We start from the raw sequence: 68639 nt of genomic DNA, 5'->3' as shown, positions 1-68639 counted from the left end.
TGCATGTTTGAAACACATTGCAATGTGTTTTCTGCATCATGCATGTTTGAAACACATTGCAATGGGTTTTCTGCATCATGCATCTTTGAAACACATTGCAATGTGTTTTTACGCTGCTTCTCATATTTCTCAGCCTAAGAACTCGCCATCTTTAATCCTTCACATGTCCTAAACCCCTGTTTGCAACTACTTGAAATGTTGAGGATCCTACTAGCTAATAATCAACCACATTTCTTGGAGGTTGTTGCAGTGCACTTCAAATGCTTGTAATTTGGTGGCCTGGGATGTCTTAGATATTTTGGGACTATTGTCTAAGAGTGTCCTCATAGGCTGCAAGATATGACATGTAGAATTCCCACACACAGATATCACACTGTGCCCATGATGTCGTTACACATGCCCACAGAGTGGTTATATTTTACCAAGCAGTTTTTTATATAGAAGCCACAGCACAGCTATAGAATGGGGGAAGGGACAGTCTGTGTCCCCAGCTCTTATCGGCAGCTGGAATTCTCTGCACGTATGACAGCTGAGAATGGAGCGCTCTCTATTGTTCTTTCAATGGATTACAGCTGCAGGTGGGACCTGGGTCGAGGTCTACACACCTAAAATTGGCTGTTCACAACTATGTATATGCACATATTTTGATGTGTGTATGTATGCTTTGTAAGAATCTTCAGGATTCTACCCCATTAAGCTCAATCAATCAGTGGTAGATCATTTGAAGAGTACTAATTTGCCTCCTCTCTATCACGCAAGGCTGGAAATGATCTTTCTTTGTCCGGAGGACAGTGGAAGCCTTCTAGAATGTCCTCTGGCTAGCTCACACCACAGTCCTGCTTTTGGTGAAGGCACATTATTCTACTGTCTCACATAGATATTCCCGTGTTTTGTATTTCTTCACTTTTTTTATTGATCTATTTTTTTTCACGTGTCAACAAAATAAATCCACATGTGCTGCATTATCTGACCCAGTTCGACAGTGCTTACATTTTGCCCCTAGATTGTATGTATGTCTGACACTTACTAATGCTTCACTAAAACCGGATAAACAGAGTTTACATCTAGGAGCACAAATATTGGTTTTACAATGGTTTAAACAGGATTAAGCTTAGTGGAGTGGCAACTGGAAGCTTCTTAATGGTATACCCATATATATCTACACACAATATTAACAAACAGTTTACATTTGCAACCAAACTATGTCAATTTGCAACAGAAAATTTATAAATCAGTCAATGAATTAGGTATCCCTTTTTTTTTTCTTTTTAACAGGTGTTTGGTTGTTGTCAAAATAACTCACATTTTGTTTCTCTTTTTCTTTAGACGATGATTCGCAAGGGATACGACCAGCAGAGGTTGATATTTGTGAAGCGACAAATCGCTGAGTGGATCGCAGACAGGCTCTGGACCCCTGCAGGGAGGCGTCCAACAGTCGCCCAGATCCAGCACACATGGAGCGACCTGAAGCGTCGCTGACCAGATTTGGTGCGCAAAGTGGGGGACCGCATCCTGTCTGGTAAGTTTGGCATTTTGTCTTCTCCTCTTGTTAAGGAATGGTGTTTTAGAATGTTTGTTGTTTGTGTAAAGTAGTATTGTTTAGCCTAGAACTGTTTGTTTTTCACTTCCTATATTTTACTACCCTTTTTAATTTTGGATATTTGATTTTGTTATTACAGCCAACTCTACATCACGCCGGCGGCTGATAATAGTACAGCGGCCACACAGGCGCCTGGCCATCTCCCAGGATGTTGAGGAGGAGGAACAGGTGCCATCCCCCGGGGAGGAGGAGACATTCACAGAGGAGGAGAAGCCCTCCGAGGAGGAGCCATACCCAGAGTAGGTGCCATACATGGGGGAGGAGGAGCCATCTCCTGAGGAGGAGCCTGCTGCACCACATCCGCAGCCAGAGTCCTCCGATGAAGGAGAGGAGGCGGCCGAGGCCGAAGAGATTGCCTGTAACCTAACCTTAGAATCAACTTTTTTAACATATGTTGAAATTCAACACATTCTCACACTACTTTCACCATTTTTGGTTACAAATACAAAGAAAGATCTAGCAGGATTTCATGTAGCTTCCAGTCATTAATCATGCATCAAATGAACGTTCTTTCTAGGTTGTTGGCTAGCATGACTAAAAATAGACATGAGTTGTTTAGTTGGCCATAGTTGTACTGACAAATGTTTGCTTAAAATTTTTGGACGTAGACAGAAAGTATCATTTAGAAGTTGAGCATTCCTCTATTCACCTTACCTAACCTTACAAATCTAGTCCAGCCCACCCACTTTTACTTATGCTGTTCATTTTTTTATCTACAGCTGCTGCAGCGCCCTTGCCACCAGCATCTCCTCCACAGGACAGAAGTTCCTCATCTGACTGTAAGTATTTCCCCATTTTAGATATTGTAAACATTCCTTTAGAACCATGATTATAAACTAAGAGATAATTTGTTAGGCCTAGTTCTAGTTCTATCAAGTATCATTAGGAGTGTATGACTTGCTTCATGTCTAGGCAGCTTTTAACAGAAGACAAAGGTTAAATGTCACTTAGACAAGTTTGTCCCTCGTGAAAACCCACAACCTTCATTGACACCAAACCTTCATTGGACCCAGGATTCACCTTTCTTTCTTGTTTTGCTCTGTGTAAACAGCAAAACAGTCATAACTTGATGAGATAACATATTTTACATTCTTTAGCACTGTGCAATTTAAGAACTAGTTGCATGGTATATTGTTCCATTTTGTCAGTACTTACCTCTCTTATTTTTTTGGTCTCCTTCTGCAAACACAGCCAGTTCCACATCGAGGGAGGCAGCCAGGCCACCGGAGGAGCTTCCGAGCCCCCCAACACCGCCACCACCGCCACCCCAACCCCGGCGACATGGCAGACATCCTCCTGGTAGGTTTATATTTTTATTAGTTTGGTTTTTAAAAGGACAGTACTTTTAAAAAATGTTTGGACCGAACTCCTCAGTTAATGTTTGTTTTTCCTCACCCGCCAGGAAGTATACAGGATAGCCTGTATTGGCTGCACAGGAGGGTGTCTGCACTGGACCAGCACTTTCGGCTGGACCCTCCTCTGTATGTGCCCAGGCGGTACAGTTTTTAAAACAAAAAAATTTTTGTATATATGTTTTTGTAAATAAGTTTCTCATTATTATGTTTTTATATTTGTTGGGATATTTAAAGTTATTGGGGGAGATTAAAAAAATCAAACTTTTGTAAAAAAAACTAAAAGCCAGATTTTGTGAATTTAATTTGATTTTTATTTCAGTGCACATTTCAAACATTTTTCCAGCCTGGCTAATTCAATTCCATCCCTAAAAAACACAAAAAAAGAAACCTTAGTTTTTACACAATGGTTATTTGAACCATAAAATATTGAACATGCTCTTATCCTACACAAACCTGTTTTGCAGCTTGGCCGAGTTTGCTCCATTCCTCCATTGGTCACTTGGTCCAAACATCCTGTGACCTTAAAAGTAACAGAGTTGGGTATGTTAGATATATGTAATTGTGACATCATTCAAGAATACATTTGGCATAGAATACACAGCTGAACACCTTAGTATGTCATTTTAATTAACAGAAAAGTAGTTGACCTATTAGCAAGCACATTTATCTGTTACAGACAAGTGTCAGAGCAGTGCGGTGTGCCATATTTGGTCCCTAGGCATAATTAGATTTGTGTTCATTTAGTGAACAAAGATGCAATCGTGTATTTTGAAAGAATCTTTAGCTTTTTTAAGGTCATTACAGCAATACTTGGAGAGTATTGAGCAGAGACTTCATACTTGATTAGAATCACTTTGACAAATGTACTGGAACATTCTTCAGGGAGTAGATAGCAAAACTGCATTTGGAGCATACTTGGGCTGCATCAAAACAAACGGGCAGGGGCACTGGGTGGACTGCCAGGCGCACTGGGTGGACTGCCAGGTGCACTGGGTGGATGGCCAGGCACACTGGGTGGACGGCCAGGCGCACTGGGTGGACGGCCAGGGGCACGGGGTGGAGCCGGGGGGAAGAATGGAGCTGGCTGCTCTGCAGGAGATGGGGGGCCAGCAGGGCTCATTGGGATTTGCCAACCCAGCCTTTGAATAATCGCCTGATGTAGGCGAGATTGTTGGCCTAGGGATTCACTTAACATGTTACAGAGATGGTCAACTCTGAACATGTAGGCACCCAAATTGGCCGATTGTTCTTGGACCGATTCTATCAGACGATGCACGGCCGCCAGATGTTGTTGGTTAAATTCTCGGTCCTGGCGATTTTGATTTAGGTTTTCATGTAGGAGCATAGGGACCGGTTCAAAGTTATCAGAACTTGGGCAAGGCATCCTTGACTCCACTACTCTATCAAAATGGTCAACCAGCCTCTGAGTGAGGTTTAGAAGCTGGCTGCCCACACTGGGTTGACCCAATCCACCTGCATCCACTGGTTGCTATAAAGGGAAAAGAAAACGTGACTACAATATCATATAACTTTGTGGGTCACCATAACATTATGCAACATGACAGCATCCTGACATTGAAACATCAACTAATGTTAGACAAAAATATTAGACACATCTTTTCTGAATCCTATAGGTTAAACATGGGTTGCTTACGGAAACCTCATGTGTCTTCTCTACTGATTGTGGTAAATATCCACCTGAGGGACCCTAAAAAAAAAAATAGAAAAACACACAAATGGAAGACAATGGGAAAGGTTCATTCCCCCAACACATCCCAAAATAAACACTAATTGACCAGTTCTTGCCTATCACATCAAAATTAATGAATGTGGTGACAAGTCTTCACATATCAAAAGTCCCCCTTTTTTTGGGACATATTAGGCTCACACATTCCCAAAGGGAGGCTGCACCAGAATCTGGCAAAAAATTAACAAATGTTATCTATATATAGAAATATTATAGAAAGATTGAAGGTTGGTACTTAGCTTTTGGAAGGCTGAACACACACACACAAATCAGATTACCTGGATTCTCCTCCAGGCTTCTCTGCAGTGGATCAACGACCTCCTCCTGTAGATGGTGATCTGGTGATGAAAGCACAAAAACAAATGCAAGAGTGAGCTTGACTCTAACCCAAGTTCACTTGGATTGATCGGTTCACCACAACACGTGCACAATGTGAAACCAGATATACCATGAAGGTTCATGAAGGTTCATCTTACCAGGAGGAAGGCCAGTGTCATCTCGATGCGAAGTGACATCCTCATCATCCACATCACCCCGAGCACGGAGGGCAGGAGGGGACTGCTGCGTCTCAGGGCATGCTATTGTAAAAAAATGGAAATACACACATTGTTAATGCAAGTCAAAAGATAGTAAAAATACACCAAAGAGGTCATTTTCAAAAAATAATCTCCTATTTCACCCCCAAGCATAAATACGTAAAAACACAATGCTATTTTGTTCTCAATGCTAATGACTAAACTGTTGCTTTCCCAAAAAAATGCAAAAATAAATTACATTTGTAATTAAGTAATGTAAAAGGTTTGAACTTACATGGTTGGCAAGCATCAGAGTCATCCCGGTAGTCCACCCCTACCACCGTTTCTGGTCTGATGAATGGCAACGCCAATCTTTCGTACTCCCTGAGGCGCTGCACAAGATGTTCAGGATAGGTCCCACACCTTCCAGCCTCTGTGCCCAGGAGCCTTTTGACGTGTCTGAAGATGTCACTCACACGTTTTTGACAAGTGCTTGGTGACAATTTTTTACAATTCATACTATTGTGAGATGACATATTATGAAGTGTTAACTAGTATATATACAGCTTGATCTAAATTAGTTTGCAGTGTTGCAAAGCAAACCAAAAAGTATAAAAACAGTGCAACAAATGTAACATTAAATTAATTATTTTGTGAATAAGTACAATGTAACCTAAAAAAGTAGCACCTACCCAAAAGAAGATGAAGCATTAAGGATTCTAATTGACCTGTAATGCACTGTAGATACGCACAAAACAGGGAGCAGGTGTGCAATAATTAATTGCTATGATCTCACCATTGACAGCTTAACAGATCCTCCTTAATCGCGCAGCTGAAATCTAATCACCTTAATTGGCAGATTCGCGACCCCTATTGCTCATTATTATCAAGGCAGGAATCCCGCTGGCAGTGAAGGTGCGTGTACGAGCGCACTCGACTCCGGACCGCGGGAAGCGAACGTACGCGCGTCCACCGTACGCGCATTTTTATTGATGAATCAGGGCCAATGTCTATAATCTACATGCAGACCTGGATGTACTGTTTGATTGGGCAGCCAAGTGGCAAATGGCATTTAATATAGATAAATGTAAAGTTATGCACTTGGGGGCTAACAACATGCATGCTTCATACTTCCTAGGGGGAATACATTTAGGGAGTCAGAAATAGAAAAGGATCTGGGGGGTTTGGTAGATCATAGATTTAATAACAGCATGCAATGCCAAGCTGCAATATCTAAAGCTAGTAAAGTACTTTTGTTTATTAAAAGAGGAATGGACTGCAGAGATAGAGACATAATCCTTCCCCTGTACAAAGCATTCATCAGACCACATCTGGAATATGTAGTCCAATTTTGGGCAACAGTTAACAAAAAGAACATTGTTGAATATGAGAGAGTGCAGAGAAGGGCAACTAAACTAATAAAAGGAATGGAGGAGCTAAGCTATGAGGAGAGATTAACTGTACTGAATCTATCCTCCCTTGAGAAGAGACATTTAGAGGGGATATGATTACCTTGTATAAATATATAAATGGTCCATATAGAGAACTTTCCTCCCAATTATTCACTTTGAGATCTTTACAAAAAACAAGGGGGCACTCTTTGCGTCTGGAGGAAAAGAAATTTATGCTCCGGATAAGGAAGGGATTTTTCACTGTAATGTCTGTGAAAATGTGGAATCGGCTCCCTTATAAGGAAGTAGTTTCAGCAACTACTATAGATTGCTTTAAGAAAAAGCTGAATGTTTTTCTAGAAGCACAGAATATAGCTGGGTATTAAGGATTTAAAGTAAAGATAACAGAGACTGTTGATCCAGGGAACATCCGATTGCCTCATGGAATCAGGAAGGATTTTTTTTCCCTTGTTGAAGCAAATTGTACCAGGGTTTTTTTTTTGCCTTCCTCTGGACTAACTATGTCTTACAGGGTTTTATATCTGGGATATGTTTATTTCCCTAGTAGTTGAATTTAATGGACTTATGTCTTCAACTTAATCTACTATGTAACTATGAATCTATGTTCCATGTCAGCATGGGATCCCACCCTTATTATTGAGGACGATTAGTTTTGGAACACCAGGTGCCAGCGTTGCCTCTAATTTATAGAGTTACAATCCTGTGAGTAGGAGGAGCAAGGGCATTAACCCATTTCTAGGCTGACATGGAGCATGCCAGGAAAGAAAATTACGGTAGGTAAGTATTCAATTTTTCAGTATTTATCCTTAAAAAAAATATACTTGATGGGCTTATGTCTTTTTTCAACCTAACCCACTATGTAACTATGTAACTATGTGTTAGAACCTTCATTTATTGAATATATATGTGCATGGATAAGGTTATATAAAATTAATATTTATGCAGATAATATTCATATTATACAACATTAATATGAATTGAGTAAACCCTCTAGGTGAAGGGCTCAGACAAAAATGAAGGTTACTGGAATTAGAGGAATTTGGGAGAATTAAAGTTATATAAAAAATGAAATTGTAATGCCTATATATCATAGAACTTATCATTTAGGGTGTCATTTAGTGGTATTATATATATTTTTTTTTCACTGTATGTAATGCCATTGTGTTTAATTCTATACAGGTGCTTACACAGCTATTTTTCTACAAATAAACTCTTTTAAATCTTTTCATTGTGGTTACAACCGGCACAATACAATACTTCATAATTGTCAATATTTTTAAGAGAGCAAAAAGATAAAAAAGACAGAATATATGCAAACAGTTTGTGATTACATGACTTATATGTATGGCAAAAAGAAAGGAACAGCAACCTTAGAAGCTCTAGTTTTGGAGATGGGGGAGGGAATGGAGACCTAAGAATGAAACCTTTTTCCATGTGGTAGTACTGTTAAGAGGTTGATGGGGTTGTGAGTGCTAGGAAGTAGTTAGGAAGAAATAAACAGAGGAAAGACCAGGGTTTTCTTTGCAGCAAGAAGAAATTGTATCCTTTTTTATGCAAGAAATAACAAATTTATAGTACAAACGTTGTATATTGGTTTTTGGGTCTTTCCCATTAAATTTCATGGGATAACAGACTGTTAGCTAGACATTATAATCCCTAATACAAACATAATAAAACGTTTATTGTTTCTACAAACATCCAAGAAAAATTTAGGGACCTAAAGAAAGACCTTGAAAAAAAGTGTAATACAAATATTTTCAACAAAAAATTGCACAGAGACAAATGGGATTTTATAAACAAAAAGCATACAACTGGGAATCTATACCACCTATAAAGAGACTCCCCACTCAAGCGAATGCATCACAACTTATCGTACCTTTATTACGCTTGCATGTATCAACATATACTGCTTTATTCCATGCTAGAACTGGTTAAATGTTACAATGATCATTATTTGGAAAGTATTTTTTTTTTTGATTATCATCCAACTGTTTTAAATGTTAAATTTTCAAAACTTTTTCAATAATACAAAGAAAGAAATACAAATACCAGGGATCCTGGAAATAGACACCATTGACACAGGAGACACAGGTAACACAGTAGACACTGGAAGCAACAGGAGTCAGAGGAACAACCACAGACAGAGAGGAACACTGGAATAGCACAAGGGAATAGGCTGGGAAACAACAGACTGGGCAACAAAGGGTGTCCAACATGAGTTGGACAGGAGAAACACTGAATTAACCAACAGGTGTACAGGAATTTGCTCAGCAGAGCTAGGGTCTCGGCACTAGTGGAGAAACTTTGCACGAATGCTGTGTCTGAGCTAGCTAAATAGCCAAGGATGATTAAGAGGCTATTTCCTGATTGGCCAGCGGGATGGGCGAAACTGATAAAACTTGGAAGAGCAGGCACACCCAGAGTCAGAACTTTCAGAATGCGCAGGAGAGAGGCACTTGTGCTTTAGTGAGGAAGAGGTAAGTGTGACACCTCTAAGCAAGAAGACATCGCCCTTGAACCTAACATTGAACCTGATCAAGGTCCATCAAATCCTCTCTATAGAATACCCAATTCAACATTTTTTCCTCAGCTATCTTTAAATCCCAGGATCCAGATCTTTGTGGACCAAGTAACAACAGAAATACACCATCAATACCACCCAGTTCCAACCCTATGTTTTGTCATTGATAACATGCCCATGTTTTGGACAGGTCCTCCTCAACTGATTAAAAGACTTTCTTGACATGATCCAAAGAAACACCTATAATGTAAAATTCACCATGGAAAGCAGTATATCTTCCTTTCAATTTCTGGATGTATATATCTCCATTGACAGCAATAAAAAAATCTCCACTACTCGCTACAGAAAATCCACCGCAGGCAACACAATATTACACACAAAACGAACCCATCCCAATAACACACACACACACAGTATGGTTTTAGGAATATTCTCTAATCTTTATTCTGACAAAACGGTCTTTTATGCATACAGAATACAAGGGCGTTGTCGTTGTTCACGTACAGCTGTTTAAGTTTTGGCCATATATAGTGTTATTTGATACATTGCAAGGCATACAAGGCATACATTGTATTCCAAAGAATTTAGAATTTTCGCCATCTGGTTACAATTAAACTAAGTAGATAGAAGAAGAAATACAACTCCTTATATATAAATATTGCTTATACAAGTATACGGCTCACATTAGCTCTAGCTATACAGTCCTGCAACAATACTTATTTAACCCTTCAATCCCCTCTTAAGTCATGAACATGACTTTTTTTCTTTCTAACATAGAGAGGTAAGAAGCATATTTTTGTCCAGGATCTGTGGGCTTTGGACACATAGCGCAGAATGTTTGTATAAGGGAAGGGATACATTGGATACAACAACATAAAATAATCAAGGAAGCAATTATAATTACAATACTGATAAATAATGTTCTTAACCAACTCAAATCTGGCAGCCAGCTCATAACCCAGTCCTGCCAGGAGGATGAGCCAACATCCTCCTTGATGTTATTAGCAATTTCATGTAACGCTTGAATATGGGACTGGATTGATCTGGAATGGTCAGATAAATTAAAACAACACAATCCTTTAAAATCCTGACACCCTACGTTATGTTTAAGTAACAAATAATCTACAGCAAATCTAGTTTCTAGCACTGCTCCTCTTACTCCTTGTAGATCTAAAAGCATGTTTAATAAGGCGGTAGAAGTATGATTCAGAGATTTGGCCAGGTCACATGCAATAGAATTTATAGTACGAGTATTATATATAGCCAGTCCAGGCCATCCCAATATAGAGGCCCCCAAACTTGTATATTCTGCACGGCTGAGAAGGGGTAGAGTCACAATTTTCTGATAAAGTCTTGGTAACCGATCTTTGGGTTCTCCTGACAGGGGGTTGTCTCGGAAGGGCCAAAGTCAGCCTGGATAATGCACAGGGACCTCCAATAACATTGGCAGGAATATAATTGTAAGTGCTGTTACCACATGACAAAAAAATTCCCTTAGGGAGCATTATATTATAAATAAATTTCACAATTGTCTTTTTACAACTCATGGAATTATCCAGGGAGCTAACAATCCTACCATTTTTTTTACAGGTGTCAATAATATAATCATATACACTATTCTTAGGTAATCCTCTTTTTATGTCTCTATCATCACAATATCAAGGTCATATCCTGGAAAAAGGTAAAACAGTTCTCTGCTGCAGTCACATTAACAGTAGTTATTCTATTATCCCTGCTATATCCTAATTCTTACAATCCCCACAGAAGTCATACAAGGGAATAAAAGATTGTGTATTTTTAGCCATCAAACCAGACTTCAAGGAGGGATTCATCGGGTGTAGGCACAGCAACAACACATGTTTTTATAAGGTCCCATGGGCTCTGTAAGTCTTTAAGGCACAATGAGCTAACATTTAGGGCATTTGCCATCCTGACTATACTATTCTGTTCAGAATGAAAGGGGCCGGGAGCAAAGGGATCTTGCTCCTGAGCTCTTTTAGATACTGACTGATTATTCGATGTACCACAAAAGAAACTCATCTCCTCTGGATGATAGATACAAGTAGTAATAAACCAGACTGGCAGGAAAACACAAAGATTAAAAATTATTAACAGACAAACAAATCTCCCAGAAAATTGTGGGGTCATCATCTTCAGCCTGTGGCAAGGCACTTTTCAGGGAGACTTCTTCTGAATTCCCCTCTTTGTTCAGGGATTTCACACCTGCTTCACCCTCTTTGTCTTCGTTCGACGCCGGAGAAGAAGCCTCAGGGACCCTTTTCACTCTACTAGCGTGAATCCAGATTGGAGCCTCTTCTGTGAGGTTTGCTGTTCTGTTGACTGCTACCACTCGGGTGGGTGGTCCAAACGGGAACTCAGTCTGTTTTTGTCCTTGTGCCAGGCCCTGGACTATCACCACGTCTCCTGGTTGGAAAGGATGCGTAGGTTACTGTGAAGAGAAAGGGGAGGCACGAGCAACATCTCTTTCAACTTGATCTAAAGTTTCTACAAGTTTCCTCACATATTCTGCCTGTACTACTTCTAGATCCCCTTTTTCTATCACGGGGGCCTTTGGACCCCAAGGGGTGGGGAAAGGTCTTCCCATTAGGACCTCAAATGGTGAGTAACCAGTATTCTTGTTAGGCTGCATCCTAATTTCTGCTAGGGCTACAGGCAAAAACTTTTTCCGATTAGTGAACAACAGGTGTACAGGAACTAGCTCAGAAGCTGGGGGTTCGGCACTAGTGGAGACACGTTGCACGAACACTGAGTGCAGTGTGCGAGCTAGCTAAATAGCCAGGGATAATTAAAGGGCTATTTTCTGATTGGCCAGCTGATTGAGCAAAACTGATAAACCTTGAGATCAGAGGCATGCCCAAAGTCAGAACTGCCCGTATGCACAGGAGAGAGAAGCCTGCGCTTTAGCTAGGAAGAGGTAGGACACTTATCTTATTGTAATGGCAGTATGGTACATCAAGCCATCATTCACACCATGCCCCTCACTATCTCACACATAATATATATCAATCACACATTACAACCAACACTCCATCACTTTCCATATCCACACCCCATCCCCTTCACATCCCCTCCCACTTCACACACTAGTCCACATTAATTTACTTGTCTGTCCCACCCTCCTCCCCCCATCAGCTAGCGGGGAACATGGCATCCACTAATGTGAGACGCCAACTCACTGGTGCTGGATACCAGGGATATCCCTGGCATGCAGATCAACACACTCTCCCCCATTAATCTGCAACCTAACTGCGGATTGTTAAGCAACGACTCAATTAGCTGTGGGCAAAGACGGGATAATATGGGCACGGGGGGTTTACACACACTCACTGGGCATTCGCCGCCCTACTCACAGAATGCCAAATTGTTACCTTTTTAAGGTGGGAACCCTCTCAGCAGTATCTCTTTGCTGCTCCCTACAGGACATAGCCATACACTGTATACTGCTCTCCATTCAATGTGACTGGTAAGCCTCTCTCCAATATTTCTCCTAATTAATATTACATAAAAGTATTTGTAGCTGCAAACTGATTCAATGGTACAATTTGACCCTCATCTTTATCAGAAATTTACCAACAAATGTTTCTGGATATTCTGTGTCCCAAACAATAACAATTCATCCCATACTTTATTTATACAAGAAAATTTACATACACCTTAATATTATTGTAAAAAAAAAAATCTGGATATTTTATGGCTTAAGCAGAATAACTCAAACTATATTTATCGGTATAATCCATTTATTTATCCCTAATTACCCTATGTACCCTTATATCCTAATCTATGTTTAAATTTTTACCTAAATATATATTCCTTATTCGATATACAACCCTACAGAAAGAGTCCTCTACTCTCCTAAAAGTAACCCTGGACTATATAATAATTTTTTTCTTACCCCGTTGTCTTAAAATTACGTATACTCCCCTTTTTCTAGAATACCCTGGATAGGTTTTGGGAGGTTTTGGTGGAAAAAAGTTGCAAACAAATGGGTCCAAGGGACCATTTCACAAAGCCATTTATGGGCATTTATGGGAACACCTACCATACAGTTTGTGACAACCAAAGTGCCCTCTTGAAGACCTAAGCTCCCTCAAGAAATCCATGAAGATGGAGCATTTCAAAAGGGAGGCATTACAGATGATAATGCAAGCAATTTAACCAACAGATTGTCTGATCTCTATAGATCTAAAAGATGCCTAGTTTCAAGTACCAATTCAGGAAAAATTTTGAACGTTTGTTTTAGTCCAATGCACTTCCAGTTTGTGTATCTCCCATTCGGTGTAACAACTTCTCCCAGGGTCTTCTTCAAAATCCTTCTGGAGGTAAAAGCCCTCCTGCATCAGATGGGCATTTGAATATACCACTACTTAGATGATATCCTACTGTTATCACAGGACAAACTTCTTCTCTTACAGCACAGACAAATAGTCCTACAACAACTGATCAAACAATCCTATTATGGTGGCTAGACAAACAGAACCTTGTAAACTGTCACTCCCTTCTCCCCATCAAATTGGTTAACCTCACCTCAGATGCCAGCAAAGCCATTTGCAAATGCAATTGCACAAGGGCCTTGGAGCAACCCAGCGGGCAAAGTTATGAATGTGCTAGAACTGCGAGCAGCATATTAAGTTCTGATACAGGGTAAATCAAGGAGGCACACACAGAAGACACATTGCTGAGAGAAGTAGCCCCCCATCATAAATTGGGCACAATAAAAAAGGACTCACCTTTCCGCTATATACATAACAGGCAAAATGAATGAGCGTGCGGATTACCTGTCGAGAACAGCAATCGACAACATCGAGACCGAATGGTCTCTACACAAGGAGGCATTCAAGATGGCAGTCTAGTGGTCCTTCCTCCCTCAAGTGGACATACTTGCCTCAACAAAGACCCACAAACTGAAGAGTTTTTTTACCCCATTCTCTTGGCATCAAGTCCTGTGGTCGGATGCGCTGACAATGGAATGGCAGTTCCAGTTGGCCTATGTGTTTCCCCTGGTACCGCTGATCCACTAGTTACTAAGGTGTTATCTAGAGGAGTCTATTTTGGTATTAGCAATAATTCCCAACTGGCCGAAACGTCTTTTGTATCCACTCCTGCAACAACTGAGCATATGGACCCCTCTCCCACTACAACCCCACAGAGATCTTCTCTAACAAGGTCCCCTATTTCATCTAGACCCAAGGAAATTATGCCTAAGGCCTTGGTATTGAGAGGAACAGGCTAATAAACCTTGGGTGCCTTTAGTATGTGGTTCAAATGCACATGAAAGTAAGAAAATATGCAGACCAGAACACCTCCTAATTTAAATAAAGGGAAGAAATCGTCTAGCAAACTCATTGCCTCATGGATTGGTAAAACCATCTCTATGGCATACAGGTCTAAGGGTGTACAGATTCCTGCAGGGGTTACAGCTCATTCGACTTGCAGTATTTAAACTTGGGCAGCAGCTGGACAAGTATCCCTGGATACCATTTGTAAAGCAGCAACCTGTTTTTCCATCTTTACCTTTAAGAAGCATTACTTCGTAGAACCAGCAGCGTTGACCACAGATAACTTTGGGCAGAAAATTTTTGCTACCCTAGCACTACATGAATAAATATATTTGAACATCCCACCCTGGTTTGATCTACTTATTTCCCATTTGTAGGCTGACATGGAGTTTGGGTTCATAGAGCACCGGGCTGACTTTTCATTGGGGTACAACTTGTATGCCAGAGATGGTTTGTACCTAAACGAAAGGATGTCTGCTGTGCTAGGGGAAAGATTTAGGGGAATGGTGGAGGGATATTTAAACTAGGACAGAGGGGGATGGGAAAGTTAAATAGGGTGGCAGAAAGGTTAGTCAGGGGTCAGACACTAGTGGAGGGTGGTTTAGGGATAGTTGGGGGGAGGGTTATGGATAATTGTAAGGAGCTTCCCATGTTACGCACAAACATTGGATTGTGCAGTACTAGTTGTACTGAAAAACAAAAGGATTTGGCAAACAATGCTGGTAAATGCAGCAATGGTTTATAAAGCCTGTTCACCAATGCTAGAAGTCAAGCAAAAAAAAAAAAAAAAGGGGGAGCTGAAAGCCTTAACGAGTGAGAAGGATTATGACTTATTAGGCATTGCTGAATCCTGTTGTTTGAAATTTGCAAGATTTTTTATTGGGGACCAGTGTGGAACAAGAGATTGGGATTTTATAGAATATTTCTGAAAGGTATAAAAATTTTGAATTATATATATTTTTGCTGAGTCTCAAGGTTAAGTTGTTTTTGTGTTTTTGCTATATTTTGATGATAATTGAGTTGTGTCGAGACTAGTTATATCCTCCTTATCAGTTGGTCAATATTTGCTCCATCCTTACCTTGAAGCTTCTTACCTTGAAACATCTTGCTCAGCGAAGTTTTTGAGACAGTATATAACTATATACGCTTAAGTCGCGTGTTGTGTTAATCACTGCTCCCAACGCGTTGAAAACCGAGGTCACGATAGAGAGGGAAATATTGGTCTGGGATCAATAGGAAATCGCCTTAACAATTTCCTAACAGGATAATTACATTTTTTCGCCAACCCTGGGGATTTGTGGTATTAAAATGAATGTAATTCAAGGACAGTGTATTCAGCAAAAATCAATAGTACATTCTCATAAATGTGAAACAACAAACAATAATGTCAATAGTACAGATTTATCATGTACTTCCTCACCCTTGGAGGTTTAAGTAAAAATTAGAGGAGTATTTCCCCCTATCTAGAGGTCATTTACCTCCTATGCTAGACAGAGACCAACTATTTTATAATGCATAGAACATATAACATATACATATTTCTGACGCAGCTTTGTTAACCCGACGCGTTTCGCCCAATCTAGGCTTCCTCAGGGGTGATGCTACGTATGTTGATGTTCAAAGCTCTGTTTCTTGAAGGCATCTAAATGTTTAATGAATATCTGTTACAATGGTATATAGAAATTTAGGTAATTGTTTTATTTCCTATTTTAAATGATGCCTAAATTACTTTTAATAGAATGTGTAATCAAAATAAGTAATGTTACATATATTCCTGAGGTTTGATGTTATATAGTATCCCAGGAATCAAAACAGATATCCTTATATGTGTATTCAATTCAGAAAGTCCTGTTCCTTTAGTGGTAACCTAATGTTATGTTATGTTATGTTACAATATATTTTATAAGGATGTGTATATCTGCTCAGAGCAATCATGACTGAATAAATCTGATGTCATAAATAAATAGTAACTGACTTACATTGTCTTTACTTGCACACATTTGCCATTTTATGAAGTAAAATTAAATTATCTATTTTTCTTCAGCCTGCATATAAGACTCCTAATGTACAGGGATTTCTTGCAGGTTCTCCTAATTGAAATCTGAAAGGAATAAGTATCAGAATAATAGGGTGTATCTTTAAGTGTCTAGATTTCTGTACCAAAAGTGGTAAACTGTTTTTCATGAATTTGTTTTTTAAATTGTAGACCTGTAACTTACAGAAATATGTCCGAACAGGGTTATAGTAGATATCATGAATATAAAAAATGTTTAAAACACACAATTGTGTAAAAAAAAAAATTTACTTTTAATAAAATTAAATAAAAAACACAAAAATCAGCCTAAACAAGAATACATACATAAATCAAAAATACTGAAAATGCAATAATTCAGTATACTGTATAGTAATATATTTTTCTAAAACACCTCCCTAGTGTAGTAAATTTTAAAACGGAGTCCAATGTCACATACCTATAGACAAAACCACATAAATATATTTTGTATTATTTTGTATTAGATTGGATACAGGACTTTGTATTGAATCTAATACAAAGAATTTGAATTTCCCGCTACGACCCCCATCAACGGGCGCATGCACGGACATCGCTGAGGGACGCGTACGAGAACACCGAGTATTCTAATTCTTTCCAAACTTCCATGCAAAAAGTGTTAAATGTTTTGCATGGAAATTTATTTTAGATTGTAGGCTATAATTAACCAAATTACTCAAAAATTATTTATAATTCAGCGAATTACCGCATAACTCAGCGAAATATGTCCAAAATTTTATAAATTTAATATTAAATTTTTTTTTTTTAAAACAAAAAAAAATCTTTAAAAAAAAATCTATACAAAGATTTCTTTGTATTGGACTCAATACAGCTTTTTTGTATTGAGTTCAATGCAAAGTGATTTAAATTTCCCGCCCCGCCTACTGCCCGCACCGACGCATGCAGCGACCTCACCGGGAAACCCCGGAGATCGTCACTGCACTCGCCGGGGGAAGACTGAAGACAGAAGACGTGTCCGGAGGAGCTGCGGGGACCGGGAAGGTATTTTTTTTAGAGAACGACGCTGGAGAACGACGGGATGATCACAGCGGGACCAGGTAAGTGATAGCATTTAACCACCTGAAAAAAGTTCGGGTTTAACACTTTTTGCAAGTGTTTTAACCCCGAACCAAAGTCGGGTTTAACGGCCGGGTGGTTAAATCAATGCCCAAGTATGTTTTGCCTTTGTTTGGATCTTTCACTTACCCCTTATTGTTTGTTGTTTCACATTTATGATAATGTACTAATGATTTTTGCTGAATACACTAAAAGTTGTTGCCAAAGAAAACCCTGTCTTTGAACTACATTCATTCTAATACCATTGCTGAATCCTGGCTTTGTTCTTCGCATGACTGGGCTGTCAATATTCCTGGGTATACTCTCTTCGTAATGACAGAGTCATACGGAAGGGTGGTGGTGTCTGTCTGTATGTGAGAAGTGATCTATAAGTGAATGTGAAAGAAAAAATTGCAGATGGAACAAGCAATGAGGTTGAGGCATTATGGATGGAGTTGAATGTGGGGTTAAAAAACACACAATTAATTATTGGAGTCTGCTATAGCCCCCCAAGTGCTAAGGAAGAAAGAGAAAATCAACTTCTAGCACAAATACAAAAAACAGCAAAAAGTGAAAGTGTTTTAATCATGGGAGATTTCAACTACCCTGACATTGACTGAAGTAAAGGCACTACAGGAACAGCAAAAGGGAGGAAATTTGTGAATTTAATATAAGATAATTGTATGGTACAGTTTATAGAAGCCCCAACTAGAAATGATACTCTGCTGGACCTAGTTTTTTCTAACAATGCAGAGCTTATAACAAATGTGCATATAAATGAGAATCTGGGTAGCAGTGACCATAATATGATTTCATTTAATGTAAGTTGTAAACAGGAAACAAAAACAGGAATAATAAAAACAATTCATTTTAAGAGAGCAAATTTACCATCATTAGGGGCGGTTCTCTGGAATCTGGACTGGGAGACAATATTGTCCTCAAAGAACACAGAACAGAAATGGGAATGTTTCAATTCTGTTCTACAAAAGCACACTGAAAAATATATTTCAATGGGTAATAAGTTTAGGAGGCTAAAATTTAAACCTTTGTGGCTCACAGCTGCTGTTAAAAAAAGCCATAAAGAACAAGAAAAGGGCATTCTAAAAATATAAAAATGAAAACTATAAAGAATATACCAAAAGATGTAAAAAGGACATAAAATGTGCAAATTTTTAAAATAAAAAGCAGATTGCAAAGGAAAAGCAAACCCCCAAATTTAAATATACTAATAGCAAAAAGATCAGATCTGAGCATGTAGGCCCATTAAAGGTTGTCGCTGAGTTGGTAACTGGGGATAAAGACAAGGCAGATTTACTAAACACTTTTTTTTTAGCTCTGTGTACACAGAAAAATGTCAGAGCTCAAGTCCATTTCATAATAGCACTGTCACTGTTTTAAATGAGTCACAATGGCTCAAAATTGATATAATTGATTGATAACAACTGGGAAAAATTAAGGTTGACAAAGCACCAGGACCTGATGGATTACATACACGTGTCCTCAAAGAGCTGAGCTTGGTTATTTCAAAGCCATTGTTTCTAATTTTTAGGAACTGTTTAGTCACTGGCAAGGTACTGATTGATTGGCGTAAGGTCAATGTGGTTGCTATCTTCAAAAAGGGAGCAAAGGCATTACCAGGTAACTACAGACCTGTTAGTTTAACGTCCATACTTGGAAAGGTCCTGGAGAGTTTGATAAAAAACCACAGAAGAGTTTCTGCTACAAAATAATATTATAAATGATAGTCAGCAAGGCTTCAAAAAAGACAGAAGTTGTCAAACAAATTTACTCTCTTTTTATGAGGAAGTAAGTAAACAGGTAGACAGTGGAGTAGCAGTTGATATAGTGTACTTGGACTTTGCTAAAACATTTAACACTGTACACTGTAAATAGGTTTAAGAAAGTCATTCTGTAAATGGATAGAGAACTGTCTTAAAGACCACATCCAGAAAGTTGTACTAAGGATAGGCTAATTAAGGTTATTAGTTGTGTACCCCAGGGTTCAGTGTTGGGACCTTTACTGTTTAACATCTTTATAAATGATATAGAGTTTGGGATTAAAAGTACCATTTCTGTGTTTGCAGATGACACCAAACTATGTAATGGAGTTAGGTCCATACAAAATGTCTATAATCTACAAGCAGAACTGAATGTACTGTTTGATTGGGCAGCCAAGTGGCAAATTACATTTAATATAGATAAACAACATGCATGTTTCATACTATCTAGGGGGAATACATTTGGGGGAGTCAGAAATAGAAAAGGATCCCGGGGTTCTGGTAGATCATAGACTAAATAACAGCATGCAATGCCAAGCTGCAATATCTAAAGCTAGCAAAGTACTTTCTTGTATTAAAAGTGGAATAGACTGCAGAGATGGAGACATATTTCTGCCTCTGTACAAAGAATTGGTCAGACCACATCTGGAATATGCAGTCCAGTTTTAGGCAACAGTTCACAAAAAGGACATTGTTGAATATGAGAGAGTGCAGAGAAGGGCAACTCAATTCCTGAAAGGAATGGAGGAGCTCAGCTATGAGGAGAGATTAGCTGAACTGAATCTTTTGTACCTTGAGAAGAGACGTTTAAGGGGGGATATGATCACCCTGTGTAAATAAATAAACGGTCCATAAAGAAAACTCTCTTCCTCATTATTCACTTTGAGATCATTACAAAAAACAAGAGGACACTCTTTGCGTCTGGAGGAAAAGAAGTTTAAGCTCTGGATAAGGAAGGGATTCTTCACTGTAAGGTCTGTGAAAATGTGGAATCGGCTCCCTCAGCAACTACTAAAGATTGCTTTAAGAAAAAGCTGGATGCTTTTCTAGAAGCACAGAATATAACTGGGTATTAAGGATTTAAAGTAAAGATAATCAGAGACTGTTGATCCAGAGAACATCCGATTGCCTCATGGAATCAGGAAGGAATTTTTTTCCCCTTTTGAAGCAAGTTGTACCAGGGTTTTTTTTTGCCTTCCTCTGGACCAACTATGTCTTTTAGGGTTTTATATCTGGGATATGTTTATTTCCCTAGTGGTTGAATTTAATGGACTTATGTCTTCAACCTAATCTACTATGTAACTATGAATCTATGTTCCATGTCAGCATGGGATCCCACCCTTATTATTGAGGACGATTAGTTTTGGAACACCAGGTGCCAGCGTTGCCTCTAATTTATAGAGTTACAATCCTGTGAGTAGGAGGAGCAAGGGCATTAACCCATTTCTAGGCTGACATGGAGCATGCCAGGAAAGAAAATTACGGTAGGTAAGTATTCAATTTTTCAGTATTTATCCTTAAAAAAAATATAAAAAGATCCCTATTTAATGTACAATGCTCCGTAATATGTTGGTGCTATATTATTACTGTTTATTAATAATGATGTACTCATTACTGATACATAATCATGTACTGATTTGAGACACAACAAGGCCTTTCACTTTTTAGCAAGGTGGGAGGCTCCCTATGTACATTGCTATAATATAATACGAAATAATTGTTAATAATTTGTATTTATATTGCACTAATATATTACACAGCGCTTTACAAAGTCTATTGTCATATCACTAACTGTGCCTCAAAGGACAGTTTGAGGGGCAGTTTATTATGTTGTTAGTGATGCAGATAACAGACATTCTTCCACAGGTTTTCAGCTACAGAAGCGCATTCATAAATTTTTTGTTCAGGATTTATTTTAAGAAACTATTTGCCCCTCACTATATTTTGGCTATTAGTGTCACAAAGCATCGTCTAAATGAACCTTATTGCACATGCTCATTTTGCACAGCACTTCGCACATGCTCAGTGCGTATCCTTACTCTGCACATGCCCAGTGCGAGCTCCAATCAGAGACTAGGGCTGCACTGTATGAAGGCTCCCTGATTTCCTTCCGGTGTGGATTGATTGTGACAACTTCCTGTTTCCTGCTCCTGAGTCCCGGTTCCTGGTTACTGCTCTTCGCTACTCATGCAACCACCGCTCTGTAAGCCGTGTACCGGGGGCTTTCTAGGATACAGCGAAGTCACGAACAGAGAACACAACACGGATGCCAGCTCATATAAAAAAAACGTACTTTACTGCGTAATATTACAATAAACAAAATTCCAAACAATAACACAAATGAAACACATTAAATACATTCACCCCAGAGGTCAGCACAGCGTCCTTTTCAAGATTGGTTAATATGACCTGCCACATACATAGACCCTAACTCACTAACTATTGCAGGTATAATCTCAGTCTCTGGTACTTCAGGCGCCAATCCTATAATGCGGTGCGTGCACGATTTTACTGACCCGGGTCTTGTTCTGGATCCATCAATGTCTTTAAACTGAAAAACAGCAACAAGTCTCTTCAGCAAACATGAGGTCCTGCAGGACAGACAGCTCTCGGTTCCTCAGCTTCTCTCAGCCTTTCTGGACAACAATCCTCTTTCCTCTGGACAGGATCTACCTTGGATGGTTGTCAGCTTCACTCAGCTACAGCTTCTGAGTCTCTAGGAACACGCTGACCCTTGGATGCGAATGGATTCTCTTTTACACACACAGTCCTTGCAAGATGTCTGCTCTCCTCCTTCCTGTTTCCTCTCCAGAACAACCACACTTCCTGTCAATATGAAAACTGGCAACCTATTCAGCTGTGTTAAGAAACAGCGACATCTTGTGGTTGAAATGCAAAACGTCAGTAGTCTTATATTTAATTACAACCATTAAACAGTGAATGCTATCTTCTCAATCTCACAGCTCTCCATCTGATCATCCGTGTATGACCTCCGAGGTTTGTCTGGAAACTATTATACATTTACCACCACTGTTTACCTGTAGGGTCATTGGACATTTATCACTACTGTTTGTCTGCAAAGTCAGTGGACCTTTACCACCCCTGTTTATCTGCAAAGTCATTGGACATTTTACCACCACTGTTTATCTGCAAGGTCATTGGACATTTATCCCTACTGTTTGTATGCAAAGCTATTGGATATTTACCCGTTTATCTTCAAAGTCATTGGACATTAATCACTACTGTTTGTCTGCAAAGTCATTGGACATTTGCCACCCCTGTTTATCTGCAAGGTCTTTGGACATTTATCACTGTCTTTTTGCAAATAAAACCAAAAGGAACATTTACCCTTGTTACCAATACATGTGTGTGTGATCTCCCGGTCAATCACCATCAAGGTTCCCTCAAACAGAGTTCTCCCTTATGAAGGCTGACATACAGTCTTTTACAGAAAGTTTTCAATTGGATTTTTAGTTATCTGTATGGTTTGTGTCCATTTAGCCAAAATAACATTTGTAAAGACATGTACTTTTGTTAGATGAAAAAACCTGGCTCACAATCAGCTTTTAAATTAATTACAATAGTATTCATTAAGGTTGAAGTCATGAACTGCGCATGCCACTTGAGTTTCTCCATACCAAACTTGTCAAGACATGTCTTCAATTACCTAGCTTTATGCACAGGTTGTGAAGTCATGATGGAAAAGTAAAGGGCCTTTTTTAACTGATGCCATATATTTGGAAGTTCCCCATTATCTAAAATGTCTTTAAATACTGTAGCATTTTAGTAGCTGGAATGGCCTGGTGTCCACAAACGTTTGGACAAATTTTATTTGGCATAAAATTAGAGGAGATCGAGATATCACTGCCTGGAACAAATAAATTATTCCAGCATGTCACTCCTTTTCTTTTAGAAGCTAATACAGAGGACCTAACAGGAAGTATCTAGGGATGGTATGAAGAAAGGATAGGGGTAGTATAGTGTAAGGGTAAATTACTCTTACTTCTGCATTGCCTTTTTTTAAGATATTCAATATATATTATGAAATTCAGAAATCCACACACATCTACTGCAGACAATATGGGACTGCATACATTCAGCAGGAAGGAACTGTGCATATCTATATTATACAATTCAAGACTGCACACATTTTCCAGGACTATGACTAAGGTGGAAGGTTTTGTTCAGTGAACAGTCTGCCATATGTATGCACAAATGGAGCAACAGCTCCTAGGTGAATATTGCTGTGACAGATGTGAGCAAGTCGCCCATCTGGTATCCCGCATTGGAGAGCCGGAGAGGCGCATTGCAACACTGAAATCACTGGATCACTTTTAGAAGGGTCCCGTGCTCACTGAGCAGGTAGTTAATGGCTTAGATGTGGAGGGTGGAGAGGATAATCAGGATGAACAAAAAAGGAGTTGAGTACTGTAGTTGGAGGGAGTGGTAGGGGCACCCAGAAAAGGAAGGCCAGCCCTGTGTTTGAGCACCCTAACAAATTTGCAAAGTTATGCGAAGATGTGCAGGTGGCAGACCCAGTGGTGGCAACTCAAGATGTTACTGCTACCCCTAACTGCCGGAAGAGCAGCCCTTCCAGTAGGGGTGAGGAAGGCAATGCAAGAAGGCGTAGACAGTTGGTTGTCATAGGGGATTCTATGATCAGGAGGACCGATAGAATAGTCTTCAACCGAATGGTTTTCTGTCTCCCTGGTGCCAGGGTTCAGCATGTGGCTGTTAAGAGGCACTCTTTGGCTCTAACAAACTCTTTCACTTTGGGCCTACGATCCAAGGTGATGCCCCACCACCTATTCCTTCCAGGGGCTGCGCTTGTGGTAGCACCGGGGTTTCAGGATCAGTGCTCTGAGGGTTGCAGCATCCCTGTTTCCCTGTAGCTGGGGTTTTTCCCTCGGCATCCTCTGTACTGAGGCTGCGCATCTGAATAGATATGGGCTATGTGCAGTTGATTAGCAGAGAGGTTCCTTTTATTCCATCCTGTCATTGGCTGCTGGGGCTTTATAGCCTCTCTGCTTCCAGTCATCTGTGCCTGGTATGGCATCTGCTGGGCTTACCTGTGCTGGAGTGATTTTGAGTGTTTCTCTGTTACTGACCTGTGCCTGTTCTTGACATTTCGTTTGAACTCTGCCTGGACTGACCTTTGCATGTGACCTCGACTCTGCTTGTGCCCTACCCTTTGTACCTGGCTTGGTTGACTGATTTCCTGTGTTTTGACTTCAACTTGTTTTTGGATTTCCTGATAATTCTGTACTTTGTATCTGTAGGCTCCTGGTCAGCTGTCGGCCTATTTCCAGCCACCATCCCTTGCGCACTGTGGGCAACCGAGTGCTGGGAGATGCAACCAATCTACCGAGGCTGAGTGGGGACTGCTATAGGTGAAGACTGCGACTTTAGATTGGGGGACTGGAGTCTGGGGAATACTGGTACTGACCAGGCCTTACAGTGGTAGACTGAGTGGACAAATTACTGGGAGTGGTTGGGCATGACCCAGCTGTCTTGGTCTATGTTGGAACCAATGACAGGATATATGGAAGATGGAGGAATCTTAAAAATCAGTTTAAAGAACTAGGTTTCAAGTTGAAGGAAAGGACCTCAAAGGTTATATTCTCTGGTATATTGCCTGTGCCATGCGCAACACAGGAAAGGGGCTTAGCTAAATGCATGGCTTTAGTCCTGGCGTAATAGTAAAGGGTTTGAGTTCTTAGAGCAGTGGGCTGACTTTTCATTGGGGTACAACCTATATGCCAGAGATAGTTTGCACCTAAATGGAAGGGGGTCTGCTGTGCTAGGGGAAAGATTTAGCGGAATAGTGGAGGGATATTTAAACTAGGACAGAGGGGGGTGGGACAGGTAAATAAGGTGACAGGAAGGTCAGACAGGGGTCAGCCACTAGTGGAGGGTGGATTGGGGATAGGATAGTTGGGGGGAGGGTTATGGATAAATATAAGGAGCTTCTCATGTTAAGCACAAACATTGGATTACGCAGTACTATTTGTACTGAAAAACAAAAGGATTTGGCAAACAGTGCTGGAAAATGCAGAAATGGTTTAAAGAGCCTGTTTGCCAATGCTATAAGTCTGGCAAACAAAATAGTTAGAAGCCTTAATGAATGAAGAGCATTATGACTTAGTTGGGGTTACTGAATCCTGGCTTTATTCTTCGCATAACTGGGCTGTCGACATTCCTGGTTATACTCTCTTTCGTAAAGAAAGAGTCCAAAGAAAAGGGTGGTGGTGTCTGTCTGTATGTGAGAAGTGATCTGAAAGTGAATGTGAAAGAAGAAATTGTTGATGGAGCAAGCGATGAGGCTGAGGCATTATGGGTGGAGTTGAATGTTGTAAGGTTGTATAACACACAATTAATGATTGGAGTCTGCTATAGGCCCCCCAGTGCTAGGGAAGCAAATAGAGAATCAACTACTAGCACAGATAAAAAAATGGCAAAAACTGGAAACGTTTTGATCATGGAAGATTTCAACTACCTGGACATTGAATGGATTATTGGCACTACAGGAATAGCAAAAGGGAGAAAATGTATGAATTTAACACAAGATAATTTTATAGTACAGTTTACAAAAGCCCCACCTAGAAATGATAATCTGCTAGACCTAGTTCTTTCTAACAATGCAGAGTTTATAACAAATAGCAGTGGCCATAATATGATTACATTTAATGTAAGTTGTAAACGGGAAGCAAAAACAGCAAAGATAAAAACAAAGAGCAAATTTTGCATTTTTGCATTATTAAGGGCAGCTCTCCAGGACTTGGATGAGAGACAATATTGCCCTCAAAGATCACAGAACGGAAATGGGAATGTTTCAAGTCTGTTCTACACAAGCACACTGCAAAATATATTTCAAAGGGTAATAAGTTTAAGAGGTTAAAATTAAAACCTATGTGGCTTACAACTGATGTTAAAAATGCCATTGGTAACAATAAAAGGGCATTCCAAAAATATAACAATGAAGGATCACCTTCATTGTTTGAAAACTATAAAGAATATCTTGGATTAAGAAAGTCCGTTTGGTGGAATATTTTACTACTCTTCTCAGGAATAGTGTTGCTACATTTGAACAGGTCTGGGAAACCTGGGATGTTTATTATGCTCGATTACAGGTTTAATGTGTTAATTTGATTTTGTGAGCTCCTCATTCATCATCGTCTTGGTTGCCCCTTTTCATCCCCCCCCCCCCCCCCCCCCCCTTACTCAAATGTCCTTACCTTGTTAATGTTTTCGCCTTACTCAAATGTCCTTACCTTGTTAATGTTTTATGCATACTGGATTTTCACTGTTCACCATATTTGCTATATGGGATTGTATTGATTATGCTACAGTTTGCTACTATTATTCATATGTGTTACCTTTGTGGTTCATATTTATGTTCTTACGTTGTACCTATTTATATTTATGTTCTTTTTATGTTTTTCCTATTGAAATATATGAAAATTGTTAATAAAACTTAATTTAAATAATATTATTAATAAAGAAAAATGGCAGAGCTCAGGTCCATATTCATATTAGCAATTTTCAAAATGCCTCAAAATTGATATGATTGAGAATTAGTTGGGAAAAATTAGGGTTGACAAAGCACCAGGACCTGATGAATTACATTCATGTGTCCTAAAAGAGCTGAGCTCAGTAATTTAAAAGCCATTATTTCTAATTTTTAGAGACTCTTTAATCACTGGCATTTTACCAATAGATTGTCGTAAGGCCAATGTGGTTCCTATCTTCAAAAAGGGAGCAAAGTCATACCAAGTAAATCAACGTTATTATTACCCAGTACTGCACAGATCAAGTTAATTTATTTAAAATATATAATGTGTATATATACACAGCATTGTAATTTTTAGGGGCTCAAAATCCCCTGAGGCGAAACTTACTTATCTTAATGCAAAAACCTTCTTGCAGTCAGGAAAAAGACCTTACACATAGGCCTTCAGCATGTTGTACTTAATATGTACCTGGTTGCATGCTGATGGTTTTATATATAAACAGCAATGTTTTTCTTTGTGTAACTTCTAATAGGCTATAGTTTTACTCTCAGGAAGCTGAGAAATTGCACATGTCTATAAAGTTCAAACTAGCCTGCCAGCAACAGAAAAAAAACACAGCGAACAGGCGGTCACAAGCTACATCTATATAGGAAGCAGAACATATCATGTGAGTGCAGTGACCTATCAGCGACGAGTATTGCTTCGAACACACCCCGTTATGGAGATACAGGGAGTCAGGCGTCTCATGTAAATAGCAATGTAAACCAGGGAACTGTGCTTCACTGCGGAGCCCTGGAGATATGTAAGTAGATGCACATACTGCGGCCTGAAAATAATGCACGCGGTGGCCTGTAGGATGTTGTGAAGTTACAGAATATAAACATGGACGATTTTTTTTGTTTATTTATTTTGATACAGTGGTTAAGGTAGAGGCATTTAGTAAGCGTGAACTTATCGCAGAGCAGTGTTGTAGCTGTGCTTTCTCTTTCAGGAATTGATGTAACATTATAACAGATGACTTTAGAATGTATGCCAGTTCAATCGGACGAATGACGTAACTTCATGAAACAGTTTCGGGGTAGCCGGGGATATAAAACAAAACATGATTTTAATACTGCAGTAAATAATTTATATAAATATATATATAATAAATATTTCTATTGATGTGTGTAGTTATAACAAAGGCATAGCTTATCCTAAGCATTGTTTTGTTAGGAAAGGTTTGCTTGTGCAACTATAATCTGTTTAAAAATCAGCACACGGTTTATCTGACATAAGACTGGTGAAAAATAAGAGTGATCATTTCCACTTAGCGTGTTTATGTCATTGGCTTTGATACCAAAAAATCAGTAGGATCCTTTCAAGTCAGGATTGGTTAGTGTCTGTCGGGGTTGCACTCTTGTTTGTACAGACAAGCAAAAGTGTGTCCGTTCCAGAACTGGAAAGGGCAGGAATATAGTGTAAAAACTATTGATAAAGTCTTTTACAGGAGAGGAATGCCAGAGGGTAAAAAAACATGAAAGTTTAAATAGGTCAACATAAATATCAGAACAGGTAATAATGTCAGTAATGCCAGGCTCTAAAAAAGGTGGATTAAGAGGGTAGAATGGGGAGGTGATGACCCCAGGGTGTAGGTAAAGAAGAGGAGTTCAGAGGGTAATGGCGAGCAGGGCATTCAGGAGCATAATGTGGAGGCGATGATAGGCTGTAAGTGAAGTAAAGGAGTTCAGGGAGTGTGCTGAGGGTTGATGCAAGGAAGTATGAGCAGGAGCAGAATTGGTGGGATTGATGCTAGACTACAGGTTAAGAAGGGAGGTGTAGAGGGTCTAATAAAGCCCAAACTTTTTTTTCCTTTTTAGTTTTGGATAAAGTGTTGTATTCCCTGTCAGTTTAATAATATTACCTATATGCACACTGGAGGAGATTTTAATCTGGTATTTGTTATGGTGATCAAGACTAAAACTTGCAGTAAGTCAAATTTACAGTTTTCACTGAAATGAGGTGAACTAAAATAATACCTCCTATTCAATCAAGAGCTAGTCAAGGGGGTTTGTAGTCCCTTCTTGTTGTATCATCATGACAGAATATCTTTAGGGGCTGCTTTGGTGTGCAAATTTGTTAAAAAAGATTTAATGGATGTTTAGCCCCCTAAAGTTTTTTCACGTTTTTGAATGGTTTTATTATTCAAAAATTCTTCCAAAAAAAAAAAAAAAAAAAGTTACATTGGACCAAATAGGTCCATTCATTATCCTTCATTTTACAGGTGAGGGGCGGCAGCATTTCAATGAGGTTTTCTCGATCCTCAATGCAGTGTCCTGGGGTGTTTTGCCATCTCAAGTATTTGTAACTGCCTGTACATATGTTTTAGGCGCTTTTAGTACATACCGTGTTTTCCCCGATGATGAGGCATCCCCATCAAATAAGCCACCCCCGATTTTTGCTCAAAACATTAAAATAAAGCACCCCCCCCCCCCGCAAATAGGACACCCACAGATACCTGCCACTGTGTGCCTCTGTGTGACTCCTCAGTGCTCGCTGCAGTGCAGAGCGAAACTGAAAGTGACTTCAAAGGCCCGCACACGCGCCCGCGACTCCGCTCCAGGAAGGACAAGCAAGCTGCTGATCCCTGCCCTAACGGAGTCTGTTACCCAGCCGTAGAAGCCAAAAAAAAGTGAGTCAGTGAACAGAAGTGGACAATGAATGGCACAGAGTGATCAGAAGGGGACAATCAATGGCACAGAGTGATCAGAAGGGGACAATGAATGGCTCATGAGTGATTTTCAACAGTAAATGTGTACTGTAGTCTTCTTCATGGAAAAATAAGACATCCCCCTGAAAATAAGACCTAGCGCATATTTTGGCATTTTAAAAAATATAGGACAGTGCCTTATCGGGGAAATAGGGTAGTTAAAAAATGCCTAAAACACTTATACAGGTAGTTTTAAAAATTCTGTACACCGAGCTCGTCATAGTAGACTTTGTTAAACTTTTTGTTTTGTTTGCCCCAGGTCTGAACAAGCCCTGTGTTTCTTCTTCTTTTTTTTTTTAATTACACACACATTTCTCCAACCTATGTTATTTGCCAAATTATGTGAAGACTCCTATAGGGGATCCAAGCCTTATAAATTTATTAACTATCAGTGGGTCATTGTCCAACAGTCTGTAAGTGTACCATGTGGTGTGCTCAAATGCGGAGACGCTTTCTGGTGTCTACTGGTAACATTGCTATATATGACTCCCAGAGTTTGAAAAAATCTGTTAACCTGTGTTTCATTGTTTAGTGACTCTTCTAGCCAATCCATTTGAAATACAAATCTCAATTTCCTCTTTGAACAGGCCAAGAGTAGGTGGTTCGGAACTTATCCGTTTGTGTAGAATTGCCTTTTTTGTTACTAATAAGATAATGGAAAGGAGTTTAGTGTAGCCCTGTTCAATACTTGCCCCATGTACTGTTAATGTTCCGAACAGTGCCAATGCTGGTTTCAATGTAAAATGATTCACTAAGTTTTGCAGGGTGTAAGAAGCTTCCAATTTTAAAAAATGTTTGATTTTTGGGCAGTTCCAAAACATATGATATAGGTTGGCCACCTCAGCCCCACATTAAGGACAACATGGAGAGGGACTCATTCCCATTTGAAAAGACCTTTGTGATATATAAGCCCCGTGATAAAATCTCTCAAGGTATCTGATGGCATTCTTTTTGTGAAAAGTTCACTCCATTTGCTTAAGCCTGTCCTCCTTACTTCATAGTTAGCGTCAGTTGTTTATCTAATATACACATCTTTTATTGCATGTTTAGCCGAGTTAGGGCTTGCGAATAATTTGTCAAGCGGATTGTTCCAATCTAAATCTGATAAGTGTTTTATAATCATTGATATGTATGATCTGATTTGTAGATAAATAATAGGGGTGGTCCTAAAAAAGCCTTTTGGTCTAGGGGTTAACAAACGATTTTAAATGTATGAAACAATACCCTGGGCAGTTGGTTTTTGTTGGTGTTTGCCAGACCCAGTGGAAATCTGCATTTCCCCATAGGGGGAGAAGTGAGGAGTGAGTGTTAGGTTTGTTGCCATACATGCCAACAAGTGTACAGGAGGTGATTGTCTAGCACCTCGTTGGTAGTAGCTCTTTATTCAGGTGTAGCAGATAACTTGACCTAGTTGTTGACCTAGTGCAGTGTCTGTATAGCTAGCTGTACCAGGAAGCCCTAGATTTTTGCCTATGGAGGCCCAGCTATACATCTCTAAATCTGGGAAATTAATACCACCATTCTTTACTGATTGTTGTACTGTACAGATAAAGGCTCTAAAATTTATATAGGTCTTGGAGTTCCCTGGGTCTTAGAATTATTGGTAGCATCTGAAGTGTATACAGATTTTTAGGGAACACTACTATTTTGAATAAACCTATTTAACCCAATTATGAGATAAAGCGGGTATACCTTTTTTGTAGCTGTTCTTGAACTGTTTGGCATGGTGGTTTTGCATTTAGAAGATTCTGTTTAGAAAAATTGTTGGGGATCATAACTTCTAGGTACTTCAATTTGTCTCTACACCATATTGTTTTAGTAGCTGCAGTACTACTGAGAGACAGTGTTTTGGGTTGGCTATGTATAGAATTAAATCATCCTCAAATGCAGTTACTTTAACCATTTGTTTTCCCACGAGAATACCTTAAAAATCAGAGGTATTCTCTAGCATAGGGGTCTAGCATTAAAATAAGTTTTTAGGGTACAGCCTTAGGGAGTTCCTTTAGTCATTTCCACTTACTCTGATAGGGTCACCGCCATTACAGCTGCCTTTTGCTGTTAGGACTCCGATCGTGGAGTGGCGTCCCCTCACAAATCCCAGTTGTGTGGTGGTCAACAGAAAATATTGTAACTTGTTTGCCATCAGTTTGACCATTATCTTACAATTGCAGTTTTAATGAAGATATTGGCCTGTATAAAGTTACCAGAGAAGGATCTCTGGGAATCCGCATGATATGTGCTTCAGTAAATTCTGGGAAAGGAACATTATAGGTTAGTATGGCATTGTATACTCAGAGCAGAGGAGCACCATCCTCTGCTATTTACTTATAGTATTCTGCCGAGAATCCATCAGGTCCTGGTGTTTTATAGTTCGCCAAGGAACTGATTGCTTTGTTGACTTCCTCTGTTGTTATGAGGCGATTGAGTTGGGCTCGCTGATCTGCTGTAATTTGGATAATCTAGCTTTCGCTAAAAGACCATTCAACGTGGAGGGATTGCATGGTGCAGCTGTGAATAGTCGTTAATATTATTGTTCAAAAATCCTTTGTATGGATCTGGTGACTGTGTGGTATGTTGGGGATATCCTGTCATGACTGCTTTGAGGGTATGCCAAAGCAAAATTGGGGAATCCTAGTGTTCCATGTTGTCATCCAAACTGTTGGCCCACTGGTATTTCACAAAAATGCGAAAGATTTCCGATTTGGCCAGGTATGCCAGGAATCTCCAAACATACAGTTAGGTCCATAAATATTTGGACAGAGAACTGTTTTCTAATTTTGGTTCTGTACATTACCACAATTAATTTTAAATGAAACAACTTAGATGCAGTTGAACTGCAGACTTTCAGCTTTAATTCAGTGGGTTGAACAAAAAGATTGCATAAAAATGTGAGGAACTAAAGCCTTTTTTTCACTCAATCACTTTATTTCAGGGGCTCAAAAGTAATTGGACAATTGATTCAAAGGCTATTTCATGGGCTGCTGTGGACAATTCCTTCGGTATGTCATTATCAATTAAGCAGATAAAAGGCCTCGATTTGATTTGAGGGGGGGCTTGTATGTGGAGGATTTTGCTGTGAACAGACAACATGCGGTCAAAGGAGTTCTCCATGCAGGTGAAACAAGCCATCCTTAAGCTGCAAAAACAGAAAAAACCCATCCTAGAAATTGCTACAATATTAGGAGTGGCAAAATCTACAGTTTGGTACATCATAAGAAAGAAACAATGCACTGGTGAACTCAGCAACGCCAAAAGACCTGGACGTCCATTGAAGACAACAGTGGTGGATGATCCTGGAATCATTTCAATGGTGAAGAGAAACCCCTTCACAACAGCCCACCAAGTGAACAACACTCTCCAGGAAGTAGGCGTATTGATATCCAAGTCTACCATAAAGAGTAGACTGCATGAAAGTAAATACAGAGGGTGCACTGCAAGGTGCAAGCCACACATAAGCCTCAAGAATAGAAAGGCTAGATTGGACTTTGCTCAAAAACATCTAAAAAAGCCAGCACAGTTCAGGAAAAACTTTTTTTGGACAGATTAAACCAAGATAAACCTTTACCAGAGGATGGCAAAAAAAAGTATGGAGAAGGTGTGGAACAGCGGTGTTCAGAGACATACTGTCTGCTCAAATCCAGCTAAATGCTGTCAAATTGAATGGGAGGCATTTCATAATACAGATGGACAATGACCCCAAACATACAGCCAAAGAAACCCAGAAGTTTATTAAAGCAAAGAACTGGAATATTCTTGAATGGCCAAGTCGGTCAACTGATCTGAACCCAACTGAGCATGCATTTCACTTGTTGAAGACTAAACTTCGAACAGAAAGGCCCACAAACAGCAACTGAAAGTGGCTGCAGTAAAAGCCTGGCAGAGCATTAAAAAGAATGAAAAAGGGGGAAACCCAGCATCTGGTGATGTCCAGGAGTTCAAGACTACAGGCTGTCAGTATTAACATTTTATTTTCCGCTTTTTGATTTGTCCAATTACCCAAGACCCTGAAATTAAGTGATTGTGTTAAAAAAGGCATTAGTTCCTCACATTTGTATGCAATCTTTTTGTTCAACCAACTGAATTAAAGCTTAAAGTCTTCAGTTCAACTGCATCTGAGTTGTTTCATTTAAAATTACCTGTGATAATGTACAGAACCAAAATTAGTAAAAAAGTTGTCTCTGTCCAAATATTTATGAACCTAACTATATATTCACTATAAGGATAAGAAATAAAATGGTATTAATGTGTTGTGGACATGATAGTACAGTATAACATGGGTCTATGTGGTAAGTATACTTACTGATTTGTGCTGCTTATAACCAAATTAATTATTCAAGTACTCTGATGTGAGTAAAATATTCATAAAGGATTAGGAGAGGCTTAGAATGCTTGGATTCTACAATAAACCTATAACGAGTCATCACTAAGTTGTACAATGATAAATGGGACTGCAAATATAATAATGCTTCAAAAGGGAAAAAGGCTTTTAAATACTACTTATTGTTTAAATGATGAAAAAATTAAAAGATCGGTTCATCTGCAGCCAGCCACTGAAGGACTGATGATGCGGTACGGGCGTTTTTTTGGACACCTACATTTCTATTACCTCTACTGGTGAAATGAACACCAAAAGAAAGCATCCCTCTGAGCCAATATCTTAGACTTAGACGGATTTGCACTAACCTGCAAGATTTCAGAAAAGAATCTTGTGCTCTCCAGGACAGAATTAGATGAAGGGATTATAGCAAAAATCTATTAAAAAGGGCCTAACTTCTGACAGCCAATTACTAATTTCACAACAAAAACCTCAGTCATCTGAAACAACTGTAAGGGTTATCACAACCTACAATAAGCAACATAAAGAAATTGAAAATATATTATTTAAACATTGGCGCTTTATACTAAAAAAAGGCCCAAAAACGTGGGTAAACGCTTCCATTGATTTCAATGAGGTGTTTTCCCGTGATTATAGGCACTTAAAAAACGTAAACACGTAAAAACGCGCCATAGACAATTTCCAGCGTTTTAAAGGCTAGCTTTAAAACGCTAATAAAAGTGTATAGAAAGACATATAAACCCAGTAGGAATGTTTAAATGCGTTTTTATAAACGTCCGTGTAGACCCAGCCTTTATCAACCTTCAAATCTTCTTTTTATCATTCAATCAATTCTATTGTCCCTAATTAAATGTCATATACATGGGCGGCTCTAACGCCGCTCCCCTATAAATGATAGTATTTGTTATAATTAAATGTGAATGATCTATAATAATTATATCTTGTGGTTTAGGTGGGCAATGATACTTTATAACCTAATATACTTATCATTGTATATTATATCTTTTTCAACAATGACTTGCTAGTTATATAGCCTTGTGGTCGGCAACCACACTACAGTTGTTTATACTTTGTATGGAGGTATTGACACTTTGTAACATATGGTTTCAACATTAGTTTACTTAGTATGTATATTCCTTACTACCTTCTCTGTAATGGAACTTGACTCTTCGGTCCTATACAATGTCTGTTGATTTTACTTCCAATATGCACATTGTGCGATCAATTAATTCACCCATTTGGTGATCACATTATCAACCCTCTATGACAGCTTCATACACACCTCTCTACCTAACTCTACCTTTTGAGGTATGGATAAGGATCATTTTAACTTTATTACAATATTACCAATCCTCAAGTTATACACAGTAGCAAATTCCTTTCACACATTCATTCATACTTGATTCTTCCCCTTCATTTGCCCAACGGGGGAAGGGAGTCGCTGACTATTTACGGGTGCCATTAGGCATGATTGCACAGGATTCCCTGACGCATATCTTGCAACCATCCCTCGTTTGGGCTTAGGAATTCTCCTATGCCCAGGACCTGACACAGGGAGATTTCTTCTATTTCAATGTCGGGTGAGGGCACATGAGGGGCGGTATCAAACTTACTCCAACCACGCCTTTGGAGAAGACCTGGGAAGGTACTGTTACCTCCTTTGATCCACCCCCTAGTTTCTACGTGTGTTTTATTAGCTCACACACAAGATCGTTTTTCACTCCCACTAAGGGCGGAAGCCGGAAGAATTTCCTGTTTCAATGTACGCACAGCGCATGCGCCACCTGGAGGCGCAGGCACACTCCTGATCATTCTCACTCTCATTAACCATTATAAGGACGCCCGTACTGCAACATCAGTCCTTCTGTAGCTGGCTGCAGAGGTCCGTTCTTTTCATTTTCCCATAATTTAAACAGTAAGTAATTTTTTTTTTTTTAAAGGCCCTTTCCCTTTTGAAGTATTATATCGGCAGTCCCATTTATCATTGTACAACTTACTAATGACTCGTTATGGGTTTATTGTAGAAGCCTCTCCTAATCCTTTATGAATATTCTACTCACTTCAGAGTACTTGAATATTTCAGGTATAAGCAGCACAAATCAGTATAAGTATACTTACCCTGTAGACCCATGTTATACTGTACTATTTTGTCCACAACACGTTATTACCATTTTATTTCTGATCCCTATAGTGAATATATGACCAACTTGATTTAATGCTTCACGTTCAACAAACAATAAGGAATAGGCTCTCATTCCTGTGGGGGGTAAGAAAGCTTTTACTCATAAGAATTATGTTGCATTCCCCATTCCTAATGCCACTATACTAATTACATTTTTGATGTTTTATATTTCATATTCAAACTTTATTTCCACCTCCTGAAAAATAATTTTGAATCTCTACTCCACATATATGCTGGGTAATGCACATCGGGTTCAATTAGGAATAGTCCTGTACAGCCTTGCAAAAGCACACAGTAAATGTAAGTTTTTTTCCCCTTTTTTCCTAATATCAAATCCCCATTCAAATGTCATGGTTTCATAAACTATTCCACTTGTATCAGATTACCTCACTACCAAGTGCAGCCAACTTATATAACACATGGTGATGTCTTTCAACTTCTTGATCGTCATTGGTTTCTACTTACGTGTCCAATACGGAAGAAGTAATTTTAGCATCCCTAAGGTTCACTATTTAGTTATATTTGATATTGATATCACATTATGATATATATAAAATCTGTTTAATCACGTTGGAACACCTTACCTGATTTTTCAATCAAATTGTGGCTAAGGTCCTTTTCTGACTACCAGTTACTCTCGTAATTATTTCAAGTGTAAGAACCATTGTGACATCTGTTAAGTCATTTCTAGTTATTCTAAGTCATCTCTAACTATTTGACACCTGTGATTTGTGCATTTAGATTAAGTAATCTCTAGACCTCTTTTGTACACAAAAAATGTTTTCCAGCATATATGATCTAGTGTCTGTGTCCCCTGAGGTAGCCAATCTGGGTGAAAACACGTCAGGAAAGAGGCCGTACTTTGCCGATCTTCTAAAAATTCTGTTTGCAATTACTATATTGGCTTCACCACGTGAATATAATAATTTTAATATGTATATTTAGCTATCTTATTTTATATCTACACTATTTTAGCAATAAAAGCTATTTTATCAATAAAAGCATAAAATAATGTTGTACTTTGAACTCTCAGACTGCAGGAGAGGTGTATGAAGCATGCTGGAGACAGTAAAGAAGGTTGAAACTGACCTGCACTTTATTAAAAGGTTGCATAAGATAAAACAAAAAAAAAATCTTAGCCAGTCAGGCTCTAACTAACCATCCAGCAGATTCCTTTCTACCAGTTGGTGGCTAACCCAGCAAACTCTACAAAAACATTCTAGCAACCTTTACTCACATGTAGTACAACAATGGCTCTCACTGGCAGCTTCCCTGTGCCCCAGGTCAGAGAGTGCTTCATTCCTCTCCTTCCATTTTTACCTGCTGCTCACAGCTGTGCAGTAATTAATTGCCAGAAAAAAAACAAACTCTGGCCTGGATCAGAACACTTCTGAATGACATGCAAAACCCAGGTCTGGAATCCCAGCAGACCTTTTGCTAGTTAATCTCTCCCATAGGAGAGGTAAAGAGGATAAATATATATTTTCCCTCTAAGATGACCCCTTTTGCCATGTCACAAAATATATATTTATACATATATATATATAAAATTCAACATTAGGGTACACTGTAAGTTATGATAACAGTAGTACAGTACAGGTTAAGCTGAATTATATGTGGTCTAAATAGCACACTGGTTACATAGTAATCGGTTGTCAATCACATAGATTTCTAAATATAACAATAAATCATTTACCTCAGAAAGTGTTTTTTTTTTTTTTTTTAATTTTTACAGTGATATAAACATGTATGAGATGTGAAATGATAGTTCAGGAAGTGTTAGTGATATGTATTCCAACAAAAATATATTGTTTAGGTACTTACTTAAGATGAGTATTGATGATAGTGTAAGGGACATCTCTGAATATAAAGATAATGACACCACGTAGTATCTGGAGCATGAAAAGGGGGGGGGGGGGGGGTCAAATGGAAATAAGTCTGGAATGCAGACTAGATGTTAAAGTGTTGGTGCGTGATGGGTGAGAGGACTAGGTAAGGATGGTAAGCCTGTCCTGTTCCAATGCACACCCGCACAGCAACCCTGCCGATCTCTGCAGCCTGCAAGTGCTTTCGCTACAAATCTCTAGGCATCTGCTTGAAATTTGCACTTGTATTTGCTTGAAACTTTCCTTTTGATCCATATATGACATTCTTTCCTTGATTTTACAGACCAACTTGATTATTGCAAATCTCTCTTGACTTAGAGCAACGATCATATCTCTTATGCTACTTTAGTACTTAAATCACAACGAGGGTTCAAATTTTTTTATGTAGTTCCCAAACATTTTAGTATGATTATTCTCTCATTATATTTTTATCCCATCATTATCTTATTACTATTACTGAACTTCTGGATCGTTTTGAAACTTTCATAAAAACATATGAATTTTTCATCTATATAACTAAATATCCCTTTTTTCACGCTTCAGATACTACGTGGTATCATTATCTTTATATTCAGAGATGTCCCTCATACTATGATACTTATCTTAAAGCGTACCTATACTCACAAAAATAACTTGGGCTATGGATATGGATAACAGCCCAAGTTATAATCAATTGAAATTTTTTTTTTTTTTCAGCTTGCTTTGACCTTTAAATATGAATAATTAGTTCTAGCAACACCCCTATGTCTCTCCATCGCCTAGGCGGTGACCTGCAACCTTTGGTGGGAATGTACTAAGCAATTGGCGGACCTGAATGGCCAGTACTAATTGATACAAGGGACCCTACAAGATACAGAGGTTACATTACTCCCTTTTGTATGCCCCCAACAAGCATCAAACTAGCATCCTGTCTCATGTCTTCTGACTCCTGGAACACCATGGTAGAAGGACTGTGTTTGTTTATAGGGTTTCAAAATTGGTCCTCAATCCAAAGCTGGACATATCCGTGAATGAAGCAAATCTGGCATTGGCGGATTCCACATCATTCAATCCACTTCTAAGTACAAACTTGAGGATGCATGGCATGAACTCCATCCCCTGGCAAAAGTTTGCATTACTTACATCCTCACAAACTCCACTCCAGAATAGATTACCTTTTTGTATCCTGCACTTTTCTTCCAGCTCTGTTCACGGCACGCATTCTAACAGTCCCCTGGTCGGACCATGATCCCATTTCCATTGCTTGCAGGTCACTGGTGGCCAAACCCAAAGTTTTGTTGTGGATGCTCAACGATTCCTTATTGTCAAGAGCGGCGGCTGAGACAACTATCACAACTAAACCTGAAGAGTATTTCCAACATAACGAATCTTCCATTTCCTCTTGTACTACCTTAGGGGATGCCTATAAATCTGTAATGCGAGGCCGTCCTATTCAGATGTCCTCTAGGTTCCAGAGTAGAACAGCTTGACATGGCCATGAAAACTTTAAAGTCCAATCCTTCCCAGTCTAGCCTACAAAAGATTGAGAAACTTAAGACAGAACTGAATCTGTGCCATACCGACCCTGCGGAGTAGACTCTTTGTTGGTCTAAACAAGGCTTCTACCTCAAGGCCAAAAAACGGGACTCCCCACTAGCAAGCAAGCTTAACTGTTTCTACACTAATCAGTTACTCATTTGCTTAAAATCTAGGATGAGTTTCTGTACTGGTAACCTGATTAAAATTTTGTGAGGAATTTAAACTTCAGTTTGCAAAACTGTATTCTCACTCTACCCTGTTCTACAACTCTGCTGCAGAAAGCTTTTTGGCTAACCTTAGTTTGCCCCAGGTACCCAGTTATCTAGTAGAACGCCTAAAATCGGATATTACCAGTGCTGAGGTCCCTTTTGGCCATCAAAAATCTCAAAATGGGGAAGAAAAAGGGACCTGAATGGTTTTTGGTTTTATTCTTTAAGAAGTTTTTTGACCTTTTGACTCCATATTTGGTAGTGCTCCTTAATGAAGTAAAGACCTCAGGTTAATTCTCATCAGACACGCTCAATGCTTATATTGTCATGGTTCTCAAGCCAAAAAAGGATCAGACAAAATATTGCCCTGATCTTGCTACTAAATGTGCACTTGAAGATCTTCATAAAGATTCCTGCAAAACACCTATCCTCCCATTCCCATTCTGGTACATCGAGACCTGGTGGGCTTTATCCCAGGCCATCAGGCCAGGGATATTAGAAAAGTGATCTTCCTAGTACATAATACAACTCTTCACACTCAACAGTTGTCTACTGTCTCTAGACATGGAGAAGACCTTTGACTCCCTTTCATGGGAGCACATGTTCTATGTATTCCGCAAATGGGGCTTCGGCCAATCCTTCCCCACTTGGCTGCAAGCTATCTACTCTGATCCCAGTGCTACAGTCCAATGTTCGGAATTCCAAACGTTGATAGATTTTATCTTTTGTGCCACTAGACTGACTATTGCATGCTGCTGGAAGACCCCCTCTTCCAGTTATACAGTGGGATTACAGAGGGTTAATGGAATAGAATAATGATTGAGAAGCTGACCTCTATTGCTCAGCACAGGCATGCCAAATCCTTGGGTATCTGGACCCCTTGAATTGATTTTATTGTGCTGAGGTTGAATACTCTTTCCCTATAGCACTGGCTCATGTCCCTCCCCTGGAGACTACTCTATTCTTTCCCTTCCATACTTTTCTCTTCTTCCCCCTCTTATTCACTCTCTTACCATTTTCTTTGCTTTGTTTTTCTCACAACACCTTGAGGGAAGTGGTTTTCGACTTGTAATTGGTTGACGTTCCCTCAGAAGTGCTTGATGTAATGATGACTCCTGTAAGTTTTAGATATGTTTTTCTGATAATAGAATGTTAACCTTTGCAATCTCTTCAAATTCAACTGTAAAATTCCTTCTGTATTATTCTTTGTTACTGTTTCCTGTACTGATATGCGATTAATACTTAATAAAAATTATTGTAACCAAAAAATTCATTCTGTAAATGGATAGAGAACTGTATAGAGAAGACTGCATCCAGGGAGTGGTGATTAATAATTCATACTCTGAATGGTCTAAGGTTATTAGTGGTGTACCTGAGGGTTCTGTGTCCGGGACCTTTACTGTTTTAACATCTTTATAAATGATATGGAGTTTGGGATTAAAAGTACCTTTTCTGTGTTTGCAGATGACACCAAACTATGTAATGGAATTAAGTCCATACAGGATGTCTATAATCTACAAGCAGATCTGGATGTACTGTTTGATTGGGCAGCCAAGTGGCAAATGAATTTAAATATTATTAAATGTAACACTATGTACTTGGGGGCTAACAACTTGCATGCTTTATATTGTCTAGGGGGAATAAATTGGGGGGACTCAAAAATGGAAAAGGATCTGGGGTTTTTGGTAGATCATAGACTTAATAAAAGCAAAATGACTTTAATGTTAAGACAACAGTGACTCTTGATCCAGGGAACACCCAATTGCCTCAGCGGATCAGAAAGTAATTTTTTTCCCTGTTGGGGTAAATTGAACCAAGTTTTTTTTTGCCTTCCTCTGGATCAACTATGACTATAGGGTTTTTAATTGGAATATGTTTATTTCTCTAATGGTTAAACTTGATGAACTTTATTTTTTCAACCTAACTATATCACTATGTAAATATTTAAAACATTTTCTTACACAGGTTCCAGTCACCTGCCATCATCCATGCCACAAAAATAGGATCCTTACTTGTTCCATCCTAGACATTTTTCCTTCATCAGGATATTTTTTTTCCTGTGGCAGACATGGTACAGAAAAAAAGCCCAGAGAATAGCTTCTACCAGTCATTTAAGGTGAGTTCATTATTATCTGTACATCCTAACATTTTACAATAACCATCTTTATTGTTGAGTGTTGGGGGAAAAAACTGTTGGATCATTTCCTTCAGTTTGTTCCATGTATGAATATATTTTTTGACATAAATACGTGTTTTTGAATTTTCTGATTTGTGTATTGCTGCAGCAATATGGTAGTGTTTCTCTTTTAAAAATTCAGTTTGACGGCTTTTCTTCTAGGGTCAAAATCCTTTTGAGACAGAGAGTTATGATGGAGAGTCCAGAAATTTGGAGCCTGTGTTCAATTTTGAATGCTGTTCACGCCCTGGTAAAATAAATACTACAGTATTGAGTCATTTCATTTATTATAAATTGTTATACAATAATATATATCCATAGTTACCAGTGTGACATTTTTTAGTGAGACACAGAATTGTGTACAGAATTACTGTTTATTGTGTGTTTTTTTTTTTTTTTGCTGTTTGGAGTAGGGGACCACTGTACTTAACTGTGTTTTATAATACTACTTTGTTTATTACTCCCAAAGATTTGCCATCTAGTGCTCCTATTGATATTCCTGATGCTAAGAAAAGAACAAAGAAGAAAAAACGATGCAGAGCAACAGACAGCTTTACTGGACGGTTTGAAGGTCCTTGTTTTAGAAAAAATATATTTCACTAAGTGTATGTGTATGTTTGAAAGAAACTTTATTTATATAGTGGTGCTTTAAACTCTGTTTAAATGTTCAGCTTTTCTAAATAACTGTGGCCTAAAACATCAACGGTTTTTTACTGTTTCTCAAGTATACTTATACATTATACATGTGTTAGTATAAATTGTACTTGCCATAATTACTCAATAAGTAAACCAAGGTTCCTACTTGTACTTGTACTTGTGAGGAAAAAAAAAAGGAAAAAAAAGACAGAAAAATATAACAGTAACAAAAGAAATGCCAGTAAAATTAATGTGTATAAATACATTGTGTGTGTTTGTGTGTTTTTAAAACAGAAAGATTTTAAAACACATGGGTTCAGCCTGTAAAGTCTTTTTGTACTTTTGGTTATAATTGGTTATTTGCTCATAAAGCAACTTTAAACCCAGAAAAAAAAATATCATGAGGTAATACTATTTGACAAAGTGGACATGCAATATTACTTTTGTCAAATAATGAACTCGCTTCCTGCTGGTGGCTTTTTTGTTTCTACTCTAAATGACACAGCACATGTGACGTGTCGCTTAAAGCTCTGCTCTAGTCGCTGGTCATCCAAGAGTTATGTTGTCCAATCAGTAAACCGGATCGCAGTCTCTATGGTAGTCCACCATGGAGCCGGCAGGGAAAATGGTGGCACCCATCTATGCAGCTATGACAGGTCCAGATGACAGATTTTTATGTCCAGTTTTTCCATTTTTGTATTATGCTCCAACTGTCCAGTGCTCATGTATTGTGACCCAACTTCCTAGTGTTTTATTTTTTTTAAAGCATAATCACTTGTAATGTAATATTGTGATAAAGTGTAACAAATTAGGCTTAGTTGACAATAGCGGTAAAAAAACTATGCCATTTACAGTTCCCAGGTAACTAATGGCAAATACTAGGCACCTGGGATTGGTAATAGGCAGTAACTGCTGGACACCTTGGACTGGTAACAGGTGGTACCTGCTAGGCTTTTTCGGACCAAACAGTTTTTCAGACAGCAGTGGTTCCTGGTGTGAGGAAACGGTGAATGGAACCTTTTCATCAGTGTGAATTCAGCCTAACTTTAGATGTGCCCCTGAGGCTATATTTAATTAAAGTGAAACTTTTGTGAAAAAAATTCATTCAGTTGATCTCTCCACAAGCTGAGCCCTGCAAGTCCCACACTGGCTCAGGTTTCATTTTTCTGATGCTCACCATTCCGTCCAGTGCCGCCTTGCACTGGGCATGCCTGAGAATGCGCAATATTTATTTATTTATTTTTTTTACATAATAGGAAAGCACCTGATGATGCATGCACAGAAGGAGCTGCCCACAGCCTCTGATTTCCCCTTCAGTCTTTACCACCATGGCAGTAAAAGCTGAAGGGGAGGGGTCCCCCCTCATTTTACAAGCTGGATTATTTCAATAGAAGACACGGCACACCTATCGGATGAAGGCGTGAACTGCCTGTGTCCCGATCTCATCGTAGCTGTGCCGCTCTCTCCCGCCCACCTCTCAGCAGCAGCTGAAATCCTCCGAACGCATGACAGCTGGGCACAGAGCAGCCCCACTGTGATCTAATCTTTCTTTTCTGACTTAAACTTTATTGGAACTGTCCACTTCTGGGCTTAGCTTGCTTGTGACTTTACAGTCTCAGCTCACTAGCCCTGTTTGAGTGTGTACTGAATGTCTGTCTGCAGCCTGGTTTTAGTGTAGTGGAAAATAAACTCTACCTCAGTGTTGCCCAGTGCAAATCAAACCAGCTAGTGTCCAGAGCTTTTACTTGCAGATTTTTTTTTATCATTGCATTTTAAACCAGTCCTGACATTAGAACACCGAGTTCATCTGCTAGCGGTTTTAGTGTTAACTTTGAATATTCCCTCTCCCCCTATTCAAATAATGAAGACCATTTTTATTTATTTATTTAGTTTTTACTCTTTATTAGTTGGTTTTTCAGTAATCCAATGGGGAACAGATAATATTTAGGACATTGAACAGTTCACAAACTTTGAAGCATCACTGTGTATACTAGCTTTGTTCAGTAGGATGTGCTTATTTATTGATCTTCTTAAATGAAATGGATGTTTAAATATGTTTTATACAGACATGTATCAGATTCAAGATGAGGTTCTTGGTGAAGGAGCATATGCCAGAGTCCAAAGTTGCATTAACTTAATCACCAACAAAGAGTACGCTGTGAAGGTGACTTTTTAAAACTTACACTTTTAAAAATAATTTTTGTTTTTAATTTATTCTAATATATATATAATATAAAATTCAATTTTTGTATCCTTCTGTTCCTACTAAAGTGAGCCTGTGCTTTGTGTAGGGCAAGTGAAAAGTAAATTTTAATGGTGGCCCCTACCAGCAGCTCATACTTGGAGAAGTTGTCACGACTCCATATGAGTATACACATGGTTTACAGTCTCTGTTTCTGTTCTGCTGAATGTAGTGGCAGGAAAGCAAAGAAAGGTAGAGGGGAGTAAAAGCTTCTGGTGGGGAGTGGTGCTTGAGTAGGGCAGAAATTCATTTAGTAATGTGTATGCATATGTGTTTTTAATGCATTTGTTTTACTATAGACACATTCATATAATATTTAGTTTTTTGTTAAATGTAATTATATTCTTGCCCTAATTGGTTTACTAAAGACTCCTATTGAAACCTGATTTTCCTGTCCTTAAATTAGAGATATTTTGCAGCAACTAAGAATGCATTCTCACCCCCCCCCCCCACACCCGAAAAAAGTGTGGCATTTATACCTCAGCTCAGATTTTATTGATCAAGATGTTAATATGTCTGAATTGGCTTTGGCGTTGATATCTTTATTGCAGGTCGACCTTACTTCTGACACCAGTAAAATAACTAACTGTGCTAATATTTATAAAAATTCTAACAGAATGTTTCCTTTTTTTAGTTGGAATTATACCATACCCTTATAACTCTTGTCTTCTAACTCTGGATTATGTATTCTGATGCTAATAGTGAACATTGTGTTGCTTTTCCTTCAGGTGTTCTGCTTTATCTCTGACAATCTAAAAAATTAGTGGTAGATTTATTGCCATTAGAACTGTTTAGTCCCAAGTTTGGTCCCGAGTTTGGTAGTAACATTTAATTAAAGACCGTTTTGTGTATTCTGTGTAACCCATTACTCTCTGACAGGGGTCATCAACTCTAGTTCTCAAGGGCCAGGGTCGAGTTGAAGATCCTCTAATTACAAAAAAAAAATGTTGATTTTATTTTTTTCCTGTGCTTTTGTTCTTAACGTATACATTATTTTGTAACCTAGATTATAGGAAAAAGACCTGGTCTTAGCCGGAATAGAGTATTTAGAGAGGTCGAAATGCTGTATCAGTGTCAAGGTCACAGGTAACAATGAAATATGAGGAAAGGTTTACAAAAAATGGAACATGTGTGGTCATAAAATGTCTCTAACAACCCTATTGTCTGTCACAGCAATGTCCTTGAACTAATTGAATTCTTTGAGGAAGAAGAAAAATTCTTCTTGGTGTTTGAGAAGATGTATGGTGGTAAGTGTTCTAGAAAATGGTTGTGTATTCAATATTTTATTTCCCATGGTACGGATAGGTGTTACTAATGACTATAGTAACCTAGTAAGTAGAACTGCCTTAAAGAAGCGCACAATATTGATGCGTAAAAAAAAAAAAACACATTTTCCCAGTAGCTTTTTACTTCTTGTGTCACAATTAGAAAATTTAAAAGAAATTTTTGTTCATTAAACCCTCTAAGTACCTTTAATACAGTGCATTGTGGTGTTTCTTTTTTTTTTTGAGGTTCTATATTAAATCACATTCACCAAAGGCGACATTTCAACGAACGGGAAGCCAGTTTTGTTGTGAGAGATATTGCTGAAGCTTTAAACTACCTGCATAACAAAGGTATTTTTATTTTTTAAGGGGTTAGGTTGATCTTGTCAACTGCTCAGTTTAGTCTGTTTTGTACAGGAAGCAAAAAATGACACGCCTCACATTAATAAAATGTATTTCACAAACAATATGAGAGAAATAAAACTTCAAAAAAATTAAGCATGCTTTTATCCTCTTTTATTAGGATGATACTTAAGCAATAAATAAAACCATTTCTCTTCTAGGGTGGCAAAACTGAGCCTTTATATAAATAGTGGAGAGTGTTGTCACATAAGTTGTTCTATATCTTTTGGGGAGGGTGTTCTGTGGTTCACAGAAATAAGTTGGGTGGCATTGATTTCAGTTCAATTTAGCTGGCATATTCACCTGGTAAAAATACAGGAAAAATGCTCAAAAAAGAAAAGTAAAGCAGATACCATACCTAAGAACTAGTAAAATTTAGTATATAACTTGTTTTAGTTTTTAATTTAAATTCAAAGTCTGCTTATAAAATTGAGACCCCTATAAAAATAGCTTCAAGATAGTTGTTGAAAAAACGTACCTACAAGATATAAAGTTAGAGTACATACTCGCCTTACTCCCATCTTCCACATTGCAGAGCGTGACATTGCTATCCCTCCAGGGAGGTTCATGGAAATGATGAACATGAGTACTGTGTAGGGCAGGGGTCGGCAAACTCCAGCCTTTAGGCCAGATACGGCCTAGCCCGTAGTTCGTTCTGGCCTAATGCCCCCTTCCGGCCTAATGCTGGCTGGCAGCAAGTGGCTCCGGGGCCACAGGTTGGCGGCCGGATCTGCCAGGGGGCGTTAGGAACTACCAGAGCTCTAGTGCCGCCTCCTTGCTGTTGCTCCATTATTTACCGCGGCCGGCGTTGATATTCTGCCGACGCGGTAAATAGGTAAGGCACCCTGAAGGGAAATCCCTCTCCTCCATAATGCATACAGAGGAGAGGGATTTCACTTCAGGGGGCGTTCCCTGGTGGTGGACAGAGCCATTAGTGCGGGACTCGGAGTCTGGCCTAGTGTACTCCCTCTCACCCCTGAAATGGCCTAGTGGTCATAAAAGTTTGCCTACCCCTGGTGTAGGGTAACGATTTAACATAAAACACCTTTTAAGACATATAAATGGGTTCCAACAGAAGTTGAGACACCTGTAGGAACTGTTTATATGATATGTCAAAGAATATTTTACTTTCATTGCTTGTTTTTCCAAAAAAAGACAAACCTTTAAAAACGTGTTGCTTTAAGGGATCCACTTGGTAAAAAAATGCAGGCAGAAGAATCCTGGTATAGATGTAATGGAATATTCACTTCTCTAAGGGGCAGAACCAGCAGAGCTTAGGAGCGCTGCTGCTTGACACATCTGGGTATGTCAGATAGTGTGTCCTACACTTGATACTGTGTTTGTTCTATGGCTTGCAACAGCACTGCACGATACAGATTTCACTAATATTAATATTAATCACAATAATAATACCTAAATCCCATTGGAAAACTTTCAAGTTCATTGTAAGTGCATCTTACATCTTAGATTTAGTATCCTCACCAGAATCTCATCCCGGAAGAACATGGCATCACCCAGGTGCCACTAGGAAAATATGGGGGAAAAAGCAAGTATGCAGTCTATCCTTTAACCTTATAGGTACATTTTTTTTATTTTGTTTTATTTCTGCAGCCTTGCATTTTATTTTGAAATCCACTTTGGCAAGACTAATTGTTTTTAACAATATTTTGTATTTTTTCAGGTATTGCACATCGGGATCTGAAACCTGAAAATATCCTGTGTGAAAGTCCACATCAGGTAAATCATAAGCTCATATGGTGCATAACAACATTGTATTCACAGTGCTGTTATGTGACCTAGTATGCACATACTTCTGAAAAACATCAACTAACACAGGTGTGTGCGTGAGCTGCCTTAGGTACTTACAGAAGGAATCGCAAGGCAGCGACCCGCAAAACAGGCAAAAGAGTGGAGTGCAAATTTCAGGCGTCTGCCTTTTCTTTATTAGCAAGTTGCGAGAAAAACAACAAATTAAACATTAGCTGTCCAGCTCCTTACTAACTCGATTAGCCCTATCTAATCTTACCAATGAAAATACAAAGTCCAAAATTGGGCAACTTTCCCTTGGCAATGGTCTTTGTGAAGCTCTTTTTCTCTGCAGCCCCCAGTTGCCTACTGGATACAAGGCTCGTGAAACACTGAGTCTGTTAGGCTAAGTCTATGGTGCCCCACCTAAAAAGTGCCCAATGAAAAATCATCTAGGGGCCGCTGTTTACATGGAGATAAAACTCGCCAGCCACAATGATGGCAATCATCTGGCAGCTCCACGGGACATGGCCATTGGCTGGAAACCTGGAAATGAACCAGGTGGTCAGGGACCCCCCGCATCTCCTCCCTGACCAGCGTCAGGACGCTAAACTGGTTTTCCAACAGAAAAAGAAAAACTAACCCTTTCCTGGAAGTGAAGTGGAAGTATTTCTACATACTGGCCCTTTAAACTTTAGCTATATTCACTCTTCTTTTTAGCAAGTATTATCTTGTATACAAGAGACCCTAGAGTAACGAGGTCAGTTTGAAGATTTAGAGGAGGATGGGGGGCGCATGAGCGGAGCCGACCTAGCGTGTCTCCATACATCGGCTCCACGCATGCGCCCCCTATCCTCCTGTTCTGGTGCCCGATACTCCGCGTGAGTCGCACATTCGTGACTCATCGGGAGTATCAGGCACCAGAACAGGAGGATAGCGGACGAAAATGAGCAGTGGAAGTGGGCAGAAAGCACAGACACTCCTGGCCTGTGGGCGGCTTTTTCTAAATGTTGGCGAGAGTCCAGGCAAAGGCAGCAGTGCAGAGCAAAGAGTGCAGACAGGGCAGCTTCAGCATGTGCTGCAGCCAAAATGGCGCCACTACATTCACCACGCCAGCAGCAGAAAGGGGGAGGATGACTAGAGTTAGACCGAGTGCACCGCACGCTTGCTAGGCTGAATCTAAAAGGGACGGCCTAGAGATGTGATTGTGAAATTTCACTTTTATCGAAAAAAAGATATGATACAACGAGCTGCTTGCACAAAAGAACCAATTGTTTTCCAGGGGTATAATTGTCAAATTTTTGCAGATTTAGCCCCAGCAACTATACAAAGGACAAGAGCGTTGAGGCCTAACTTGCAGATCTTACAAGAAAAAAGTATTAATTATCGACGGGGTGATCCATTTACATTGATATTTTTGGATAATGGTAGAACAGAAGCTATTACATCACCAATGGAGGCATTAACATGTTTTCAAAATTTGGGTTTACTTCTACCCTCACAACCATCTTGCGCTGACAGAGCTGAGGGAACAGCATCATCTCCAAAGAAAATGAGACAGCAACGTCTGAAAAGTAATCATTTCAAGGACATATCCCCCTCTAAGCGGAAACTATTAAAAGTCGCAGTCCTGATGGGTGTATTTTAGTTTTATTAAGATTACTAATTATAAGGAAGGCTATTGAATATGATTATCAGAGTTAAAGATGTAATTTTTATCTCGAATTGCTTTTGGGTATTTTAGAAATTTTTTTTTTGGTGCCCACTGATATCAAAAAAATATTAGAGATTATTAAGAGAGGAGTTTATATAAGGTTTATCTTTCAGGCATGGGTAGCCCTACTCTCGTTGTAATAGTCACTGCGCACCCTATTTTATCTCAGAGAGGCAAACCCCGATAGTTAAAATATGGGGGATGGGATTTATGTGGGCAGGGATACTGTCTTACCAAATATTATACCTAACTCTAGGATTTAAGAAAATGAATGGTATGTGTAACGATAGGGGGGTATACTTCTTTTTTTTTTTTTTTCTTTTTTTTGTGGTTTATATTGTAGTTTTGTTTTTTGGGAGGAAGATTTGCATTTTTTTTTCTATTTATGGAAGGAGTTTTTTCCATTTTTTTTTTTGTTTTTTATGTATTTAAGGTCACAAATTTATTGGAAAGCAAAATTAGGGCAATTTAAAGATATTGTGGTTATTGTATGAAGCATGATTTCTATTATGTCCCTAAATGTACAGGGTTTCAATTCTCCAATGAAACGTATGAGGGCATTTCCATATTTTCATAGTCATGAGGCAGATGTAATATGCTTGCAGGAGACACATTTCTCCAAAAAATCTAGTCCTAAATATTTTCATGCCTCTTATTCAATAATATATATGGCTAATTCTTTATATAAATGCAGAGGCGTGTTAATAGATATTAGAAAAAGAGTTCCATTTGTATTGGAGTCACAACTAGCGGACCCTGAGGGAAGGTAGCTTGTTCTCACGGTTTATCTTAATGGTACTAAAGTGACGATAGTCACCTAATATGCACCTAACGAGAACCAGGTGCCATTCTTTACTCATTTGCTTCAGTTGTTACATACACATGCGCAAAAATTCCAAGGAATTTGGTAGATGTGTGTAGAATACACACATTATTTTCATGCGAATAACATTTCTACACGTATAGATCATATTTTTGTTTTAAATAAAAGGACCCCAGTATGTTGGAGGTGGCAGTATGTATGCTGCCAAAACTTGATACTGATGATACAACTTGGTCTAACTATACACCCATTTCTTTGCTCAACCTGGATGCTAATTTACTAGCAACATTTAAATATTTAATTTCATCTGATCAAACGAGGTTTATCCCACAGAGGCAGGCGGGAGATAATATCCGTAGAATGATGCATTTAACATACTATGTTCATAAAGTTAAAAAAGACTATGTTTCTAAGCTTAGATATAAGGAAAGCTTTTGACTCTGTGCTTTGGCCATACTTATTGCGTTTATTGGAACAATGGGGATTCGGTCCTCATTTTTGCCATTGGGTTTCCTCACTATATGCAACACCTAAAGCATTTTTTCAGTATATGGGCTTCTGATCTTCCTATTTTTCTATAGGCAGTAGCACTAGACAAGGATGCCCATTACCACCATTTATACCATTGTTATTTGCTTTGGCAATAGAGCCATTGGCGCAGGTTATACATTACCACCATTATATAAGCACAGTGAAAATTGGTGAATATCATCATAAACTTAGTTTATTTGCAGACGTTGTTCTGTTATGTATACCTAACCCGTTTGTGTCCTTGCCGAACTTGTTATCGGTATTAACACAGTTCCAGAAATTTTCTGGTTTACAAGTGAATAGTGGAAAAAGTAAAGCCTTAAATATCACATTATCTAATGACACGGTAAAAGTACTACAGGAGTCATTTCCATGGCTGCCTAAATTTTTATATATGGTGAGGGTTTTCCAGTAAAAATCAGAAAATGTTAACGTTTGTTTGGGGTTCAAAAATGCAGAGGGTCTCTAAACAGGTCCTTTATTGCCCAAAAGCCAGAGGTGTATTAGTTGTACCCCAACTATAATATTATTATGTTTTAGCTCAGATTGCCCCATTAGTAATGTACCCTGAACAAAATAAGACACTGTTATGGGTTCATCTGGAGAAACAGGAATTGGTAAAACTGTCAATAGATAATGTTTTATGCATACCTTCAGCTAAGCAGGGATGTTTTTCCAACCCTATACTTACCCATTCATTACAGATGTAGGATCAAAATAGGAAACAATGTGGATTGATGTCCCCACATTTGCCAGTAACAACGATATTGGGCTACCCTTTGTTCTTGCCGGGTTTTGAGAATCCTGATAGATTCCAAGTATGGAAAGAAAAGGGCAATATAGAATTTATCACTTTTTGGATACATCAGTTATAACATCTTTTGAGGCACTCCAGGAAAAGTTTAGTATTCCCATTAGTGAAATATTTAGTTATTTGCAGAATAAGTATTTCCTCCAATGAAGGTGGAAGGATAGGGACTATAGAGGAACCACAAGTGTTTTTGAACAAACTTGTGTGCGAGGTTCAGAGGCAAGGGGAGTGATATCAGCATTATATGATGCCTTTGTCAGTGCGCATATGAAAGGACAACCTTAGTGTGTAAAATGTTGGGAAGAAGAGTTTGGGCATAATTTGGATCAAAAGGAGTGGGAACAAATATGGGGCACAGTGGTGCATTGCAGTAATAATGCTTCGGTATTGGAAATTACCTATAAACATATAATGTGTTGCTATATGGCGCCTGTGCCATTGGCAAAAATGTCACTTATGCACAGTTAGACTTGCTTTAGAGGATGCAAAGACTATGGCACCATGTACCATATTTGGTGGGAGTGCCCCAAGATCAAAAGAAATTGTGTGCGAATATATGAGATAGCATATGCAATAACAGGTAAAGCATTTCCAAAACGCCCAGAAGATACTTTTGTTGAATCTCAAACCATCGAGTTGTAGTAATTTGCAGTTTACATTGTTGATTTATCTATTTATGTTGGCAAGGATGGTACTTGCTATAACTTAGTGGTCTTCTAAGCCTAATGTGGAACATGTAGAGCAGAAAATGATGTGGTGTCGGGGTGGCTTTTATATGCAAAAAGCGGTAATCCCGAGTCACACTCGGGGTAACTTTAGAAGCCCCCCTTACTTTGCCCCGCGCTCCAGCGGCGATCGGCTGGTCCCGCTGTGATGCCGGGGCACCAGTCCGTCGGGGGGCGTGGCCGGGCGGGAAATTTAAAAGCAGATTACTGAGTAATCTGCTTTTAAATACCGCCCGGGTCCCGGCCACGCTGCTGCTCGCATCAGCAGTGAGATGTGAAGCACAATGCAGGACTTCTGCATTGTGCTTCACATCTCACTGCAGATGCGAGCAGCAATAGCAAATTCCGGGGGTGGCAGCAGCAGCGTCTGTGTGAGGCAGGCGGGACATCCCCACTCGCATCACTCGGGAGGATGAGTCATCTTCCGGGTGATGTGAGTGGTGATGTATTGGGGGGGGTGTCTGGGAGGGAAATTTAAAAGGAGATTACAATACAGTCCAAACACACCACACAACATGAAATAAAAATAAAATACATTTTTAATTTTATATTTTAAGATTACATTGTTGTCTATTATTTCAATATTTTTTAAAATTAATATTTATATTTATATATTATAATTTATGATTAAAATAAATATAATTATCATATCCGGGAGTTAATCCTAAGATTTACAGGCCCACAATATAAACAAAAATTTCTATGCAAAAAAAATAGGATCACTTTTTGCATCAAAAAACTGACAGAATTAGAATGCTAGGGGGGTTAATGACTATATGACAAATTTTCAGAAAGTTTGGGAACCCTGGATCAAGTACTATATGCCTATGAGATGGGATTGTACATTTTTAATATTGTGAACAGTTAGTTAAAGCCCTAATAAATATATATATAAAGAAAATTAGAATAAAAAATAAGCAGGTACTTTTTTGTGTTGTTGTATCTTTATTTGTTTATTGTAAAAATAGGTTATTTTAGGGAGAAGATAATAGAGGAATAAATTATAATAATATAGTTTAAGTAGGGGATAAATGTGGTTTTGTACGAAAACCTGATATGTATCAGTATAAATAAATGTTAAAAAATATTTATTTTATTTTTTTTTTGGGTGAATACGCATTTTAGTAAAGAAGATAATATTCACAACGGATAATTTTGTTGTTCACAATGGAACTCACATCTATTATTGTTATATATTTATGTTGGTAAAAAGGTATCAATCACTAAGATGGATAATTATTTTTCACTATAATGAAAGGGTATTTAAAGATAAAGGAGTTGGTAAATTGTTTTCCACTAGGGTGTTTTTTTTCCACTAAAGATATGGATATAAGATATAACATTAGATCCACACATTGTGGAATTTACATTCATTATTTAAAGAAGAAAAAAGGGAAAGAGGGAAGGGAAAAGGAAAAAAAGGTCACTTTTGTTGGTAAAATGCCAATTCAGTTCAGTTTTTTACTTTAGAAATAATTTTCACAAAGGAAGGTAGTTTTTGAGGGGGGACTAGGAGGTAAAACAGTAGAAAGTGGTTGGTATAAGAAGAACTAAATAGTAATAAACATGGGGGAAGTTTAAAGATGGAAATGTTATAGGAAATTTAATTGTGTTTTAATGTTAGGAAGAAATATATTATAATGGATTGGAAAAATGTATGTTGAAGCAAAATGTGGAGATAAACTAAAGACTGTGAACCTCTATGTTGTACTACAGAACATATCTTCTACTTATTTAAACTTTGATTGTAAAAAAGCAAAAGAATATATGAATTGTCAAAGTTTATATAAAAATGTAAATGTATAAAAATATTGAAAACAAAGAGTTAGAGGAGCCTGTCTGTCCCCATTTGCTGTTGAGTAATGGTTTGGCACAAGACTCCTTTAAACAGACAAATGGGTTCCAACAGAACTTGAGACACCTGTAGGACACCTGGCGCAACTTGTTTGAAAAAAAATTACATCTGTAATTGCATAGCTCTGAAACTTCTCGTCAAGGTAACAGTAGTCAAGAAAATCATCTTCCAACTTCATTTTCCTATTGGCAGAAAGAGGGCTTTGTAAGAACTCTCTGTACCAGAGCCAAGTCTCATGCTGGAAAGAATTACTTTATTGAAAGCTTCAACCTCACTACTGCTTTGAAGAACTGCCACTGCAGGAAGGTGTTTCACCCACTTGATGGTTGTGAGGGCTGATGCTTGGACCTAAACATTTGAACCCGATTTTTCAGGCTGGTGGTTAGGAGTCAAAAAAGTTGAGATGCTTCTCTGTCCATAAAAAAAATATGGCTGTGACTTGATGAAAACAGACAATCTTTGTTCCACCTTGTCTGACTATGTAGGAGATCTCTGCCCTGCTGTTCACAAGTACCTTGACTCTCTGCTATAACAGGAGATAAGTAAATACTTTCAAGACCTCTAAGGACTGCAAACAATTTACCAGATTGGAGTGGGCCACCTTTGGAGGGGAATAAAGCCAAATGTGCTGCACTTTATGTCCCATACAGTAAGCTCCACAACCTTTGAGACTGGCATTTAGGTTGACTGGAATCCTAAGTCTTGTGCTTCAGAGCTTTTCCCAAGACTGGTTGCAATGGGAGGACCTCTATCCCAAGTCTTGTCAGACTAACCAGGGTAAAAGTAAAAGTTCGAAAAGTAACCCATCCATCATACCTCCACAGTAGAATGATTTGCTGACTGACTTTAGCTTTATGGTATCTGCCTTTCTCAACCTTGCACTTATGTCATACTATTGCAAATACAAATGCTTAGTTATGGTCATGTTTAATTCTTTTGTTGGCACTGGAAGAACACAAAAAAAAAAACAGGAAAAAAAACACATAAGACAACATCACACAAAACATCAAAAATGGCCTGGACAAAATTATTGGCACCCTTAACACTTCGTAGCACACTCTTTGGAAGAAATAACTGATGTTAGTCTCAAGTTATGTAACAAACAACAGGTCCTTTACAAATCTCTACTAGAATTTTGGACCACTTACCCTTTGCTAGCTTCTCCAGGTCTCCCAGATTTGAAGGGTTCCTTTTCAAAACTGCTGTTTTTTTACATCTCTCCACAAGTGCACATGGGATTCAGATCTGCACTCATTGCAGGCCTCTTCAGAACTCTCAAACCATTTCTGGGTGCTTTTTGAAGTATGCTTGGGCTCATTGTCCTGCTGTAAGACCCATGACCTCCGGTTGAGACCCAGCTTTTTGACACTGGGCGTTACATTGCACCCCAGAATTCCTCGGTAGTTTTTCAGATGTTATAATACCATGCAAATGTCAAAACTACCAGTGCCTGAAGCAGCAAAGTAACCCCAAAACACCAGTGAACCTCCTCCATGTTTGACTGTAGGGACCATGTTCTTTTCTTTGAACATATAGCACTCATTAACGTCTCATGATTTAATACATGTATGAACAATATATTATTTTTTTTAGCCAGTATATATGTGTGTGTGTGTGTGTGTGTGTGTGTGTGTATGTATATATATATATATATATATATATATATATATATATATATAGTGCTGATCATTTTACACCACACTTTGGACAAAGTCCATAGTTATGCCACTAGCTGTCCCTCAAAGGGGCTCACAATCTAATGTCCCTAATATAGTCATATTGTATTATCACAGTCTGTCATTTTGAGGGGATGCCAATTAACCTAAGTGCGTGTTTTTGGAATGAGGGAGGAAATCAAAGTACCAGGAGGAAACCCACACAAACACCGGCAGAGCCTGCAAACTCGATGCAGATAGGCATGGCCTGAGATTTGAACTTAGTACTCAGTACTGCAAAGGCCAGAGTGCAAACCTGTAAGTTACCGTGCTACCCAGGTAAAAAAAAAAATATATATATATATATATAACCAAACAAATAGTTGGCTCTGGAGCGAGGACAGAAAAAGAACCCCTGCAGGGAAGATGGAAATTACTTTATAGCTTTGGTAGGATGGTCTGGAGGTGGAGGGGCAGAGCTAACCCAGCTGTGTGCTGTCAGGAGGAGTGCCAGGAAAAACTATATGCATGTACCTTGTTTTACTGGCCAAAGGATTTTCTTCTATTTCTGATCTAGGACCACACTATGGCCACAGCTACATGCAAATGTGGCTAGCTAGAGCAGTTGTGGTACACAAAAGCAGTTTGCTGTGCGTCTGGGAGCGGGCCCTAAGAGTCAACAATTAGTATATGCAAACATTTTTTTCACACAAATTGTTACACATGCATATATTTAAATGTATCTGCTGTTTACTAGATATCACCAGTGAAGATCTGTGATTTTGACCTCGGTAGTGGAATCAAACTTAACAGTGACTGCTCACCTATATCCACCCCAGAACTTTTAACTCCGGTAAGAAAAAAGTGAATAATAAAACCCAAAGGAACATGTTAAAGAAAAGGATTATTATTTACATTTCACTAGTAAAAATTGTAATTAAAGTATGCATTGCGGTAACTGTGACTGTAAAATGATATGTGTTCTGTAAATGCTTCTAGCAATTCATGTTGCCTGACTGTCGTACTGACTTTTGTAAGTACTTTCTGAATGGCTGAACAAGACCAAAAATGTAGATCTTGTTTTTTCAGAAACTTTATCAAATGATGGCCCCTCCACCTTCTAGTTGCTTTTTCCTACCAAAAATGCATTCCTAGTGTTTTTTGTACACATTCAGATATTCTTTACTAAGAAAACACAATGTAAAAAAGACCGTTTTTCTCCATGCCATGCAGTCGTGACAAGAACATGTTATTTGGCTCTTCTTTTGTATTCTTATTGTATAATTTTAAGTTTATTATGAGCTAATGTTCATATGCCTCCACCTTGTTCCTGTGATCTTTTAAAATTGTTGCACAGTTGTATCATTGGCAGACATAAGTTTTTTCATAATTGTATAAACAATGGCTTTTCTAGACAGAGGCACATTACCTGCATTTAACCCATCAAGGTTATATTACACCCTTCTAGAAATTGCTGCACGAGAAACAATTCTCATGATCAAAAACCTATTGCTACCTTCACATACAATGGTACTTAGCTTCCTTTACCCTACCTATTTACTAAATGCAAATATGTCTCCATTTCCTTTCCCCTCTTAAAAAAAAAATCTGATTTGTCATGATCTTTTTTTGAGTCACGCTGCCCCTGCAACCCAACTTTTACTGGCTCTCCTATTGTTCTGTAACATTGTTACCTGCATTCATACTCATTATCTCCCCTAAAAACTAAAATAGGAAGCAGACCTGGGGGGAAACACTAGACTTTTCTGCATTAGCAATAATATGGGCTGCTGTTCCCTTATTGCTCCCTTAACCTCCCTAGAGGTAACCCCGAGTCACACTCGGGGTAGGTAATCCTATGGGAGGTTATAGTAAATAGAGCCTTACCTGATCCACCCCATCGTCCATCGTCCCCCATCGTCTATCGCCGCGGTCATTGTCTTCTCTCTTCCGGCCGGCTTCTGCATCTGATGAGTCACTGGGGAGTTCTCGGTGACGTCGGTGCGTGTGTACGTTGCCGGCGGAGCGGGGCGGGAAATTCAAAATCCATTTGTATTGCATTCCATACAAAATACCTGTATTAAATCCCCCTGGTGCCTTTGAATTTGCAAGCTAGACACCTTTCTTCACATCTGTTGGATCAAAAAGTTTGGAGGTTTTGGATTTGGGTATTCCACCTTCCTTGCTCTTTTTTAAGGAAACCTTCTTCTGTACACGTTTGTAAATCAGCCTCCTTCGTTTTCCTAACAGTCAGACAAACTATTGTTAGTGCATGGACACAGCCTTTCCTTAGGTTTGCTTAGGTTTAGAGGCAAGTGAAGTTGAATAGCTATTTAAAAGATTGGCAAACTTTATTCTTACCCCCCATGCGCTTTGGTGCTGTATCTTGTAAGCTTCCAGCTTTAAGCGACTGCTTCAGAACATACAAAGGAAGTGAGATTTTGGTTTGCAATGTATAGACGCCGTTTGCTAGTAATCTGCACGGGAGAAAACACATATTCAGAGTATGACTGCATAAATCTAATACTGATTAAATATTATTTTGATATTATTGCAGTGTGGGTCAGCCGAGTATATGGCTCCTGAAGTAGTGGAGGCATTTAACGAAGAAGCAACAATATATGATAAGCGATGTGATTTGTGGAGTCTTGGAGTGATTTTATACATCATGCTAAGTGGCTATCCACCATTTGTAGGCCGTTGTGGCAGTGGTTGTGGTTGGGATAAAGGAGAGGCCTGTCCAGCCTGTCAGGTAATTGTTAACAGTTTTTTTTTTTTCAATAATAGTCTCTCACTCTTACTCAGAGCTCTAAGTTATTTTCTTTTTTTCTTACAACTTTAACAGAACATGCTGTTTGTAAGTATTCGGGAAGGAAAGTATGAATTTCCAGAAAAAGACTGGGCTCACATTTCATCTGGTGCCAAAGATCTGATTTCTAAATTGCTACTTCGAGATGCCAAAAAGAGGCTAAGTGCAGCACAAGTGTTACAACACCCATGGGTACAGGGGGTAAGTCCTCTGGTGTTAGGGTTTAGAGAGGTACTGGCCACAAATAGGAAATTCAATTGTTTTAAAAACTGCTTATTTCCAATATTGGGTTATGACCGGGGAGGGAATGAGAACTCCAGCCTTTCATTCATTTTTTTTGACACCCTTTTAAATATAGACCACTATGCATACAAGTAAAGACTTGGATTATAAAGTATGTTCAAGTCTTTGTATAGTGTATTTTCAACACGTGCACAGGTAAAATGATCATAGTTTTAAAATGATATGTGTATTTAAAGGAAAAAAATGTTCAGTAATTTTAGAATAGTTAACCTGATTCTGTCATTTGCTCTAGTGTGCATGTTGTCCTGTTATTTTTTTTTTTCAAAACTTGTTTTTTGGCCTGAGGATCTGGTTGTTTTACAATATTATTCTTTTTTCCCTCTATCACAGTGTGCACCAGATAATACACTCCCTACCCCCAGTATACTTCAAAGGTAATAGTTGAATTTTCTTCTTTTTTTTTTTCTCTTTCATTTCCTTTCTCCCAGTCATTCACACAGGCAAAACAATGATTGGCTACATCCCTTTGCCATCTACCATGTAGCCCGCTGTTGCCACCAAGATTTGGTTTGACACTTGAAGGTTGCTTAGAGATGTTGATTTGCAATGAAAGAACAGGTTTGCCTTTTAGGTGACAGAACAATGGGGCAGGGTAAAAAAAGGTTGAGAATAAAAAGATTTAGCTCTATTATGTGTTATCTAAAGTACTTTAAATATGTTGTGTAATTACTTATTATTGTGTCATTAATATGTTCCTCTTTGCAGGAACAGTAGTGCCAAAGACCTGACCTCATTTGCTGCAGAAGCTATAGCAATGAATCGGCAGTTAATGGAGCAAGAAGAACAGCAGGTATCAGACACTTCTGCCCCATGTACTGCTGTGGTGAAAGCTACATCTGGCCCCGTGCACCTCTCCCCTCCTTCTGAGTCCATGTTGGTCAAGAGGAGACAGCAAGGGGGGCGTTTCTCCTTCAAGTATAGCACTGCCTCCTATTGTCAGTGATTAAATGCAAGTCAGGCATTTTTTGCACATCTCTTATTGTCAGTGATTAAATGCAAGTCAGGCATTTTTTGCACAGCTGTATGAGCTCCTGGTACTGATTGGCTTTGATAAAGGATGTTTATGAATGTATTGTTACTGGTACAAAGACTTGAACATATTTTATAATCCAAGTCTTTACTTGTATGCATAAAAATTTGTTTCTGAAAGCCAAACATTTTTTGCTATGAATATTTTCCAAAAAATTGGAAGATGTGGTTGATGGGAAACTTGTGGGGGTGCAACTGTGAATGAAATGGTATTTGACCATGTTCTTTGAAAGATCCTTTGAAGTGTATGAAAACCCTAAAGCTTAAACTACGGATGTTGTTGCACATGTCCCTTAATTTGTCTAAATGTATATTTTTTTTGTTATATTACCTCCATTGGTACCAGGTTATTACACCAGCACAGCATACCCTCAAACACTTCTTTTCTAGAGTGACTACGGCTAATAATTCAGTTGCAGTGTTAGCATTCTTTCCCATGTGATCACAAGTTGCAGTTCAAGCAGCCACACTGACTCACAGGAAGTGAGATAGCACGTTTTGCCATAGTCCCTACAGTACAACTGTGATGTACTACATGTTCTGCAACTGTGATGCTATTGCATGCCCCTGCCCCACATTGGCAAGTGTATCCACAGGAAATTCATACAATGTTTACTTTATTCATGGTTTGTCTCCCTGCACAATGCAGTAAAGAGAAAATGTATTTTCCACCCACTGTGTGGCTTTTTAAACTGCCTTTTTAGATATCTATAAAGCTGGTCATACATGCTTATATGGGTCTTCAGATATGGTCTCTTTTGAATAATGTTATTTCACAGATTACACCAATTACACGTCCAACAAAACCTAACAGGGTGTTTACAGCCTGAGGACAACTTCAAGTAGAAGCAGGGAATAATAGTAGTTTCATAAAAACCACAGACGTGTAGTTATTATTACATAACTGGGTTGCTTTTCAAAATAATACAATATAGAAAGACTCTTAATGTGAGTTTTTTTTGCCATCCCATCTGTTGGGTCTATTGATAAATGTTTTCACAAGAGTTAACCAAATTAAATTGTACACATTTTTATATTGGATTCAATCCAATGTAAAACGTGTGAATCAACTTTACTAAAATTTTAATTTATTAATTTTTTTATTAAATTTTGAGTGAAAAATGTGTGCATTTTGGCTGAATCCTGGATAAAAAAGATACGTAAGTAGACCCAAGATGTGTAGTGACCTTTCAGGTTGTTCATGTGTTTTTTTTTTTTTTTTTTAGATCAAATCTTGCTGCTGTTCATCCCATACAGTGCCTTTCTCCCATCATTTTAGAATTGGTAACAAAAACAGCAAGTTTATTTAAAGATTGAACATAATGCTGTTAGCAAAATAACTCTTAGTAGTCCATTTTTAAATCAGAAATTCTGACCTTCACTGAATCGTTCTCTGGTGTATATCAGGTATTACCATTAAAACATATGCACCTTGAGGATTCTCCACCAGAGCATGTTTCAGATTAATGTTAGATTTAATGCTTATAAAACAACCACTTAAATATAAATGTTCCAGACTGCAAAGATATTGACACAGACATTGCTACAATGTTAATGGGTGTAACTGATGGCTGCCAGCTTCTGTGTAAATAAAGGCAAGCTTTCTTTCAATAGTGTTCTTAAATATATCCACATCCTTTAGAGGAAAGGAAAAATCCAACATGCATTTTACCATTTTGGGCCTCCTTCATCAAAAGGGGCCTTTTAAAAATGTATTTGCAAGCACAAAAAACACAAATTCCTGAAAGAGATTAGGCTTTTTCTATGCCATGCCAACAGGAATAGTGCAAATTACTCCTTATGTCTACATGTAGACCGCTTAGTAAAAGAGTCAACCTTATTTATAAATAAAATTGTAACTTTTAGTGTTTAGGCTTTCTAAAATAAATAAATTCTGTAAACCTGCTATGAACCTGCTGATTTGGGAGCTGTTTTTTACCATATCAAATATATTCAAATTACCAATTTTTATGGTGTTTATTTAGGGTAGGCATGTCCTTTGTGTTGTGCAGTGAAGCACCAGTTTTACAGGGAAGAAACAACTTTTTATACTGTGAAAACCTCCCACTTGAGCCATGTGCCTATATATTTGTCAATTTTTTTTCCCTTCTGTTTTTTCCTTACTACAGCAGGGTAGTGATGGATCTGAATAGGCTTGCAGCTGCCATTACAGCTGTGAATTTGTTAAAAAAAAAACTTTAGAGAGTGGCTTATAAAATTCTATGGCCAGCAGAAATATCCCTCCTTCCAAAGGAAGGATCACTGTATAGTGAATAAACATGTACGTGATTGATGTGTACAGGCATATAATTATTTGATGATCTACAAATCAATTATCTAATCTAACCACTGAAATCCCCAAGGTTACGAGGAGGTGGTTAGGTATTCAATCTTCTAGCATCTAACCAAAAATAATGTAAATTTTAATTTTGACACACATTTACCTTTTTATAGCACATATTTTGTAATGTCACTTGGTATAAAATGGGACTTTTTGAAGTATATTCATTTTTTTCTTTTGCCCAATTATTTTTTTAGTGCATGTCTGAAAGATGGTTGCTTCATCCAAGCAAATAATTTTTTAAACTATTTAATTGTCAGATAATCATAGCAATAAATCTGTCAGGAATTGCCATCTACTGAGTTTTGTGGGTTTATATTGGTCATGCTTTCTGACGTTATAATACAAGTGCCTTAGTCATGGCAATGGAATACTACTGAAAATAATTTTGCATTACAGCTACAACTAACATTTTATTTGTGTAAGTATGTGTTTTGTTGTTCTTCCATATGGAAAGATCCTTTCCAATGACAATTATTGCACGTGTGTACCCAACTTTAGTCTGTTAGTTTGTAAAACTTGATTTTCATCTGCTACCAGCTGCACTTTAGCATTACATTTTGTTTTAAACATTCCACTTCCAGCACTTAAGTATATGAGTACCATTCATAGAAGCATACTTATACTTATATACAGGTTTTGCCAATAATAATACAACAGTATTCACATGTTAAACAAAAATACATCTAGTCCATTTCCTAAAAATATTGTGGCTACAACATATCATGGAGAACTTTTTTTTTTTTTTTTTTACAAACTTCTTTCTGTCATGTTTCTGGTTAAAGTTTTCGGTCGCATATTACTCCATTTCTATAAATAGAAACATACAATGGAAAAGGAACAAAACAGTGCGTAACATAAAAAACAACACAACAATAAAACAAACCAATGAACAGACCGTTTGCTTCTCCATTTATAGTACTTTGGATAAAAACATAAGTACAAACATAACCAGTGTTTCACTAACTGGACACCGATATAAGAAATCCCTATCCTGTGTTCGGGTTAATTGTCATGTCACAAACTATTTCAGGGTTTGTCCAGTAGGAAACCCCTCAATCAGTTACTGCCCCTAAAGCCCTGGGATGTCCATCTCTTGAAAAGCCATCCAAGTATCGAAAAATTTAGTGGATTGCGTTTTTATATGTAATGAAGCTTCAGTCTTATCAATTAACATTAGTCTATAAAGTTGCTAAAGCTGAGTCAAGGTAGGAGGGGGGCCAGTTTTTTCATAATTCATTTTTTCCCAGCCAGTAGGCAAAGGTGTTCAACTTTCTTTAGTGGAAAGTAGCCAGGTTCAAACCGGTCTCCGTGAAAGTAAGCTAAAATTGGTGATAACTGCCTCACTGTGTCTGAAATAGAAGACATAAAAAGAAACACTGTATCCTGAAATCTCAAAATATGTACAAGTGCACAAGACATGTTCAATTGATTCATTAGGTTCTTGGCATTTCGGGCAAGCTGCTAAAAATTTTCCTGAAGACTGACTACTAAATTTGAGATCATAAGCATAATATGCTCTTTAGAGAATTTTAAACTGCATTTCCCTCCAACTTTTGTTGATAATAGAATTCCTAATTAGATCCCAACACCGTACAAGTACATCAAAGGTATCTTCACATGTTAGATCCAAGAAGGCAGCCCATTTCTCAATATGAGGTTCTTTAAGAAATGTATCATTGGGACTACTAGCAAGATGTCCATGGATATCCGGGATAGCTTAGAAGAGGATATACTCATGATCTGACGTAATGGCAGTGGAAACTGTGGAATAGGTTGACATTGTAAAAACAAAGTCGTTTTTAACTGATAATAATAGAGGGAGTGATGTGAAGGCAAAGCATATTTTTCACTTAAAATAACAAATGGCAAAAGCGAGTTCTGGTCGTCTTGAACATGTGCAAGTATTGTAATACCTCTGGCTTCCCAAAACCGAAAGGCCTTAAATTCGGCCCTCTGAGGAAAGCCCGGACAGGAACCTATGAGTAAATTTGGTGTAACAAACCCAAACAATTAGGAGTTTGCTTTTTTCTCTCCAAGCAATCAGGGTATCCCTGAACAGTAATTTGTTTGTGACAGCTTTTGGTACCTGACAAATAGGAGACTGTAAAAGGCTTCCTAATGACCATGGCCGAATCGTCAATGTCTCCAATCGAGTATCTGTGAAATATGTTGTATCATGCCACCAATCCCTGGCGTGTCGCAATAAACATGCCAGGTTGTATTTCCGATCATCTGGCAGATTGAGTCCTAGATCTTTCTTACTCCTACATAGTTTGATTCTAGCTATGCGAGAAACCTTGCCTTGCCATAAAAAAAGAAGAAAATGCGAAATGTAACTTGGATACATTCGTATGTTTAGGGAGAAATGGCAAATTTTGTAATGGATAAAGCAGCCTAGCAAAACTGATCATCTTGATCAGATGACATCCACCCATGAAAGACAATGGGAGATTTTTTCATGCCTTTAATTCTGCAAAAACTTATCTGAACAAAGGAGCATAGTTCAAATGGTCCATTTCAGGAAACCTGAATCCCCAGATAAGTAAGTGAATGATGTGTCAATTTAACCCCCATACTAGTCACCCAACTGGACCTAGCCAGGGGACCTCCATGATGAAAAAACATCAACTCACTTTTAAATTGGTTTACTTTAAAACCTGAGAAACCGCCATATAACATAATGTGTTCAAAAACCTTATGTAAATCTGTGGATTATTCATAAAACAAAAGGACATCGTATGCAAATAGTACAGCCTTTACTACCTCTTTTTCTATACATAAACCTTCAAATACATTATGTTATCGAAAGGATCTAGCCAAAAGTTCAATCGCTAAATTGAAGAGTAAAGGAGATTGGACTTTCCTGCCTCGTTCCTCTTTTTAGGGGAAACTGGTCAGAAAGATCTCCTGCCACGTGTATACGTGCTGTCGGGGTAAAGTACATGGCTTTTAAAAATTACACAAAATGTCCCGTAAAGCCAAATCTCTGCATCACCATATAGAGCCAATCCCATTCGACACTGTCGAACGCCTTCTCCACACCAAGCGCCAAAAACGCTGCCGGTGGGGAAAAGGTGTCCCACAACCTAGCCCGCTCCAACACCAGGAGTAACTTACGAATATATTAGAGGTAGTGGAGCGACCTAGTACAAAATTTTAAAGATTGCAGGAACTGTGTACCAGCTTGCAAATCACAACCTGGAGTCTCATATAATTTTTCATAAAATGCAGCAAACACCTTGGCAATAGTCTTCGGGTCACACTGAGAAGAGCCTTGTGAGTCTCTTACAGTCGTCACCGGTTACATAGGACGGTATCCTTTCGCTAGGTTGGCAAGCAGTTTTCCAGATTTATTACCGAAACGGAAATATTCTGCCTCCCTATAGGAACGGAACATCTGGTCATATTTTGTGATCTAAACATCACACAGCCGCTGGGCCTGTTTCTATGTTTCACTATCATCTGGGAGCATAGAAGACTTAAATTGGTTGTATGCCTTTCTCGCTTTAGCACAGTATCCATATAGTTTTGTATAGTCTGTTTGCGCAGAGTAGAGCAATGTGCTATTATGTTGCCTCGTAGTACAGCGTTAGCTGCCTCCCAATACAACTTGGGTCCCAATCTATGTGCCGCATTGTTGCTTCCAAAGTCCATCCACCAATAATGTAAGTATTGTTGGCATTTTTCATTCTTTGCCAGCCACGACGGGAAACACCATGTATATTCCGGCTTATGTATATGCATTTCCATAAGATCCAGGGATACCGGAGCATGGCCCGAAATCGCCAATGGGTATATTTCAGCACGGACAGCCTTGGATAACAGCACAGCAGGCAACAAGATAGAGTCCATTTGAGATAAAGTATCATGTACTCCCAAATGGTGAGTGAAATACCTTTCAAAAGGATGAAGATGTCGCCATACATCAACTAATCCAGAAAATGTTAAGAAATGTTGGATAATCCTTTCCATTGACTATTATTGCACGATGCATGAACGAGTGTTGTACATACAGCACCGTTCATCTCTTCACAGAGAGGAGAGGGAGAGCGGCACCCCGCTACATGCTCTCCCCTTCCCTTGCATTAGGATCAATAGTCGTTCATCGTCCGTGGATCCGCCAGGATGGTCGTTCGGAAGATGGACGACTGGCGCTGTACACATGCCAGATTCTCGCCTGATATTGGCCCTGAGCCGAATATCGGGCGAGAACCGTTGGATGTGTGTACATAGCTTAACCACAGTCTTGTTTCTCTTGATATACTTTATCTTCCAGAACTATTTCCTTTTTTGTTTGTAGTCTAGACACAATTTTCTTTACAAATATCTTTTATCTTCTGGACAGCACTGTACTCCCAATATTGCACTATACCAGAAGATTCTTTTACTCTAAAGCTACATACACACGTGCAAATATTGTCGTTGGAAAGGATCTTTCACGAGCACCATACAGCACCGTTCTGCTCTGTAGAGGGGAGGGGGAGAACTACGCAGCGGCACCCTGCTGCATGCTCTCCCCCTTCTCTTGCTTTAGGATCATTAGTCATCCATCGTCCGTGGATCCACCAGGACAGTCATTTGGATGATGGACAACGGGCGCTGTACACAGGCCAGATTCTTGTCCGATATAGGCCCTCTTGTCCGATGTAGCTGATTTTTAGGTGAGAACCATTGGACGTGTGTGTAACGGTATCAACCGTTGGCGACAACCTTCCCCCTAGTCCAGGTGGCCCTGTAGAGTTTCTCCAGCGACTCCCCACGCTGAATTATGATTCCCCATAGTTAGGCAGCTCTTACAAGAGCTAGTAGTAATATAGCGGTTCCCTACATGAGACACGGCTGCGAGTTGAGGGTGAAAAAGAAAGAAGAACACTTTATTGATGCCACACTTGGTATTATATACAAGTCCGCATGCAAGGGGACCTCCCCTCTGGACCTGATAGAGAATTAGGCGATAGACACACCGACCAATGGAAATAACCACACAATCCGGGACACTCCCACCCAATGTCTCCCCTCTGGGAGATAATTAGGTCAGACACCGGACGTAACCCATTTATCTCCAGACAGTAAAACCACATTGTTTCTAAAGTCTCCCGTACCGAACACACAGACGAGAACTGTTGCATGTGTGTACCTAGCCTAAGCCTGTCCTCTTTTGCATTTAGATTTTTTTTTCTTCAACTGTTAACATCTTTATTTGCTGGGTTGGAGTTTTATTCACTTTAAAGGTGTCAAAATAGCAGTTGTATGAGTATGAAAAGAAAATAACTAACAGCTACAATTAATTTTAAAATTGATGAAATACCTCTTCTCTAAATGACTGGAAAAGGACATACAAGTAAACGAATCATAAATATAAATATATATATATATATATATATATATATATATATATATATATAGTTTAAAATACACTGATATACATGGTATACATACATTTTCATTCTTATTGTTATATGTATAACTACAAATTGTAAATACATATTTTATACTTGTTTGTTATCGGGAAGATTGGTATATAACCGTGGACTGAACTATAAAATATTGTATTGCTTCCCTAAAATTAAAAATGTTAACTGCCAAAGACATAAATCTTGGATTAAAAGAAAGGATACATTAGCAAAACTAAAGCTAAATATACAAAGAAAAAACATTTATTGTTTTTACAATTAGGTCTTCAACATCTAATTGTAAATTACAAGGACCTAATTGTAAGTTCTACATAAATAGCAATTATTCAAATACAATATCCAGGATTTTTTCCCTGCAGTTTTGTAAAGTAATTGGGGTACCACACCTGAATCATACCTACCATGGTGTGCAGAATGCTATCTTTTTGGTGGTAGGC

General features: G+C 38.6%; 1 protein-coding gene across 2 annotated transcripts; it reads left to right on the top strand.

The window, feature by feature from the left end:
* Nucleotides 1-27541: 27541 nt before the first annotated feature.
* LOC140326399 (MAP kinase-interacting serine/threonine-protein kinase 2-like) lies at nt 27542-61115 on the top strand. 2 transcript variants are annotated; one of them, XM_072404947.1, is made up of 14 exons: nt 27542-27644; nt 41688-41838; nt 42061-42148; nt 42368-42469; nt 44601-44698; nt 45783-45862; nt 45950-46023; nt 46288-46392; nt 48125-48180; nt 57061-57156; nt 58861-59055; nt 59149-59313; nt 59746-59789; nt 60121-61115. In XM_072404947.1, exons 2-14 carry the CDS (start codon nt 41791-41793, stop codon nt 60356-60358), a joined length of 1389 nt encoding a protein of 462 aa, XP_072261048.1. In that variant the 5' UTR covers nt 27542-27644; nt 41688-41790; the 3' UTR covers nt 60359-61115. The 2 variants fall into 2 exon arrangements, with proteins under 2 accessions (XP_072261048.1, XP_072261049.1); XM_072404948.1 differs by lacking the exon at nt 27542-27644 and having other exon boundaries at nt 41694-41838; nt 42368-42503.
* Nucleotides 61116-68639: the final 7524 nt, after the last annotated feature.

Source organism: Pyxicephalus adspersus, chromosome 3, assembly GCF_032062135.1.
Source record: "Pyxicephalus adspersus chromosome 3, UCB_Pads_2.0, whole genome shotgun sequence".
In the NCBI taxonomy this organism is placed as follows: domain Eukaryota; kingdom Metazoa; phylum Chordata; class Amphibia; order Anura; family Pyxicephalidae; genus Pyxicephalus; species Pyxicephalus adspersus.
Note: the sequence above shows the minus strand (reverse complement) of the source record. Positions and strands in the feature narration are given on the sequence as shown.

Bases quoted from the DNA above. Each gene is read 5' to 3' on its own strand.
- LOC140326399 (XM_072404947.1), top strand. From the start codon at position 41,791: ATGGTACAGAAAAAAAGCCCAGAGAATAGCTTCTACCAGTCATTTAAG. The intron at 46,024-46,287 runs GTAAGTGTTCTA...TTTTTTTTTGAG, and splicing joins GTTTGAGAAGATGTATGGTG to GTTCTATATTAAATCACATT. The intron at 46,393-48,124 runs GTATTTTTATTT...GTATTTTTTCAG, and splicing joins AAACTACCTGCATAACAAAG to GTATTGCACATCGGGATCTG.